Here is a 72089-nt window from a genome sequence, read left to right on the forward strand (position 1 = left end):
CGTCCATTTTCCTTTCACCAAAGTACAAACAGAGAATCAAAAGCATTCCTGTAGTCTCGCGAGAGGTGCAGAAATGGGATTTGACGTCAGAGGAGACGCTCCAGGCTGCGTTTGACTGCACAGACTGGAGCGTGTTCCGCGACACAGACAACATTCATGTCTACACGGAGACAGTGCTGGACTATGTTCGTACTTTGGTGGAAGAAACAATCCCCACTACCACAATGAGTTTACCCAAATCAAAAACCCTGGGTAGACAAATCCGTCCGTGAAGCTCTGAGAGCGCGCACCAAAGCATACAACGACGGCCTAGTGGCAGGCAACATGAATGACCACAAGGTGGCACGATACAACGTAAGGAGGACAGTGACAGAGGCCAAACGGCGCTACAAGGATAAAATTGAACTCCAGTTTGAACAGGCTGACTCTAGAGCTATGTGGCAGGGGCTCAAAACGATGACAGACTACAAAGGCGCCTCCCTCAAACTGAACAGTGACATCTCCTTAGCAAATGACCTCAATACCTTCTATGCGAGGTTTGATGCTGGTAATAACAACACCAGCCCACAAGCCACGGCAATGGGGGGGGGGGGGGGGGTCTACTGCTGATGGAGACTCAGTGTTCAGGGTAACAGAGCATGAGGTGAGGCGGACCTTTAAAAAAGTGAATATCAGGAAGGCAGCAGGTCCGGACGGCATCCCCGGCCGCGTCCTAAAAGTCTGTGCCGACCAACTGGCCACGGTATTCACTGACATATTTAACCTGTCCTTAGAACAGGCTGTCATCCCCACCTGCCTGAAGAAGTCCACTATTATCCCTGTACCCAAAAAATCCAAGCCTGCTTGCCTCAACGACTACCGCCCTGTAGCTCTCACCTCCATAGCCATGAAGTGCTTTGAGAAGCTAGTAAAGGGCTACATCTGCTCCTCCCTCCCCATCAACATGGACCCCCTGCAATTTGCATACCGCCCCAACAGGTCCACGGAGGACGCCATAGCCCATGTGCTGCACACAGCAGCATCACACCTGGACAAGAGGCAGGGGAACTATGTGAGAATGCTATTCATCGACTACAGCTCGGCATTCAATACCATAGTCCCCTCCATACTCATAGCCAAGCTCAGGGACCTGGGCTTGAACTATGACCTCTGCCAGTGGGTCTTGGACTTCCTGACGGGCAGACCCCAGGTGGTGAGAGCAGGCAACTGCACCTCCTCATCCATCACCCTCAACATAGGGGCCCCCCAGGGCTGTGTTCTGAGTCCCCTCCTCTACTCCCTGTACACACACGACTGTGTGGCTCAGCGGAGTAGCAATACAATCATCAAATTTGCTGACGACACAGTGGTGGTGGGCCTGATCTCTGCCAACGACGAGAGGGCCTACCTGGAAGAGGTCAAGGTCCTGGCGGGATGGTGCCAGGAAAACAGCCTCTCCCTGAACGTCAGCAAAACAAAGGAGATGATTGTGGACTTCAGGAGGTCGGGGGTCAAGGACTACAGCCCCCTCAGCATCGACGGGGCACCGGTTGAGAGAGTCAACAGCTTTAAGTACCTCGGAGCCTACATATCCGAGGACTTGACATGGACCACACACATTGACAGTGTTGTGAAGAAGACACGACAACGCCTCTACTTCCTCAGGCGCCTAAGGAAGTTCCAATCAGTCAGAAGATCCTTAAGAACTTCTACTCATGTACAATAGAGAGCATCCTGACTGGCAACATCACCTCCTGGTTTGGGAATAGCACTGCACAAGACCGAAGCAGACTACAAAGAGTGACACGTTCAGCCGAACGCACAATTGGAGGGGGGCTCCCCACCCTCCAGAACATTTACAACAAGCGTTGCAGGGGCAAGGCTAAGAGAATCATTAAAGACTCCAGTCACCCGAACAACTGCCTCTTTGAACTGCTGCGGTCAGGCAAGCGATATCGGAGTCTCAAGGCGAGCACAGAAAGACTCAGAAGAAGCTTCTATCCCCAGGCCATCAGGCTGCTAAACGAACAATGAACACTACACAACAACAACCATCAAACGCACATAGCACACACATCCACACGCACACACTCACTTTAAACAAACACAGTCTGTAGCACCCACTCCACACACTTTATAGCACACACCCACTTTAAACAAACACACTGTAGCACCCACTCCCCACACTTTATATTTATTTATGAAGGATTGCACTACAACTCGTACACCTTACTGTAAATTGTACCTAAATTGTACCTCATCCCATTTCTGCTTTGCACTATATAGTACTGTACATTAGTACACTGCATAGTATTGGATATTATATGGTAACTCAGTTACGTCTATTCTGCATCGAACATTGTACATATGTCTATACTGAACACTGTGACCTCATTTTCTATTTCTAAATTACATGCTATACTATGTTATTTGATACTATCTTGTCTAGCACAGTCTCTGGAGCGTAACAGTAAGAAGCATTTTGTATGAAAGTATTCTGTACTTCTGTATGACAACTATTAAAGAAACTTGCTGCAGTGTCGAGTGTATGTTATTAGGAAGAGTGCATGACAGTAGAGGACGGTAATTAAGGTTAGTGGTTTATTATTTTCTTCTCTTTGATGACCCTCCCGGAGCTCAGATAGGAGTGGGTCTGAGGCGGCCAGAGGATGTAGAGCGGAGGGGTCTTGAGGGTGTATAGTTAGAGACATTGACCGGAGGTATAGGCGGCAGCCACTCCCTTCGCCGCGTGATATGAAAGATTGAGGGCCTTGAAGCGGACGTTGGTAGGTTGGAGATCAGGCGGGCGGCTGAGTTCTGAATGAGTTGAAGAGGTTTGGTGGCAGTGGTCGGTAGACCAGCAAGCAGTGCATTACAGTAGTCAAGTCAAGTCAGTTTTATTTGTATAGCACATTTCCAGGCAGCGGCAGCTGACACCAAAGTGCTTCACAAGCAGGTTGATAAAAACAAATTAGTGTGAGGCAAGGTATAAGATTAAAAGAAAGAAATAAAAAAACATGGCAAAGCAATGAAAGCAACAAAACAAACAATATGGTGCAAGATATAAGATTAAAAACATAATAAAGCAATGAAAGTAATAAAAACTGGTAGGACACAGTAAAACAAAGAGGATAGAAGGGTCAGGGGTCTAGTGGTAGTTAAGTAGGGGGGAAGGCCAAGGAGAACAGGTAGGTTTTCAAGAGTGATTTAAAAGCCTGTACGGTCTGGGCAGTCCGTACGCTCAGGGGGAGGCTGTTCCACAGTCTAGGCGCTGCGGTGGAGAAAGCTCTGTCTCCCCTAGTTTTGAGCCTGGTTCTGGGTACCACCAATAGCATCTGGTCAGCTGATCTGAGGGATCGGTGGGGGGTGTGGCGGTGCAGGAGCTCGGACAGATAGGAGGGAGCCGTGCCATTTAATGATTTAAAAACATTTAGTGCTAATTTAAAATCGATCCTGAAGCTAATAGGCAGCCAGTGGAGCGAGGCCAAAACTGGGCTGATGTGTTCGTATTTTCTTGTTTTGGTGAGGAGGCGCGCGGCTGCGTTCTGCACCAGTTGTAGGCGGCGGAGGAGGGACTTGTCAATGCCAGTGTACAGAGCATTGCAGTAGTCGAGGCGGGTGGTGACAAAGGCATGTATCACCGTCTCTAGGTTACTTTGGGAGAGGTATGCCTTTGTCTTCGCCAGGAGTCTAAGGTGATAAAAGCTATTTTTCACTACCGCGCTGACCTGTCTATCGAATTTAAAATTACTGTCGAAGATGACCCCGAGGTTCCTGACAGAGGTGGAGAGGTTTGGGCCCAGGGGACCAAGTGCGTCAATGAGGGGGGGGGGGCGGGGGGGCACTATTAAAAACAATGACCTCGGTTTTCCCTTCGTTCAATGTCAGGGAGTTTTCGGACATCCAGCACTTGATTTCTGCCAGGCAGTCAAGCAGTGGTTCTATTGATGTCTTCCCTTGGGTCGAGGCGAGAGATGACTGTTGATTGGAAGCAGAGTTGGGTGGCTTCTTTTTTTCCAGGAAGCGGATCCTTCTGATGTTGCTCAGGAGGAATCTGCAGTTTCTGGTTACGATGGTTACTGGGACAACGATAAAGGTCCAAGGCCAACCAGAATGGCCCCATGGCTTGAGATGCCAACCAGTGGCACGCCCACCAACACTGCTCCATAGGCACACTGGTCATCTGACTGGTTATGGCCTGAGAGGAGGTCATAAAACATGGCTCTTCCTGCTCCTCCTGTACCTGAGGAAACCTGTTTGGCCTCTGCCCTGCCCTCAGGCCTGAGGTCTCCTGCTCCATCCTGGTCCACCCCTAGACTGTCCACCTGAGGTCTCCTGCTCCATCCTGGTCCACCCCTAGACTGTCCACCTGAGGTCTCCTGCTCCATCCTGGTCCACCCCTAGGCTGTCCACCCATACGCCTGAGGTCTCTTCAGCTCCCTGGCCATTTGTCCCTCATTCTATTGTTATTCCACACCCAAGCACTATTTTTCATTTCAAAAGGGCATTTAAAGGGATACAATTCACGTTTAAATGCAGTTTTTTGTATAAAAAATTTATAATCCGATCCAATATTTATGGCTTAAAACCAATTTGTTACACTTTACATTACAAAAAAATTATTTCTTGATTCAGAACAATTTTATCATGGATGAACAAAACTTTCAATGCGAATGGTTGATTTGAATTTCAAGGACTTTTTAAGCACATTGTTAAAAATGGGCTGTTTTCAAGGAATTCCAGCTAATCGAGCACAACACTTCAAGGACCTTGTGCGAACCCTGTTCAGATAATATAATTATAATGAATGCCTAATTCTCACCACAATGGTGACTAAACACACAGCCAACATGTTATAAATGCTGTGTGTGTATACTTGAGAAAATATCATTATAGTAACTCTAACACATTTACTCCAGTGGAAATGTTTGTGTGTTCACGCGTGTCACCACAGGTCTACAGCACCATAACATTCAAATAACTTCAATAATGTGAAATTGTTCTTATGTCTATTGTCTACCCCCCCCCCCCCCCCCCCAAAAAAAACATCTCATGAGACTTGACAGTGTTCATCAGCTATACCCAATGCTTCGACAACCTGCCTATGAACTGAACTATTAACTAACCCCTTCATCCAGGGCAGTAACGGAGGAGGGTAAACCCACCTAAACTCAAGTTTACCCTCCTTTTTATTCATGAAGTATACTTAAAGCATTTTGCGAGGCAGTCTGTTCTGTGATTTGAAGAGGTTGTTGCCCAGTAAATGCACTTGACACTATGGATCTCATGGAATGTATTCCCAGTGTTGTGGAATATTTTAAATGAGCCGAGACAGTGAGCTGTAGAAATTCAGATGAGTCAAGTTGTAAAAATTTTACAAAGGTTTATTTTCTGTGATCACGGAAAAAGTCCTCAGTTTACAATCAGAGACAAGTGTACACAAGCGTCTGACCAGAAAAGTGAGAAAGAGCTCTGGTCAGACTTACAACCAGCTGGGAATGACAAATGGAAACAAAGATGATAAAACAAAAAAAGACGGGTTTAGGGGGTTTGTCGTGTCTCACACAAGACTGATATGAAGGACCACAAGAAAAAGAACAAGATGTGGACATGTCATATCTAAGTCAAACTGTCCTGGGCCTTGGCCGTTGTTTTAAGAACACTGTAGACTGTCGCCCTAGTGTCTGAGCTGTATACTAGTTAAAGCTTTGTACAGAGAAATATGTATTTATAACAGAGCTATGAAACATGTCCAATAAGCTAAAGCGATAACTTCTGATGACATTCTAATCATCGTCGTAGAAAATATCATCATGTCATTATAGATCTGTGTTGAGATATCATTTTATCTTTGTACAGCTTGACTGGTTATGGCCAGCTAGTATAATGTGTGTGTGTCTCTTTAAAAGGTCCAAAGTACCCAGCTAGCCAAAGCAAGGTTGTGTTATTAGTCCCCTATTGAGAACCCAGTTTGTTTATACTTTCATCATCATATCCGATGTATAATGTTACGTCTTGCAAGTGTGTATAAACTATGTTCTGCCCAGACCTCTTGGTCACTTTGCTGGTCAGATTCAGTGTGTGAACACATGTTGTCTCCGATTGTAAACTGAACTTTCATTTTGTGGCCACAGATGAAATAAACTGTTTCCTATTTTTAATAACGACTCAGAATGATTTATACAAACGGCTCATCTTTTTGTCCTTTAACATTTCCCATAACATCATTCTGACTAGGTTCCCACAGACATTGCAAAATGAAATTCAAGGACTTTCAAGTACTTTCCCAAGCACTATTTTTCATTTCAAAAGGGCATTTAAAGGGATACAATTCACGTTTAAATGCAGTTTTTTGTATAAAGAATTTATAATCCGATCCAATATTTATGGCTTAAAACCAATTTGTTACACTTTACATTACAAAAAAAAAATTTCTTGATTCAGAACAATTTTATCATGGATGAACAAAACTTTCAATGCGAATGGTTGATTTGAATTTCAAGGACTTTTTAAGCACATTGTTAAAAATGGGCTGTTTTCAAGGAATTCCAGCTAATCGAACAGGCTGACTCTAGAGCAGGGGTGGGCAATTATTTTTCCCGGGGGGCCGAATGAGCAACTGAAAATATGTTGGGGGGCCGGGCCAAAATTCCAAACTCAATTATGCATAATATAAATTTTATTTCTATATAAAAAGCAGTACATGGCATTGGTTTGACCCCTGGTAAGAGTGTATGTTATTATTTGGTAATTAAAAGGTGAGGTTAGCTTTCAAAAATATAATTTATTCAAATAGAATTTATTTCCAAAATGATAAACAAAATGTGAAACATTAATAACAAAGGGCATTTTGAGTTTCATATACTATTGAAACAAGGATTTTCTTAGCTTTCTAAAGACATCACATCATCTTATAGCAAAAATAAACAAGACATGTCACTGAACTGTGTAAAGAAAAGTGTCCCAGTTTTGTAGCCTTTTTTACTTTACATGCCTATATTAAACATTTAATGTTTTCAGAACTGTGCAAAAAAAAGAAAAAAAAATATCAAGTGTCCCATTTCACTTGTTATATTTCCACATTTTAGTGTTCTTCAGTTCTTTTTTTTTCATTCAGTGTGAGAAATCCAGTCTCTGTTGAGCTTTAACAAGTCCATCAAAGTCAGGTTGCATGTCTGAGGTGGAGATGCAAAGCACAGCTGCCAGATGTTCATCAGTGAGAGAGGATCTGTACCTGGACTTGGTAAACGTCATGACTGAGAATGTCTGTTCACATATGTAGGTGGATCAAAAGAGAACCAACATCTTCTGAGCATGTCTCCTAAGCGTATACTGTGCGTGTGAACGTTGACATGAAAAAAAAAGTAAAAAAATAAAAATAAAAAAAATTAAAAATAAAAAAATATATTTTTTTTTATTTTTTTTTTATTTTTTTTTATTATCATGTAATCTTTCGCGGGCCGGTCAGAATCATCCCGCGGGCCGGATCCGGCCCGCGGGCCGTACAATGCCCAGGTCTGCTCTAGAGCTATGTGGCAGGGGCTCAAAATGATGACAGACTACAAAGGCGCCTCCCTCAAACTGAACAGTGACATCTCCTTAGCAAATGACCTCAATACCTTCTATGCGAGGTTTGATGCTGGTAATAACAACACCAGCCCACAAGCCACGGCAATGGGGGGGGGGGGGTCTACTGCTGATGGAGACTCAGTGTTCAGGGTAACAGAGCATGAGGTGAGGCGGACCTTTAAAAAAGTGAATATCAGGAAGGCAGCAGGTCCGGACGGCATCCCCGGCCGCGTCCTAAAAGTCTGTGCCGACCAACTGGCCCCGGTATTCACTGACATATTTAACCTGTCCTTAGAACAGGCTGTCATCCCCACCTGCCTGAAGAAGTCCACTATTATCCATGTACCCAAAAAATCCAAGCCTGCTTGCCTCAACGACTACCGCCCTGTAGCTCTCACCTCCATAGCCATGAAGTGCTTTGAGAAGCTAGTAAAGGGCTACATCTGCTCCTCCCTCCCCATCAACATGGACCCCCTGCAATTTGCATACCGCCCCAACAGGTCCACGGAGGACGCCATAGCCCATGTGCTGCACACAGCAGCATCACACCTGGACAAGAGGCAGGGGAACTATGTGAGAATGCTATTCATCGACTACAGCTCGGCATTCAATACCATAGTCCCCTCCATACTCATAGCCAAGCTCAGGGACCTGGGCTTGAACTATGACCTCTGCCAGTGGGTCTTGGACTTCCTGACGGGCAGACCCCAGGTGGTGAGAGCAGGCAACTGCACCTCCTCATCCATCACCCTCAACATAGGGGCCCCCCAGGGCTGTGTTCTGAGTCCCCTCCTCTACTCCCTGTACACACACGACTGTGTGGCTCAGCGGAGTAGCAATACAATCATCAAATTTGCTGACGACACAGTGGTGGTGGGCCTGATCTCTGCCAACGACGAGAGGGCCTACCTGGAAGAGGTCAAGGTCCTGGCGGGATGGTGCCAGGAAAACAGCCTCTCCCTGAACGTCAGCAAAACAAAGGAGATGATTGTGGACTTCAGGAGGTCGGGGGTCAAGGACTACAGCCCCCTCAGCATCGACGGGGCACCGGTTGAGAGAGTCAACAGCTTTAAGTACCTCGGAGCCTACATATCCGAGGACTTGACATGGACCACACACATTGACAGTGTTGTGAAGAAGACACGACAACGCCTCTACTTCCTCAGGCGCCTAAGGAAGTTCCAAGTCAGTCAGAAGATCCTTAAGAACTTCTACTCATGTACAATAGAGAGCATCCTGACTGGCAACATCACCTCCTGGTTTGGGAATAGCACTGCACAAGACCGAAGCAGACTACAAAGAGTGACACGTTCAGCCGAACGCACAATTGGAGGGGGGCTCCCCACCCTCCAGAACATTTACAACAAGCGTTGCAGGGGCAAGGCTAAGAGAATCATTAAAGACTCCAGTCACCCGAACAACTGCCTCTTTGAACTGCTGCGGTCAGGCAAGCGATATCGGAGTCTCAAGGCGAGCACAGAAAGACTCAGAAGAAGCTTCTATCCCCAGGCCATCAGGCTGCTAAACGAACAATGAACACTACACAACAACAACCATCAAACGCACATAGCACACACATCCACACGCACACACTCACTTTAAACAAACACAGTCTGTAGCACCCACTCCACACACTTTATAGCACACACCCACTTTAAACAAACACACTGTAGCACCCACTCCCCACACTTTATATTTATTGATGAAGGATTGCACTACAACTCGTACACCTTACTGTAAATTGTACCTAAATTGTACCTCATCCCATTTCTGCTTTGCACTATATAGTACTGTACATTAGTACCAGGGGTGTAAAAAGTACCCAGAAATTATACTTAAGTGAAAGTATGGGTACTGTCTCAAAATCTGACTCAAGTAAAAGTCAAAGTATCTGGCTAAAAACACACTTGAGTAAAAGTCAAAAAGTCCTACTTTTAAATGTACTTAAGTACTAAAAAGTAAAAGTACATTTTTTTTTAAAGGGATAGACCAGGGGTCTCAAACTCATTCTATCGTGGGCCAAGTTTTCATTTTAACTATACATTGCACCACGTGAGTTAGTTGAAGAGGTGAGCCAATTAGTGAAATCATCAGCTGGTGTTTAGGCAAGGCTGGAATGAAACCAAGCATACACTCTGCCCACAATGGAATGTGTTCTGCGATAGACAATGCTGAAATTAAAGAACAGAGGACACTTTTTTTGCATTACAATTATTTAATGCACTTCTCCATTGAAGGTAAACTAACATGGACGGCATTCACATCACAGCATGAATAATACCACAATATTAAAGACTTGATATACTGTAGTATCCTGAATAATATGACAATATTAAAAACAGAATGGTGTATCCTGAATAATATCACAATATTAACCACAGCATACTGGATTATCCTGAATAATATCACAATATTAAAAGCAGAATACTGGAGTACCCTGAATAATATCACAATATTAAAGACAGAATACTGGAGTACCCTGAATAATATCACAATATTAATAATGCGGATCTGACTGTCTATTCTTCTGATAGCAGGTATTTAATCAAAGATCCCCGCTTTCTAGTGTTGCACAAGGACCAATCAGCATGGGTATGGGCGGGTTCATTTTCCATTGATGGGGATTTGATTGGCTGTTTACCTGCGGTCGCAGGATTAATAACGTTAACGTTAGTTCGGCCAGATAAACAATTAAAATATACGAATTAAAATGGTTGGACCTGTGAGATTTGTACTTTGTACTTTGTAGGTCTGCATTTTAAATGTAAGGAGTAAAAAGTATGTTTTTCTTCTCTGAAATGTAATGGAGTAAAAGTACAAAGTATACAAACCTAATAATACTTGAGTAAAGTACAAATCCCCCAAAACAGTACTTAAGTATTGTAACGAAGTACAATTACTCAAGTACTTTACACCCCTGATTAGTACACTGCATAGTATTGGATATTATATGGTAACTCAGTTACGTCTATTCTGCATCGAACATTGTACATATGTCTATACTGAACACTGTGACCTCATTTTCTATTTCTAAATTACATGCTATACTATGTTATTTGATACTATCTTGTCTAGCACAGTCTCTGGAGCGTAACAGTAAGAAGCATTTTGTATGAAAGTATTCTGTACTTCTGTATGACAACTATTAAAGAAACTTGCTGCAGTGTCGAGTGTATGTTATTAGGAAGAGTGCATGACAGTAGAGGACGGTAATTAAGGTTAGTGGTTTATTATTTTCTTCTCTTTGATGACCCTCCCGGAGCTCGGATAGGAGTGGGTCTGAGGCGGCCAGAGGATGTAGAGCGGAGGGGTCTTGAGGGTGTATAGTTAGAGACATTGACCGGAGGTATAGGCGGCAGCCACTCCCTTCGCCGCGTGATATGAAAGATTGAGGGCCTTGAAGCGGACGTTGGTAGGTTGGAGATCAGGCGGGCGGCTGAGTTCTGAATGAGTTGAAGAGGTTTGGTGGCAGTGGTCGGTAGACCAGCAAGCAGTGCATTACAGTAGTCAAGTCAAGTCAAGTCAGTTTTATTTGTATAGCACATTTCCAGGCAGCGGCAGCTGACACCAAAGTGCTTCACAAGCAGGTTGATAAAAACAAATTAGTGTGAGGCAAGGTATAAGATTAAAAGAAAGAAATAAAAAAACATGGCAAAGCACTGAAAGCAACTAAACAAACAATATGGTGCAAGATATAAGATTAAAAACATAATAAAGCAATGAAAGTAATAAAAACTGGTAGGACACAGTAAAACAAAGAGGATAGAAGGGTCAGGGGTCTAGTGGTAGTTAAGTAGGGGGGAAGGCCAAGGAGAACAGGTAGGTTTTTAAGAGTGATTTAAAAGCCTGTACGGTTTGGGCAGTCCGTACGCTGAGGGGGAGGCTGTTCCACAGTCTAGGCGCTGCGGTGGAGAAAGCTCTGTCTCCCCTAGTTTTGAGCCTGGTTCTGGGTACCACCAATAGCATCTGGTCAGCTGATCTGAGGGATCGGTGGGGGGTGTGGCGGTGCAGGAGCTCGGACAGATAGGAGGGAGCCGTGCCATTTAATGATTTAAAAACATTTAGTGCTAATTTAAAATCGATCCTGAAGCTAATAGGCAGCCAGTGGAGCGAGGCCAAAACTGGGCTGATGTGTTCGTATTTTCTTGTTTTGGTGAGGAGGCGCGCGGCTGCGTTCTGCACCAGTTGTAGGCGGCGGAGGAGGGACTTGTCAATGCCAGTGTACAGAGCATTGCAGTAGTCGAGGCGGGTGGTGACAAAGGCATGTATCACCGTCTCTAGGTTACTTTGGGAGAGGTATGCCTTTGTCTTCGCCAGGAGTCTAAGGTGATAAAAGCTATTTTTCACTACGGCGCTGACCAGTCTATCGAATTTAAAATTACTGGCGAAGATGACCCCGAGGTTCCTGACAGAGGTGGAGAGGTTTGGGCCCAGGGGACCAAGTGCGTCAATGAGGGGGGGGCGGGGGGGCACTATTAAAAACAATGACCTCGGTTTTCCCTTCGTTCAATGTCAGGGAGTTTTCGGACATCCAGCACTTGATTTCTGCCAGGCAGTCAAGCAGTGGTTCTATTGATGTCTTCCCTTGGGTCGAGGCGAGAGATGACTGTTGATTGGAAGCAGAGTTGGGTGGCTTCTTTTTTTCCAGGAAGCGGATCCTTCTGATGTTGCTCAGGAGGAATCTGCAGTTTCTGGTTACGATGGTTACTGGGACAACGATAAAGGTCCAAGGCCAACCAGAATGGCCCCATGGTTGAGATGCCAACCAGTGGCACGCCCACCAACACTGCTCCATAGGCACACTGGTCATCTGACTGGTTATGGCCTGAGAGGAGGTCATAAAACATGGCTCTTCCTGCTCCTCCTGTACCTGAGGAAACCTGTTTGGCCTCTGCCCTGCCCTCAGGCCTGAGGTCTCCTGCTCCATCCTGGTCCACCCCTAGACTGTCCACCTGAGGTCTCCTGCTCCATCCTGGTCCACCCCTAGACTGTCCACCTGAGGTCTCCTGCTCCATCCTGGTCCACCCCTAGACTGTCCACCCATACGCCTGAGGTCTCTTCAGCTCCCTGGCCATTTGTCCCTCATTCTATTGTTATTCCACACCCAAGCACTATTTTTCATTTCAAAAGGGCATTTAAAGGGATACAATTCACGTTTAAATGCAGTTTTTTGTATAAAAAATGTATAATCCGATCCAATATTTATGGCTTAAAACCAATTTGTTACACTTTACATTACAAAAAAATTATTTCTTGATTCAGAACAATTTTATCATGGATGAACAAAACTTTCAATGCGAATGGTTGATTTGAATTTCAAGGACTTTTTAAGCACATTGTTAAAAATGGGCTGTTTTCAAGGAATTCCAGCTAATCGAGCACAACACTTCAAGGACCTTGTGCGAACCCTGTTCAGATAATATAATTATAATGAATGCCTAATTCTCACCACAATGGTGACTAAACACACAGCCAACATGTTATAAATGCTGTGTGTGTATACTTGAGAAAATATCATTATAGTAACTCTAACACATTTACTCCAGTGGAAATGTTTGTGTGTTCACGCGTGTCACCACAGGTCTACAGCACCATAACATTCAAATAACTTCAATAATGTGAAATTGTTCTTATGTCTATTGTCTACCCCCCCCCCCCCCCCCCAAAAAAACATCTCATGAGACTTGACAGTGTTCATCAGCTATACCCAATGCTTCGACAACCTGCCTATGAACTGAACTATTAACTAACCCCTTCATCCAGGGCAGTAACGGAGGAGGGTAAACCCACCTAAACTCAAGTTTACCCTCCTTTTTATTCATGAAGTATACTTAAAGCATTTTGCGAGGCAGTCTGTTCTGTGATTTGAAGAGGTTGTTGCCCAGTAAATGCACTTGACACTATGGATCTCATGGAATGTATTCCCAGTGTTGTGGAATATTTTAAATGAGTTGAGACAGTGAGCTGTAGAAATTCAGATGAGTCAAGTTGTAAACATTTTACATAGGTTTATTTTCTGTGATCACGGAAAAAGTCCTCAGTTTACAATCAGAGACAAGTGTACACAAGCGTCTGACCAGAAAAGTGAGAAAGAGCTCTGGTCAGACTTACAACTAAGTACCAGCTGGGAATGACAAATGGAAACAAAGATGATAAAACAAAAAAAATACGGGTTTAGGGGGTTTGTCGTGTCTCACACAAGACTGATATGAAGGACCACAAGAAAAAGAACAAGATGTGGACATGTCATATCTAAGTCAAACTGTCCTGGGCCTTGGCCGTTGTTTTAAGAACACTGTAGACTGTCGCCCTAGTGTCTGAGCTGTATACTAGTTAAAGCTTTGTACAGAGAAATATGTATTTATAACAGAGCTATGAAACATGTCCAATAAGCTGTACAAATGATGTAACATAATAAATTACCATTACACCAGTGTCAGAAATATTGTGTCCGTTACTAGGCTTGAGTAAATTGTAATGAACCAAAGGAGAATACCAATTTTATGATGGTGAATACCACCATGCAAGGTGGCAACCTGCTCATCGGGAGCAGTTAGGGGTTAAGTCTCTTGATCAATAAACCTCTTGAATCTTGAAGGACACTTTGACACGCTGCCGGGAGGAGCTGGAATCAAAACCAGGAGCCTTCCGATTACCAGACAACCACTCTACCTGCTGAGCCACTGACACCCCCCCCCCCCCCCCATTGTGTCACAATAATAACTCAAAGTTTAATAAACCCTTTAATTCAACCTCCACTCCATCACTTACTTGTAGATACACTTAGACAGAACTAAGACTGCTGGATTTGGATAAGTTCTACTAAAGTGAAATATCCCTTTAATTCCTGCTATATAGACTTTTTGGGGAATTTTCTTCATGGGACAACAGCATCATTAAAAGACTGTGCAAATCCATAGCTGACAGTCGTCTCAGAACTCAGAATGCAAAGACATCACCAAAGCTGTAAAGGAATGTAAATCACTACCCACCTTCAAAAACACTCTCAAAGAACACCTACGGGAGACTGCAATTCAAAACTGGCCCCTACAAATGTCCTAACCCAGTTGTACAATAAAGACCAAGCATGGCTTTGTCAGTATTCCAATGTACAGCCCCACCCAACCCCACCCCACCTACCCAACCTCCTCCAATGTACAGTTTCCATGTCAAATGTATGTCAGTATTCCAATGTACAGTGTCCCCCCCCCCTACCCAACACCCCCCCCCCCCCCCCCCCCCCCACCTCCAATGTACAGCCCCACCCCACCTACCCAACCTCCCCCAATGCACAGTTTCTATGTCAAATGTATATACTCTTCTTCTGGATTTTTTTAGTATCACAAACAGTACTGTATTTGAAAATCTGGTATGTCATAAATGTATAGATGTAGCAGTACTGTCTATCTGTATGTCATGTGTGTCATATGATGAATTGAAAATGGGGGACCCTGATGGAAACAAGACGAAAGTCTTTCTCAGGTCTGCATCCTCTTAACAATTGTATGTATTGAGCTGTACTGTACTGTACCCATTCTGCAATCTGTTAATAAACTTTTCAATCAATCAATCAATCAATCAATCAAGGCTTGTTGGTGTGTTACTCAACTGTTCTGGGTCTGTTTAGATTGAACAGTGTTGCAGCGCCCTCCTGTGGTCATGATCACGATGTACATCATCTGTGCTTGGTGAGAGATTGAGCCAAAGCTTATTATATTAGTCACAAAGTGATCTGCGCACTCAGTCAACTCCTCAGTACCATATAGTTACATGCCCACGTGGCACTTATCCAGGGCAACATCAGTGGCATTACTTAAAGCAGTAGTAGGCAACTTCTGCCCAGCAGAAAAATAGAGCAAGCTCAGCATCACTTTTCAAACCCATACACGCATAACAAAGGTTTTCCAGAGGCACATCTGAATTGGCCAATCAGCTCCCTGCATCAATAACCAATCAGATGTTTTGGGCCTGCCAAGTGGTATTCCCTGGGTCACGTCGGAAATTCAGCTTAAATCTGCTGGTGCCTCTGGGAGTCTGTGGATAACCATTGCTGCACGTGCATAGGCTTGAAAGGTGATGCATAGTAGGGCTGGGTTAAAAAAAATCGATTTCCCGATTCTGAATTGATCTTCATTTGAATTAGCGATTATCGATTCATAAAATCCCAAGATCGATCTTAAAAGAAAAGATCCCCTAATTTAGTCGTTATGCCAATTCCCTTTCTGGTCATTGCGCACATTGCCCCACTGTCGGTCTGGGGAGGGTGTAGACCAGGGGTCGGCAATTAAGTTTGGCCTCGGGATAGGCATTTTCCATTGGTTCTCCCAGCCCACGTGACCATTTCTAGCATTTCCATTGGCTATAGTGACAAACATAGATAATGATTGTGGAAATACAACAAATCTACGAAACCACTTACTGAGGCATCACCCAGACATGACATATGCAAAAGCCAATGTTCCAATACAAAATGCCATTCATGTAACAGCTTGAGAGTCAATTCTTAATGTAACAATGCAACATGTTAGAGCAGGGATGTCAGAGATACCGCATCCGGCCCGCCAGCAGGTTTCATCCGGCGTTTTTGGAAAGCAGGATTAAACATTTTTAATATTCACGCGAATGCTGCGCTTCGCTGACATAGGGTTATGCAGCAAGCGCCGGAAAATGGACAATGTAATGCGTGTTGTTATCCAGACTGTACATTTTATTAGAGCCAAAGGACGTAACCATTAGCAATTTGACGCATTTTTATCAGAACGCAATATTAGCCACGGCCTGCCCTACCACACTGAGGTCCGTTGGTTGAGCCGAGGAGCACTGTGCTCAAACACTATTACGGAGTGCTCAAATTACGCACGGAGAATGGAGATTGCTCAATTCATGGAGCAGAAAGGAAAGCCACTGACCGAGTTGGATGATCCACACTGGCTTAGGGATCTTGCCTTTTTAGTGGACATTACAGAACATTTAAATGTGTTGAATGTTAGCATGCAGGGCCGCAACAAACTCGTCACAGAGTACTATGATAGCGTTCGTGCTTTTCAAATGAAATTGGCTCTGTGGGAGACGCAGCTATACCAGCACAACGCAGTCAACTCCCCCTGTCTAAAATCTCTACCTGTCAATCACGAGAGTATGGACATATACAAGAACATGCTGCTCAGGCTTATACACGCGAGTTTGACAATTGATTCACTGTCTTCACCCAACTGGAGAAGGACTTTGCACTTTTTCGCTCTCCGTTCACCACCAACGCATCAGACGTGCCAGAGGAACTCCAAAATGGAGCGGATTGAACTGCAGTGTAGCGGCACCGCTGATTCCGCTGAAGGATAAATTTGCATCCGTTGGGTTGGAATCCCTCCATCAATGCCTGACACCAAATTACACATCCTTTGCATCACAGATAATTTGTATGTTTGGGACAATATATCTATGCAAACAGGCTTTCTCTGTGATGAACATTAACAAGTCCAAACTGCACAATCGTCTGACACCCGGACATCTAAACGACATAATAAAAATTGTCGACAGGCTGGTAAAAGCCAAAAAGTGTCAGGTGTCGACCAGCAAGTGACAATGTAACTAGCCTGTTCCTTTTCCACACTCAATTGCACTTACATTGCAGACCACTAAGTCCATTGGTAGAATGACCCACTCACTTTTTCTAGGGATAATATAGCGCACTGGATTAATCTGATCACAGGGCAGCTGGATTAACCATATCTGAACCAGCTATTTTGGACACATGTATAATTACTTAATTACTCAGATATTCAAACACAATATGCAATTATTGTGAAATGATTGAATGAATGAAAAGAATAATTATTAAATGCCTTCTGTGACATTTGTATTTCTTATTGGTTAAATATCTGTTTTATTGATTAATTATACATTTGAAAGAATGCAGGTTATAGCCAACATGCAATATATCCCATTGATTGGTACAATGGGACAGACATTAGGTGTTTTATAGCTATAACCTGCATTCTTTCAAATAATCATTAATCAATAAAACAGATATTGAAATACACTATGTAGCCTAGTTATTGTTATATGTATGAATAAGAAACATGTTTTCTATGGCACTTTGATCTATTTTGTGGCACTTCTCTCTTCTACTTGAAATTTTGGATATTTTCATGGATAGGAACATGCTTTCTGTTCGACTTCTATTGCAGAACTTGTCTGCTTTATGTAATTGTACATTGTGTGTTGTGTTTTGTGCCACATGCAATTTCTCATTGATCTGTAGGCCTGAATGATTTCAAATATAGTCTAAATACAGTATCCATGTGTTGACTCAAATGTGATTTTAATATTCATGAGTTCTCACTGCCTGATACGAGTCTGACATCCCTGTGTTAGAGGGTTCCTTGAACCATTTACATTTTATAGCATTGAATCTAATTTAAATCGGAAATCGAATCGATCTCGGGACCTTGTGAATCGAATAGATTCGGGAAATCAGTGGCGATACTCAGCCCTAATGCATAGGTATTTCTGCTGGGAAGGTAAAATCATTCTTGCTAATTTCTTAGAAGTTTCCTACTGCAGCTTTAAACATTTTACGAAGGAAAAGTGAAACTTAAAGCCTTCCTCCAGTGACCTCATCATCCCCTTCAAAGCTTCTCACAGAGCCTGCACGTCACACAGCCTGCACGTCACACAGCCTGCACGTCACACAGCCTGCACGTCACACAGCCTGCACGTCACACAGCCTGTACTGTACGCAGGGGAGGAAACTAACTTTTTGGCTTACCAGCCAACTGGCGAGTATCTGATTTTTTTTACCAGCCAAACAGATTTTTTACCAGACAAAAAAAATCGCTAATTGTGATAATTACTTCTTTGTACGTCTTCGTCTAAATTGATTTTCAATCATAGTAAATTAATCACACTGTCTCTACTCTTCAAAATATTACATCATTAAATCACATATTAACATGAAAGAGGGAACTATTCTGGACTGGGTTGGGCTGAACTGGGCAGTGAAAGATGCTGGGTTGGGCTGGTCTAGGTTATACTGAATGATGAATTGAAAATGGGGGACCCTGATGTAAACAAGACGAAAGTCTTTCTCTGGTCTGCATCCCCTTAACAATTGCATGTATTGAGCCATACTGTACTGTACCCATTCTGCAATCTGTTAAATAAAGTTTTCATTCATTCATTCATCACAGCTCAACTACTAGGAATGTGTGTCTGACTCTTAAGTGCAGGAAATATTCATCAGAAAGGGGGGACATGATGGAGGGAATGGAAAGAGCAGGTTTGACAGGAGCAGGGTTGAAGGGCATATTGGAGTGTGGAGGAAGTGGACAAGGCATTAAGCAAACAGGACTGAAATGGGGGACCCTGATGTAAACAAGACGAAAGTCCTTCTCTGGTCTGCATCCCCTTAACAATTGTGTGTATTGAGCTGTACTGTATTGTACCCATTCTGCAATCTGTTAATAAAGTTTTCAATCAATCAATACTGGGTTGGGCTGGTTTAGGTTGGACTGAGTTGGGCAGTGAAAGAACCAAGCATTTCACTGTAATGTAATAGCTAAATAAAACAACTTGAACTTGACTTGTTACATTTGCACTCTGGTTGTATGCCAAATGTATTCTGGTTGTACTGTACTTGTGCTGTAAGATGACAATACATTGGAACCGAATCGACAACGCTAGGGGTTCAGCAGGTGTATTCTGAATGCCAAGTATGACAACATCACCGTTGTGAAGGGCATATGGGCGAGTGGTGATATGGGGGGAAACCCGGTAATAATAAAATGTCACTCGGCTGCATTTAAGCAAAGCCGCTCAGTATAGTCGTCCACTATGTTGAATGCGCGTTATGGTAGCTTGTTACATGCTAGGTAGCTAGCCGGCTAATGCTGGTTGACTTGTCATTCTCATCCGACTCGAAGGAGACGCGTCGCATGCTGTTGTTCGCCCCCATGTCAGACCGCACTGATATACGAAAGCGACGACTCTACATGCAATTATTTTCATCCACTGATGTGTTTTTGTTTAAGTTTGTCTACGTTGTCAAGCCGGCTGCCGGTGGCAGGAGTCTGTAGGTCCGCGCGCAGTGATCTGTCCACTTCCCCTAGATGGGCGGCATCTTCTAGAAAATGAGTGTTCATTGGAGGAGCTTAGAGCGCATCTGTACAACGATGATGTTCATTGGTTATGGTCGGATTGGGAGGAATCAAGGGGGGAGTCAGAGTTCGGCTTGTGCCAGTGAGCGAATTAGCAGATTGCAGAATGATTTTTTTGTTTTGTTTTGTAATTACTAGTACTCGCCAGACTGGCGAGTGCTCTTCATGAATTACTCGCCAAACGTAAAAAATACTCGCAATTGGCGAGTAAAGTGGCCTAATTTCCTCCCCTGACTGTACGTCACACAGCCTGTACTGTACGTCACACAGCCTGCACGTCACACAGCCTGCACGTCACACAGCCTGCAGGTCACACAGCCTGTACTGTACGTCACACAGCCTGCACGTCACACAGCCTGTACGTCACACAGCCTGCAGGTCACACAGCCTGTACGTCACACAGCCTGCACGTCACACAGCCTGTACGTCACACAGCCTGTACGTCACACAGCCTGCACGTCACACAGCCTGTACGTCACACAGCCTGCACGTCACACAGCATGTACGTCACACAGCCTGTACGTCACACAGCCTGCACTGTACGTCACACAGCCTGTACGTCACACAGCCTGTACTGTACGTCACACAGCATGTACGTCACACAGCCTGCACGTCACACAGCCTGTACGTCACACAGCCTGCAGGTCACACAGCCTATACGTCACACAGCTGCCTCTACTCCTGCACGTCACACAGCCTGCACGTTACACAGCCTGTACGTCACACAGCCTGCACGCGATCAGTTTGAAAAAAAAAGCTGTAATAACTTTGAATTACATGTATACATAGTATCACAAATCCTTCTGTGTAAGGAAGCCATACCTTTAGCGGTGTGTTGATTGTCGTTTCCATGGACACAGTGAATAAACAAGGCTGCACACAAATTCAATTATTTAACTTTTTGGTTCTTATGGGCAAAGTAGGCAAAAAGATAGAGGGGGAATAAAGTAAAACCGGCAACAACAAAAAAAGCTCTCCAAAATCCATTTCCTCATCCACCGCAGTTTGTTCTGAAGTCTGATTCACTTCTGGTTTTCGCTCGATACCCCCACGTGGGGTATCGTTGGAAACCTACACTGGTTGGCTACAACACTGTCCGGGGTGGTCATCTGACGCGCGGCGTGTAAAAATACGATCACCTGACATATCGTCAAGTAACTAGAGAAACGAGGCATGGATTTGGTCGAGTGAGGTGGCGTTCGAACGGCAATAAATAGATCTTTCGGGGGGGGGAAATGCAGCCCAGAGCCGCTAGAGACGCTCGCAAGTGCCGTGACTTGTGTGCAAGTGCTAGTGAGCACGTATATGTCCCGGTGCACATTATGTGGTTAAGATATTTAGGGCAAATATTATGAGTATAAGTAACAGCGGTTCGTTTACTTCCTCTTTGGGCAGAGACGTTAGACAGTGGAACGCCATTCAACTCTCTGCGTAGGAGTGTGAACGCTTCTATGAAAACGTTGCATCTCAAAAAGTGATGGATTATTATCTCCATCATAGGGCTGGGAGCGATATGGCCAAAAATGATATCGCGATAACGATATCGATAACAATATCATATCACACGATATCGATAATTATAAGTATTATAAGTATATACCGTAATTCCTCTAATAGTAACCGGGTCTCAAATACAAGCCGGGTCTCTATTAATGGCCGGGTGCGCTCTTGAGCTAAGCAATTATAAGCCGGCCTCCTAATACAAGCCGGGTTACTAATATACTGAGCTGCATACTGAGCTAGTTACTTGATTTCACTTTGAAAACGTTGAAATGACCAGTGACCACCTGTAATTGCACTGTTTACTATTTCATACAGTACTTGGTTTCAATAAATGAACCCAGTACCCAGTATGATCCGTTTGAAAATTTGAAATATAGGCCTCCCTCTTATACAGGCCTCCTCCTAATACAAGCCTGGTACCCGCTACAGTTGAAACAAATACAAGCCGGGGTTAATATTAGAGGAATTACGGTAAGTATTAAAAAAATAAGCATAAAAAAAAGAACATTTAAACAACAGATGTATGTTTATTTTGCAGCAATTCTTTGTCGTTGCTGCCATCTTCAGTGTTACAGTACATCCCCTCACACACTCCAGTTCTCAGGCTGCAGCTGGTTTGAAAGCGAAAGTAAACAGGCTTCTCTGCTGGCTGTGGCTCCAGGGGAGTTGAACAGTTCTGGCTCTGCTAGTTTATTTTCTATCTTTTGGCGCTTTTTTGGTGGACAAACCACCGCACATGTGCACCGTGACTCGTGACTGGAGACTAGCTCTGCTAGCACACATAGCCTACTGTGTACAGACGGTTTCAAACTGTATTTTACATTAGAAAGCAAACAAAATAAATGGACAAGAGAAAAATAAATCTCAATTTGGTCAGTATTGTCATTTGGACAAGCAAAGCCATTACTTTAAGTTGCAGGCAAGAAAGACAAGTATGTCCACTGTCTCTGGGTTTAACAAAAAAAATAAAAAATAAATGTTTTATTGATATTTTTTTTGATATTATCGATTATTCAAATATATCGCGTTAATTATCGTTATCGTTATATCGCCCAGCCCTACTCCATCAGACACAATCCCAGTTCAAATTTGGTTCAGTGAGAACTGTAAGAGCAGCACACATACTCTCACACCTGCTGGTGTTGCAGAGTTGGTTATGTGGTTGCACTCGTTGCACTGTGTGTGTGTGTGTGTGTGTGTGTGTGTGTGTGTGTGTGTGTGTGTGTGTGTGTGTGTGTGTGTGTGCGTGCGTGTGTGCGTGTGTGCATGTTCCTTGCCTGTCTCCTCATGCCGTCATTGAGCTCCTTGATGGTATCAAAGCTGGTCCTGAGTCTCCGGTTCTCCTTGCTCCTCTCCCGTAGCAGCTCCTGTAGCTGGCTCACCTCCTTCTGGTGTTTCTGATCTCACACACACAGAGCAATGTATAAGCTTCAATTAAATCTAACATCCTGACATACAACAACCAAAATGTAGAGTTACTCAATCAACAGCCTGACAATACGATGCTGCATAACATGAAAGTAGCCGGTGTCACGTGCATCACCGTTTCCCCAGACGTGCTAATTTCCCCTCTATTCTATCAGGGGACACTTCTTTTAAAACAAGGCCAGGAAGATGTCATAACACTCAAGAGATGCAACGCACAATACAGGTCCCGAGCTGCAATAAGTAACGTCATGCTAGCCATGCAAAGGGCAGCCAGCAGAATGAACGTTGACCGACATGAACTAAAGGAAAACTCCAACATTTTGGGAAATTAGCTTATTTAACATCTTCCCTGGAGTTAGACAAGAAGATACATACCTTTTTTGTCTCTGTGCGTGCATTTAGCTTTGGGAACAGTCGCTCCGTTAGCATAGCTTAGCTTCATCACTGGAAGTGAGGCAGGACAGTAGCGTGACGTTTGTGGTAAATTCCCAAACCATAGATCTCATGATTAACTAATGTGTAGAAATACTTGGCCCTCAAAACAATAATTCATAGATTGTGTGTGTGTTTACATAGACTGATTGCCATTGTAGAAACAGTCAAAGTGGAACAACAATCAAATTGTGTCACCAAGACCTTGTGTTCACCCCAGGAGGGCATTTGCATATAGTGGCAGCTGAGGTAATACTTACTTCCCTTTAGGGGGTGTGTGAGAACAAAGGGCAGGAAATTCTAGAGAAACATGTCTCCTTTTAGGAGACATCAAAGAGCCAACTGGTCTGCCAAAACCAATGATTAGGTCACATATTGATGGCTACATGTGACCATCAAAGGTCTGATGACACACACACATAGACACACACACACACACACATTCAGACACACACACACACACATAGTCACACACACACACACACACTCACACACACACATTTTCACATACACATCCACACACACACACACAGACACACACACACACACACACACACACATAGACTCACACACACACACACACACACACACATAGTCACACACACACACATACACATTCACACACACACAGGTACACACACACACACACACTCACACACACACATTTTCACATACACATCCACACACACACACACAGAGAAGATCACTATTGGAATCCTTAATTTAAGCTCCAAACAAGTAAAATATAATTAGGTTTGGTCATACTTAAATTAGGTAATTAGTTAATGTGCCTGTTCTGTTTTCATTTATGTTCAATATGATTAATTGATTGTTATGGTATTGATTTGTATTCTATTAAGCTAAATGATTAGATTTGTTAGATATTTTCTGAAAGTCAACAGACTTAGTGATAAAGAAATATATCTGTGTTTATGTGGGCAATTGTAATTCAAATATAGATAAATGGAAATGAAAATGATGCAATGTTTAAGGACAGTATATATTGTTGACTGTAAGGACAGCCTCCCATTGCAGTTATGTGAAGGGGGTTGGGCTATTAAGCCAAACCCCTATTTTTCAAATACCAGCTTAGCAGGCTTGTGATTGGGGCAAATAATGTGATGATGTCATCAACTCCGAGACACTGGGCCTTGGCTATAAGATCCCAGGGGGATGGAGGAGAGGGACTCTGAAACAACCAACCGACAGGACAAGACCTCACCTACCATCTCACCCATCTCAACCAAGGCAGCAGGCAACGAGGACAAAGGAACTTTTTGGAGGGAAAACAGACTGCTTTGTTTTGTCAGCCAGACAAACAAAGACCATCAACAACTTATCAACTATCATTCTTTATACTGTAATATTAGTCTGGTTGTATCACTTACGGCATAGTGTTTGTGATCACAACTATAGCATTTTCTTATTGTAATTTGTATACACTCTTAAACTTTGATTAAACAACTGCTATATAACCTTTTTCCTCCTAAATTCCTTCTGCCTGCACCGCTCAGTTTGAACAGAAGTGATTCCCAGAGCTTTAAGGTATTGAATCACAACGCAGAGTACTAACCCAACCCGGTTCTGGCAGAGCAGAACCGAGACAGCTTGGGAATCCACTTCACGTTCCCTACAGGTTTGTTGATATTCTCATTCCTTCAAAGGATCCGAACCGATTGAAGTTTATGGATACCATGACTTAAAATCCTCTTACCTTGACGATTAAAAGCCTCCCCAATTTAGAAAACAGTAATCCAATGGCTGGTATTGATAATATACTACTAACTACTGGACGCTCGGAGATAACCGGAGCTAACGCAGAACAGGTAAAGCATATATAATGACTTCCTTTCTGGGGTTTTCAAAATAAAAGTGCGATGTTTGGACAGTCCGGTTTGACAGCAATATGTAGCAGGCGCGTTTGGTTACAGCTCCGCTCCCGTCAACGTTAATTTAGTTTAAAAACCTTATTTGAACAACACTAATGAAATTAAACCACATCGTATATATTAAATAAGACCTTCTACTAACTATATCAAAATAAACAAAGATACAACATGGAACCTAAGGACAAGAAAAAGAGTGGAAAGAGACTCGGAATAGACAGTACAACGGCGCAAGTCATGACACGCTCTCATGATACAGCAGCCGCCAGTACAACAGTACCGTTGTTGACTAGCCCCGTCGGGGAGACAGTAGCGGATAACATACCTGTACCGACGACGACTAGCCCCGAGAGGGTGACAGCAGACGACGATATAACGGTAACGACGGGGACAATCACTGTGAGAGAGAAAGCAGTAGAATTTGAGAAGAAAATTTCCGTTAAATCCACCGTGTACCCCAATGCTCCTACAACCTCAACTGATACAAGCAGGGAAGTTACACAACACGACTTCAGGTCTCTGACTAGCCTGATAAAGGATCAGATGGACGCTTTCAAATTACACATAGACGAATTCAAAGTACACATCGATGCTAAATTCGAAGAGGTTAAAAAAGCGGCCGCGGAACAGGCCGGGCGAATCACTGCAGTGGAGAACACAGTGCTAGGAATTACATTGAAAGTACAAGAGAACGAGAAGACTGTTAACGATGGATTCACAGAGGTAGCGGAGGAGATAAAACAGGTGGAAAAAGCGCTTCTGAAGAAAATACAAGACATCGAAAAGGAAGCAATGGAGAGGCGGCTAGAGATCGAACACTACTACCGTAGAAATAATATCTGTATTGTGGGATTGGATGAATCAGTCAATTGCACAGACGACTTATTTCCAACTGTTAGCAGGAATTCTAGGTACACATATCCTACCCACAGCGCCGTTAGTGGACCAATGTTACAGAGTCGGTACACGAGACCAAAAAGGCAACGGGCCGAGGGTTATCATTGCTACTCTGCGCAAGACAGAAATAAGAGATGCGATCATCAGAGGGGCACGCAATCAATGGGGGAAACTGAAATATGGTGACAAACCAGTGTTTTTCTACGAGGATCTATGCAAGGAGGCCATCGCTCTACGTGTCCCCTACAAAGATGTGCTGCAGAGATTATACAAGAGAAATCTTAAGCCAAGCCTTCGGTACCCGGCCCTCCTATCAATCTTGGGGAAAAATGGTAATAGGCTCAGATTACACTCGCCTAAAGACGCAGATGAATACATGAAGAAACATGAAGCTGGTTCCCCGGGGCCGGTCGCAACATAGGCTCGAATCAGAAGATAAGCCTAATCAACTCTCTCTTTTTCTCAATTTTCTTACTCTTTGTATTTTATTATTTTTATTAGAATGACTTTATCACAACAAACAAAAAGCAACAGCTGATATGCATGTTGGCAACACTGAGGCACAAAGTGTTTAATACGGATCGATAGGCATTATATTTATAGACTTCTGGTCTCTGAGGAGGCAATAATCCAATATTGACATTGGGAACACTCTGGAATATTCTGGACTCTTCTCTCGACTACTCGGGGCACAATGGAATATGCTGGAAAACACTAGTAGGTCATAACTCCTGGGTAGGAAGATCATTCTGGAACATAACAGCAGTGTTTACGAATTTACAAGGGTATTCCACAACCTTCTAGAATATACTGCACTCATACAAAGAAGGCCTGTAACTTTAACATCCGGTATTTATATGCATATGATCCAGTGACGGAAGCTCAATAAAAAACATCAGCCACATCTAAAGGTATAAGCATGACAAGGTTATTCTAATATTTTAAACAATTACTCCACTGCTTTAGGGATTTGCATAATTTAGCTCTAAAAATCATTTTTTTTTTTTTACTTTTTTTTTCTCTGTTGAGTTTTACTTTAATTCTCACTTTTTTATGGTGTTAGTATTTTTCTCCACTCTTTTCTTTTTTTCTGATGATTCCAACATAAGTTAGTAGAAGGTTCAAATGAATATATCAATGAAGGTATATTTTTCATTTTTCACACTATTGTTATTACATTAATGGGAAGGCGCAAGACCAAAAGTGACATTCTATTGAATTAGAATGAAAGTTGTAGATCCTATGGCAATTAGCATAGGAAGATTAGGGTTAGTAAACTCATTTTGGGCAACCCGGTGGCTTAAGGGAGGGAGTCATACGCGTAGGATGCGTCTATGGAACACAGTCCTGTACGACTCCTGGAGGGAGGGGGAATTAGGGGATTATTATTTGTATATATGTATGTTTTTAAGCTCGGCTCTCAACGGGACCTCAATAGTTGGATGTATATCTATTGTAGCTTCGCACTCCAGAAGCATTACCAACAACTACACAACAACATGTATAGACTATGGCTAGTTTGAATATAATGATCTGGAACACTGGGGGAATAAATAATCAACACAAACGCAAAAGCGTGCTCACACTGATGAAAAAAGAACAGGTTGACGTGGCTCTGCTAAGCGAAACGCACATTTTAGAGAAAGACATAGATACGTTAGCGGACAACACATATCATAACATTAGTCACTCTTCGGGCGGCTACGTGGCGTAGTGGGCAAGGCACTCGCCACGAATGCGGAGACGCTGGGCTCGCCTGTTCGAGCCCAGCGCTCCACATTGCTTTCAGTTTAGCTGGTCGTTCATACTAATACACATTGGCCGTATTAGGGGGTGGGAAACTGATGGGTGGGGATCGGGCGTTGTGGACAACGACTCCTACAGGTCGGTTGGTGCGCCTGCGCAGTAGAATCAGGAAGTGTCGGGGGCAGCGTGAGCCTCCCACCCGTTACTCCTCGCCACCGAGAGATCGAGCTGCGCAGGTGAAAAGATGCGACTGCTGTTACCTCAAGTACCGGAGGGGACTTGTGCTATGTATGACTTAGTCCACATTGCAGCCAGCTTGTGGGAGGCAAGAAACAGCGTTCGTGACAGGGGAGGGTTGAATTGGATGATACGAAATTGGGATGGGAGAAAAATATAGAAAAATGGGAGAAAAAGTGGATAAAAAAAAAAAAAACATTAGTCACTCTTCCTTTGGAACGAGAACTCGTGGAGTTGCCATAGTTGTTAGACCAGGGGTGGGCAATTATTTTTCCCAGGGGGCCGAATGAGCAACTGAAAATATGTTGGAGGGCCGGGCCAAAATTCCAAACTCAATTATGCATAATATACATTTTATTTCTATATAAAAAGCAGTAAATGGCATTGTTTTGACCCCTGGTAAGAGTGTATGTTATTATTTGGCAATTAAAAGGTGAGGTTAGCTTTCAAAAATATAATTTATTCAAATAGAATTTATTTCCAAAATGATAAACAAAATGTGAAACATTAATAACAAAGGGCATTTTGAGTTTCATATACTATTGAAACAAGGATTTTCTTAGCTTTCTAAAGACATCACATCATCTTATAGCAAAAATAAACAAGACATGTCACTGAACTGTGTAAAGAAAAGTGTCCCAGTTTTGTAGCCTTTTTTACTTTACATGCCTATATTAAACATTTTATGTTTTCAGAACTGTGCAAAAAAAAAAAAAAAAAAAAACAAGTGTCCCATTACACTTGTTATATTTCCACATTTTAGTGTTTTTCAGTTCTTTTTTTTCATTCAGTGTGAGAAATCCAGTCTCTGTTGAGCTTTAACAAGTCCATCAAAGTCAGGTTGCATGTCTGAGGTGGAGATGCGAAACACAGCTGCCAGATGTTCATCAGTGAGAGAGGATCTGTACCTGGACTTGGTAAACGTCATGACTGAGAATGTCTGTTCACATATGTAGGTGGATCCAAAGAGAACCAACATCTTCTGAGCATGTCTCCTCTGTTTGGAAAGTTCTCCTCCTTGAGAGCAGAGTAGAACTCTAGCAGTGATGCTGACTTAAAGTGCTCTTTCAGTAGTGAATCAGACTGCAGGTCAATGAGTTCAAGCTGAACAACTATCAACACTGCAGGTAAAGGGAGAGGAAACCAGCTGCATTTCATCCTCAACCTTTTTGAAATCTTGAAAACGCCTTGAAAATTCATCATGCAGTGCTCCCAACATGGATGAGTACCTGTGCCGGTGATCAGCTGATGGTTTGACTTCTTTCAGGGTTTTCATGTGTTTGAGATTGTTGCTGCCTAGTTGCCTTGAAATTAATTGCAACTTTGTCATGAAGGCTTTCACATGGCTATGCATTTCATGAGCAAAAATGCCCTTGCCCTGCAGTTGTGTGTTCAGTAGGGATGGGTACCGTTCACATTTGAACCGATACGGTACCGGTACCTGTGAATCGATACCGGTACCCAACGGTACCTTTTTTCTGTACTTTAGTCTCTATAAATGTAATCTACCTACCTCAGTTGTGAAAAAAAAAATTCAAACTTCAAATAACCACACTTTCGACCGTTTTCGGCTTGCCCCGACTGCTTTGTTGTTGAATCAAGACAAATCCTATGTAAGCGTATATTGTGCGTGTGAACGTTGACATGAAAAGAAAAAAGTAAAAAAAAAAAAAATATTAAATTTTTTTTTTTTTTTATATTTTTTTATTATCATGTAATCTTTCGCGGGCCGGTCAGAATCATCCCGCGGGCCGTACAATGCCCAGGTCTGCGTTAGACGGAAGTTGAATATTGAATTGAAGGGAGTATGGTCTGATGCAGATGGTCGGATATCTATAGCTAAGATTGTACACAAGAACAGGAAAATAGCATTGGTAGCGGTATACGCCCCAAATTTGTACGAAGTTAGTTTCTTCACTACACTTACCAGAGCAATGTTAGACCTTCCCGAATACTCATTTATAATTGGTGCGGATTTTAATGCCATTTGGAATCCAAGGATGGACAAATCTTACCCCTCCTTTTCCAACGAACAAAAAAATTCATCTAATGCTTTAAAGGATTGGTCGAAGATTACAGGTGTAAATGACTTATGGCGATCACTCAACCCCACGACCCGGAAGTACTCGTCGATCTGCGAGACATAACACATTATCCAGAATAGATTATGTTTTTGCATCCCCGAGTAGGGATGGGTACCGAATTCGGTACTTTTGAGGTACCGAACCGAGACACGTCGGTACTACCGAGTATCGAATCAAGTGAGAAACAGAAAAAAAAAAAAAAAAAAAAAAAAAAAAAAAATTTTGTTAATTTATTTTTTTAACTTTTTTTTTCAACGTTCACACGCACAATATATGCTTACCTAGGATTTGACTTGATTCAACAACAAAGCAGTTGGAGCAATGACAAGCCGAAAACTGTCGAAATTGTAGTTATTTGAAGTTTGGATTTTTTTTTACAACTGAGGTAGGTAAATTAAATTTCTTGAGACTAAAGTACCGAAAAAAGGTACCGTTGGGTACCGGTATCGATTCACAGGTACCGGTACCGGTATCGGTTCAAATGTGAAAGGTACCCATCCCTATCCCCGAGACTATTTGATAACTATGATGTGGAAATGATACCCAATGCATTATCAGATCACTGTTATTTACTCCTAAAAGGAACATTTGGTATACTATCATCCCGAGCCCCAAGATGGCGATTTAACTCGATGCTGCTTAATAACAAGGAATTCATTACACAAATCAAAGAAGCTCTTACAGTATTCCTACGGAGGAACGCAAACTCGGTGCAGGACCCTAGAATATTATGGATGTCGGTAAAGGGAATGATCAAGGATTTCACTGATAGCTTTTCCTCCAAAATACGCAAGAATCAATGCTCAAAACTGGCTGAACTGGAAAGGCTTTATTCAACGTTATTTAATTCTTTACAATGCAACAACTCGGTTCGACTGGAAAATCAAGTTAATGTACTAAAAAAAGAGATTAACGCCATATACAGACAACAATCTGAAATACAAATACGCAGCGCAAGACAACAGCAGTACTCTCAAGGTTCCAAACTAAGTCACCTATTAGCTATGCGATTAAGAGTTAATGCAAAATTTGCAGATATAACCACCATTAAAGCACAACAAGGACTTGTTACAGACCCCAAAGAAATAAACGCGACATTCAAAGAATTCTACTCCAACTTGTATAAATCAGAAATGACCTTCGATCAAAACAAAATGGACACATATCTCAATCAAATTAACCTCCCTAAACTTTCAGAGGATGACACTAAACAGTTAGAAACACCGATCACACTAGAGGAACTCAAGAAGGCCATATCCGAAATGCAAAGTGGTAAGGCTCCTGGAAGAGACGGTATCCCACCAGAAATGTACCTCTCTTGTTGGGACATAATTGGACCCTTATTACTAAATATGATTTTATACTCAGTCAAGGAGGGGAACTTCCATAAGAACGACAATATTGCACTCATAACAGTCCTCCTTAAAAAAGACAAAGACCCCACCGAGTGCGGTAGTTATAGACCATTAAGCCTCCTCGGAACCGATATCAAACTGTACTCTAAGGTATTAGCCATCAGACTACAAAAGCATATGACGTCTTTAGTTCATCCGGACCAAACTGGCTTCATAAGAGGCCGCTTGATCACTGATAACATAAGACGATTACTACACGTACTAGATGCTAACAAGGACGACACCACACCTAAGGCGATGCTGTCCCTGGATGCAATGAAAGCTTTTGACAGGTTGGAATGGTCGTATCTATGGGCAGTATTAGAAAGGATGGGGTTAGGAAAAGGTTTCATTGATATGATTAAAGTATTATACAAAGACCCATCGGCCATGATTACAACAGGTATAATCACCTCTGGAATCTTTCCGGTATCACGCTCATCTAGACAGGGTTGCCCTCTTAGTCCCGGACTATTCGATCTATCATTAGAGCCTTTAGCACAATATATAAGACAATCCCAATCCATAGACCCAATCGTAATCAAGGGCACACAACATAAAATGTTTATATGCGGACGACGTAATACTGTTCATGCAAAACCCCAACACCACATTGCCTCATCTGCTCAAGTTGATTGAGGACTTTGGAGATTTATCGGGATTTAAGATAAATTGGCCGAAGTCGGCTTTCCTTCCACTTAACGCCCCTGCAAAAAAAATATATAACCCTCCCAGAAGAGATACCTATGGTAAAACACTTTAGATGTTTGGGAGTTGAAATATTCCCTACCATAAGCCAAACGGTGAAGCACAATTACATAAAAATCCAAAACAAAATCAAAGACGACCTTGACAGGTGGTCAAAACTTAAAAACTCAGTACAGGCACGGGTATCAATAATTAAGATGGACGTCCTACCTAGAATCAACTTCTTCAGCTCAATGCTACCGTTACCCCCTCCAGAGGGTTACTGGAAAAAATTACACTCCTCCACATACAAATTTATTTGGAATAACAAACCACCACGTATAAAAAGATCCACCGCACAGAGAAACAAAGCAGACGGTGGTATGGCATTTCCAGATTTTTTCCACTATTTTAAGGTGTACACTTTAAGACCACTGACAACATGGTTTGATCCCCAAGCATTAGTATCCTGGAGAAATTTAGAAGAAAATATAGGAGCTCCACATAGACGGAAGGACATAGCATACACCAAATGATCAATTAAGCAATGCGAACGGAAATTTGGCCCCATAATTACTCATGCGATCCGGATATGGCGTGAAACACAAAAAAAATATTCTAACCCACATAAATGGCATAATCATACTCCCTTATTCAATAACAATGCACTCTTGATTGGAAAACGACCTATAAGATTCCCTATATGGGAAAAGCAAGGCATACACTCATTAGGAGATGTTTTCAACAAACAGGGTTTTTGTAGCTATGAAGAAATACGCAAAAAATGTAATCTCACCGATTCCACATATTATTTTTACGCACAGTTATTGTTATGTTTGAAGGCTCACAGTGTTCCATTAAAGATACCAATTGTACACCACAGATACCACAAATTCTTCTATGAAAGAGAGACATCGAGAGGTTTTGTTTCAGATTTTTATCATCAATTACTAACGTCCTCATATGAAACCCTCCACCTAGACTCAGTCTGGAGGAGGGATATACCAGACCTGGAAAAAGATTTTGATTGGCAAGAAGCCTGGGCAAATGTTCGATTTACATCAAGGAACCCGGACCATCAACAAATCAATCTTAACTATATTCACAGGACATACTTGACTCCTATAAGACTGAACAGAATAAGTCTTAAACAAGACTCCAAATGCTCAAATGGGGACGAGGGGACATTTATACACATGTACTGGGACTGCCCACCAGTTAAGATATTCTGGAAAGAAGTGACCCAGCAATTATCAAATCTCTTAACTCTGAATATACCTGTACACCCCTCTGTATTACTGCTGAATGATGTTTTTGAGTGTGCAGTACACCCACAGCTAAAAAGATTGGTTTTATCGGGTATCACAGTGGCTAAAAAGCTGATAGCATCACGATGGTTTCAACCGGAAAAAATTTGCCGGAAGATCTGGATTATTACATATCTCGATGTGATTTATCAAGAAATATCTACAGCAAGAATTTTGGGTCTCAATGAATCCAAAATGACAATGTGGTTAGAAGTGGTGGAGAGAATAAAAGCTAGCATATAATGGTAGTGTCTGGTTAGGAGCGAGGGATAATAGATGGATTATCCAATAGGGGGTCCGGGGGGGGGGGGGGGTACGAGCTAGAGCATATGTGTGTAGGGTATTAGGGGTATATCCTGTATAAGACATTTAACTAATTGGTGATTTCATTGGATGTGCACGGTTAATTAATGCTTGTATATCTCGTCATGTTTGTTTATATGTTTGTTTAAAAAATTATAAAAAAATAAAATACAAAAAAAAGTGCGATGTTTATAGCAGCGGAACATTTTTATTTTGTACATTATCTAACGTTAACACGAACCTAAACTAACTTTAGGTTAGTTGTAACGTTAGTTTAGGTTCGTGTTAACGTTAGATAATGTACAAAATAAACATTTTCCGCTGCTATAAACATCGCACTTTTATTTTGAAAACCCCAGAAAGGAAGTCATTATATTTGCGTTACCATCCTGTTCTGCGTTAGCTCCGGTTAGCTCCGAGCGTCCAGTAGTTAGTAGTATATTAACACTTTGATCGCCATGGGTTAAATTCATAATTTACCATCCCTAGCCAGCTCTATTTGTCTATGGAGAAGTTCCCCTTCTTTGCAGGGCTATAACTTTTTAAATTCTATTGCTAAATTGACATTATTATGGCCCATTCAATGTCCTATATCCATTGTTCAGGGTGTAGCAACGATATACTTTTTCATTCACATATTCATACTAAAATATGGTCTAAAGTATAAGTATGTTTTTATCGTTTTCTGCAGCTTTCTTCAGAACTTGATTTATAGCCCCAAATGCATTATATTGATGATCAAATACAGTTTGGTAGCGATCGGTACCAGATGAAAAATTTCAACTGGAGGTACTTCTAGAAGTTAATGTTGTCCACTCCTTTTTATGTAATAAATATTATGGTTAAATTAACCTACACTCTTGTGTCTTTCTTAAAGCTAGGAACTTAGCGGGTGTAACACTGTGATTTATTGCATTACCAAACATTGCAACAGGAAATAAACATGGGCTTTAAACATTTAGAATGCTATTGTTGTCACTTTGAAACTACTCTAGGATGGAAACGCGCCAAGGTTTGACAAAGGGACATGAAATGAAAGTTAGTCTGTCGCTAATTGGTGGCAACTAACGTTAGTGAATTATAATGGAACGGAACTATTACAGACAAGTGGAGCAATCGCCGCGGAGCTCCATCTCTAGTCTACATAAGAACGTTAACCCCCCACCCCCCATGCGAGCAAATCGATCACAAAACGCATTGGCAATTTGGCATCAATCTCATCCAGATTCATGTGAGGGTTGCAAGTAATTTAAATTATTACGTTGAGAGAGTCCTATGGATAAAGGCAAGCCTACATACCTGACAGTGACTTGAGAAGGGTAGCTCCAGGGACCCAGGGTTCAGCCTGCATAGACCCCGGGTGTCACATGATCACTTTAAGACCCGCCTGGTTCCAGATGATTTTTATGGTCTTTTTATGTGTGTTTTTTTTTTTTACGGTAGCGGGTTATGGTTCAACTTATTCAATTGGTCTGACATTTGACGAGCAGAGTTCAAAGTTCAAATGTATACTCTCTTTTCTGGACTCTTTTTGTATCACAAACAGTAAATGTATCAGTACTGTCCATCTGTATGTCATGTATGTCATATGTCCTGGTTAATTGAAAATGGGGGACCCTGATGTAAACAAGACGAAAGTCTTTCTCTGGTCTGCATCCCCTTAAAAATTGTGTGTATTGAGCTGTAGGCTACTGTATTGTACCCATTCTGCAATCTGTTAATAAAGTTTTCAATCAAGTTGGGCATAATTAAATGAGTCTCTCTGTTCTTGCAGCATGTATGCGGAGGCGCTTGCATGACCGCAGCAGCTTGAACAGGCTGTTGTTGGGGGTGGTGAGGGTCTTTCATTATTCTGCAGGCTCTGGATTTGCACCTCCTGTTGTACAAGTCCTGCAGGGGTGGCAGTGCAATACCCGTAGTACGCTCTGCTGAGCGCACCACTCTCTATAGCCCTGTCCTGGGCAGTGCTGTTTCCAAACAAGGCAGTGATGTTCCCAGTCAGAATGCTCTCCACAGCCCCGGAGTAGAAGGAGTGGAGTATCTTCCCCGATACTCTGTACTTCCTCCTCTGTACTTCTTTAACTGTCTCAGGTGATGCTTTGCCTTTTTCACCACAGTGTCTATATGTGTGTTGTTCATGTCAGGTCCTCTGTGATGTGGACTCCCACATATGAGCTCACCCTGTCCACGACAGCCCCATTTATCCACAGTGGCGTGTGTGTCCCCTCCCCTGCTGTATTCTCCTAAAATCCACGATCAGCTCCTTGGTCTACCAATGTTCAGGAGTAGGCTGTTATCTCGGCACCAGCGTGTCAGGACAGCAACCTCCTCCCGGTAGGCCTTCTCGTCGTTGTCAGAGATCAGACCCACCACCACGTTTCATCCACACACTTCACTATGGAGTTGGAGCTGAACCTGGCCACACAGTCATGTGTGTACAGTGAATACAGCAGGAGTACACAGCCCTGGGGGGAACCAATGCTCAGGGTGATTGAGTTGGAGGTATGTCCACCCACCCTGACCGCCTGGGGCCTGTTGGTCAGAAAGTCCAGGATCCAGGCGCTCAGGGTGGGGTTCAGACCCAGATCTATCAACTTGTCAGCCAGTCTGGTAGGGACTATGGTATTGAAAGCTGATCTATAGTCAATGAACAGTGTTGGAGCCAAAATGCCTTTCTGTTTATTTTGTTTTATTTTAACTCACGGTGCAGAGGTGTGGCATTGTCAGTCACCATGGCAACCACCACAGGGGGTGGTTACCCATTTATACTGATTAGTGGGTGACGAGCCCCAGCAACTTGCAATGGGCCTGGTCTAAAAGATACACTACACGACCAAGGTACCCATGTACATGTCAAAATACTTCCCAAAGGTCAGTGAATACCACGATCACAACACCAGAGGGAGCTTTCAAAACCACTCTCAAAGAACACCTACGGGAGACTGCAATTCGAAACTGGCCCCTGTAAATGTCCTAACCCAACCCCCTCCAATGTACAGTAAATTACCTAGCATGGTTGTCAATATTCCAATGTACAGTTTTGCTTGTACATTTGTACAGTGTCCCCCCCCCCAACCCCTCCTACCCAACCCCATGTATGTCATATGTCCTGATGAATTGAAAATGGGGGACCCTGATGTAAACAAGACGAAAGTCTTTCTCTGGTCTGCATCCCCTTAACAATTGTGTATTGAGCTGTACTGTATTGTACCCATTCTGCAATCTGTTAATAAAGTTTTCAATCAATCAATCAATCAATCAATCAATCAATCAATCAATCAATCAATCAATCAATCATTGTGCAAGGGGAATAGCCAAACAGTTTTTGACCGTGTCGTGTTGATGTGCTGTATATAGGTCAGCGTTCAGTGTTATTTGTAAAAAGAGTTTTCGTATATATTTTTGGTTGATAATGGTCAATAAATGGATTGGCATATCCGAAATAATACGAGCACTCTGGACATTGAATTCTTCAAGCACACGTCTAACTCAACTCAACCCACTTGCCCCTTGCAGTAGGCTTATAGGTAAAGGCTCTACATTAAGTACAATCATTCACGGCAACACACGTGAAGTCAAGACTCACTCGCATGATACTTCCTCTACTACTCTGTCAATACCTGGCCAGGTATACTCCTGGGTCCTAGTGCCCCATGTTACACTATATGTTATGCACATGTATTTCATATGTTAATAAAATTGCATTTATATATAGTCCTAATTCTGTCACTGTTTGATGTCACAAAGAAGGATGTATCCGAAAGCTGTCTACAACATTTGTAACAGGTGATGAAAAAGTAAACAAATAATTAACTGTATTAGACATTTGTTAATGATGAATAGGCTTCACTTCAGATTAGAGCACACAATAGCATCTGCAAATGATTTATAGATGTTTTATGAATGTCTTAACAAATCATTAGTTAAACATGAAAAGACATGTCTGGTAATTGCTTCGTGTGTATTCATAAAAGTCCACAAATAAACAAACGATTAGACATTTGTTAATGATGAATAGGTTTCACTTTAGATTAGGGCACACAATAGCATCTACAAATGATTTATAGATGTTTTATGAATGTCTTAACAATTCATTTGTTGAACATGAACAAGTAAATGGAGTATAGTAGTTTTTTCATATCCATTTTTCAAAGCATCTACAAATGTGTTACTACACATTAAACAACATTATTTAATGATGAACAAATCAAGTACAAACAATGTTGATAATGAGTTATAAATAATGTAAAACTAATTTGTAAATGTTATACTAATATAGTTATAAATGATTTAATAGTAATTTACGAATGTATATAAATGATTTGTTCATGATTAGTTCATTATCTACAAATACCTTATACAGGTCTTATAAATGAGTGTTATTATTGTGTTACCGATAGATTGATTGATTGATTGATTGATTGATTGATTGATTGATTGATTGATTGATTGATTGATTGATTGATTGATTGGAAATGGTTTGTAGCCGGTAACCATTTGTAATTAATGAGGCTAAAACTTGCAAAACCACCAGTATGAGAAGCCTTGTCTGGTCTTGTCTGCCCCCTACAGTCACAAGTGGGGGATGACACAATCCTGTGTGCAGTAATTTCATTTCATACACGATTTGCGCGATCCCTATTATATGGCATGCAACGAGTAGCCTAGCAAACTTTCAACAAACTGTCATTCCTCATTTGACAGATTAGCCCAGGGGGCGCAGTTTTACCTTAAAAGCTCAATACAGTGTGTTGCCATTGGCCCGCAGGATACATTTAGCTTGTATTAGAAGGCTGATGCTACACAGAAATCGATCAGAGGTATTTTTTGTATGAGAATTTTGCTCCATAACATATCCTTATGTGGCCATACTGACTAATAATCAACTGTGAATGAGTTTCATTGACCTAGCACTAGCAGCAGTGACACAGTGCAGCGATACGCACAATTGGCTTCCCACTCTCCACCAAGCGTTGCAGGGCCAAGGCTAAGAGAATAGCCAAAGACTCTATGTCACCCAAACAAACAACTGCCTCTTTGCACTGCTGCGGTCAGGCAAGTGCTACCGGAGTCTCATGTCCAGTACAGAGAGACTCAGAAGGAGCTTCTATCCCCAGGCCATCAGGATGCTCAATGACTCTATAATATCAATCCATCCATCTACACTCATTGCACACACATCCACATGCACACACTCACTTTAAACAAACACTCACCTTAACACTCACTTTAGACACTTTAACACTACATCATATTTATCTATTTTACTATTTATTAATTTTCACTACATCCATACCTCATTTTGCATCTTGCCTTTTTTATAAAAACATTTTTTACCTCATTGTCTGCATTTTGTACCTCATGTAATTAGGTTGTACTTACTCGCATTTTAGTAGGGATTTACTTTTCAATTCACTATTACTACTGTTATAAATTGTCTCTAATTCTTTACTTACAATTTTGTTTACAAATGCTGCTGCTGACTCTGGAATTTCCCTCTAGTATAGTATCTCGCTCTAAAGATGTCCATATCTGGTTTTGGCTCTGTGAGTTTAATTTGAGGGTGTTTACATCCATATGGGGTGAACATTTACATTTTACATTTAGTCATTTAGCTGACGCGACTTACAAGTTCTGTACAAGAAGTCAACAGGAAGGGTATTGGCAGTGTTGAACTTCAGTGCTACAATCTTGGTGTTACGACCCTGGCTCAAAGGCATGCAACCTATGTGCAAAACCGACACCAAAACCCGTGTTTAACCCAAAAAGACTGCTCTAACAATGAAATACCGATACAAACTAAAGAACAAAGGATAGAAGAACGTGACAACTCTCCTTCTAGCCACAGACAGAGCTGCATGTGTGACTGAAAGGTTTGATTGATTGATTGATTGAAAAGTTTATTAACAGATTGCAGAATGGGTACAGTACAGTACAGCTCAATACATACAATTGTTAAGAGGATGCAGACCTGAGAAAGACTTTCGTCTTGTTTCCATCAGGGTCCCCCATTTTCAATTCATCATATGACACACATGACATACAGATAGACAGTACTGCTACATCTATACATTTATGACATACCAGATTTTCAAATACAGTACTGTTTGTGATACTAAAAAAATCCAGAAGAAGAGTATATACATTTGACATAGAAACTGTGCATTGGGGGAGGTTGGGTATGTGGGGTGGGGCTGTACATTGGAGGTGGTGGGGGGGGGGGGGGGGGGGGGTGGGTAGGGGGGGGGACACTGTACATTGGAATACTGACATACATTTGACATGGAAACTGTACATTGGAGGTGGTTGGGTAGGTGGGGTGGGGTTGGGTGGGGCTGTACATTGGAATACTGACAAAGCCATGCTTGGTCTTTATTGTACAACTGGGTTAGGACATTTGTAGGGGCCAGTTTTGAATTGCAGTCTCCCGTAGGTGTTCTTTGAGAGTGTTTTTGAAGGTGGGTAGTGATTTACATTCCTTTACAGCTTTGGGTAGGGCGTTCCACATTGTTGTGGGCTGGCATAATTGCGAAACGTGTTTAGTCCCTTGTTTGAGCCGAATCTGGGTTTTACATGATTTGTGGAGCTCCCTCTGGTGTTGTGATCGTGGTATTCACTGACCTTTGGGAAGTATTTTAACATGTACATGGGTACCTTGGTCGTGTAGTGTATCTTGTAGACCAGGCCCATTGCAAGTTGCTGTACTCTGTCGTCTACTCTAAGCCATCCTAGGTTGGCAAAGTGTGCAGGGGTGAGGTGGGTTCTAGGAGTCAGGTCAAGCAGTAGTCTGACTAGTTTGTTTTGAGATGTTTGTAATTTGGTTTTTAGTGCCTTTGAGGTGCTTTGGTACCATGAGGTGCAAGCATAGTCGTAGTACCCTTGAATGAGTGCTCCTGCCAGAGTCTTCAGGGTATTCTTGTTTACCAGGGAGGAGATCCGGTACAAGAATCGAGTTCGTTGATTGACTTTTTTTATTACATTGGATGCCATTTTGTCACAGGAAAGATTAGCCTCTAGGATGTAACCCAGGTAGGTAATTTCATCTTTCCTTGTGACAATATTGTCACCCACTGTAACTGAGAAGCCGTCTGTTTTGCTGAGTTTGTTATTTGAACCGAAGAGAATGGACTCTGTTTTGCCCATGTGTAATGATAGTTTGTTGTCGGCGAGCCATATGCAGATTTTGCCTAGTTCCGAGCTGAGGGTTTTTTCAACCTGTAACTTGTTCTTGTCAGAGACCAGCAGGGCTGAGTCGTCCGCAAACAGGAACAAGTTGCAGTCACAAGCTGACGACATGTCATTTGCATAAATTAGGAACAGTAGTGGTCCTAGTATGCTTCCTTGTGGAACACCACAGTTCACTGTGAGGGGGGGGATAGGGTACCGTTTACCTCCACCATCTGTTCTCTCCCCTCCAGGTAGGATTGTATCCAGCTCACTGATAAACTATCAAAACCAATTGCTTTTAGCTTGTCAATCAGAATGGTGTGATTGACAGTGTCGAAGGCCTTTTGTAGGTCTAGCATGACCATGCCGCAGTATTTGCCCGCGTCCACCTCTTGCTTGATGTGGTCGTTCAAATAGAGAAGGCATGTGTCAGTGGAGTGGGATGTTCTGAAGCCAGATTGGAATTCGTAGATTCGATTTTTATCCGTAAGGTACTTTTCGACCTGTTCGTATACTATTTTTTCCATGACTTTCGAGATGGATGTAAGGATAGAAACAGGGCGGTTAGAGCAGGCAACTGCACCTCCTCATCCATCAGCCTCAACATAGGGGCCCCCCAGGGCTGTGTTCTGAGTCCCCTCCTCTACTCCCTGTACACACACGACTGTGTGGCTCAGCGGAGTAGCAATACAATCATCAAATTTGCTGACGACACAGTGGTGGTGGGCCTGATCTCTGCTAACGACGAGAGGGCCTACCTGGAAGAGGTCAAGGTCCTGGCGGGATGGTGCCAGGAAAACAGCCTCTCCCTGAACGTCAGCAAAACAAAGGAGATGATTGTGGACTTCAGGAGGTCGGGGGTCAAGGACTACAGCCCCCTCAGCATCGACGGGGCACCGGTTGAGAGAGTCAACAGCTTTAAGTACCTCGGAGCCTACATATCCGAGGACTTGACATGGACCACACACATTGACAGTGTTGTGAAGAAGGCACGACAACGCCTCTACTTCCTCAGGCGCCTAAGGAAGTTCCAAGTCAGTCAGAAGATCCTTAAGAACTTCTACTCATGTACAATAGAGAGCATCTTGACCGGCAACATCACCTCCTGGTTTGGGAATAGCACTGCACAAGACCGAAGCAGACTACAAAGAGTGACACGTTCAGCCGAACGCACAATTGGAGGGGGGCTCCCCACCCTCCAGAACATTTACAACAAGCGTTGCAAGGGCAAGGCTAAGAGAATCATTAAAGACTCCAGTCACCCGAACAACTGCCTCTTTGAACTGCTGCGGTCAGGCAAGCGATACCGGAGTCTCAAGGCGAGCACAGAAAGACTCAGAAGAAGCTTCTATCCCCAGGCCATCAGGCTGCTAAACGAACAATGAATGAACACTACACAACAACAACCACCAAACGCACATAGCACACACATCCACACGCACACACTCACTTTAAACAAACACACTGTAGCACCCACTCCACACACTTTATAGCACACACCCACTTTAAACAAACACACTGTAGCACCCACTCCCCACACTTTATATTTATTGATGAAGGATTGCACTACAACTCGTACACCTTACTGTAAATTGTACCTAAAATTGTACCTCATCCCATTTCTGCTTTGCACTAGATACATTAGTACACTGCATAGTATTGTATATTATATGGTAACTCAGAACATTGTACATATGTCTATACCGAACACTGTGACCTCATTTTTCTTCTTCTAAATTACATGCTATATTATGTTATTTGATACTATCTTGTCTAGCACAGTTTCTGGAGCGTAACAGTAAGAAGCATTTTGTATGAAAGTATTCTGTACTTCTGTATGACAACTATTAAAGAACTTGAACTAGTTGCCTGGGTCTAATTTGCTGCCCTTTTTGTGCAGGGGTGTTACTCTCTCTATTTTGAAGTCCTTGGGGACGTGTCCCTGTTTTATGGAGAGGTTTATTATGTGTGTGATGACTGGGGTGATGGCGGCTGCTGAGTCTCTGAGGAATTTGGAGGGGATGTTGTCATGGCCAGTGGCCTTGTTCGGTTGGAGGGCGCTCAGTTTATTGAGTACCTCATCTGTAGTTACCATTTCCAGTTTGAAATCGTCTTTGTGGACGCCTAGGTTCTTGTAGTATGCTACTATGTGTTCTACCCCATACTGCCCTGAGTGGGAGGGTAGTTTGTTTACCAGTGTTGTGGCTATGTTTGTGAAGAAAGTGTTTAAGTAATTGGCTACATCCAGTTTGTCTGTGATGAGCGTGTTGTCCGTCTTTATGTTTATGTTTGAGAACCTGGTTTTAAGTTTTTTTTACTGCAGCCTAGTTGATTATTGAGTAATTTCCAAAGTTCACGTGGTTTATTTTTGTTTTCCTCAGTTTTGTCATTGATGACATTTTTTTTGCAGTTTTTATCATGGAGTTTACGTCATTTCTTAGTCTGTTTCTTTCTAGTTTGAGTTCAGTCACGTGGGCTTGGAGTTCACTGCTCGTGCTTTTGGTAAGCTTTGACTGACTTTTATGAAATTCAGAGAATTTTTTGTCTCTGGCTTTCATAGCGGTCAGTATTTCAGTGTGCATCCACGGCTCAGCGCGATTTTTTACCCTGGTGGTTCTTAGGGGGGCCATGTTGTTTAGTATTGTTGAGAATTTGGTTTTGAAGCCAAGCCAGGTTTCTTCAACCAGTGTACCATTGAGTTCATCTGACCAGTCCAGGCTCTTCAGTTCAAGGTTAAAGGCCTCGCTAGAGTACGTTTTGAGGTCTCTAGATGTGACCATTTTGTGACAGCCAGCCTTTTGCTTTAGCTTTTTGCGGGAACAGAATATCATATAATGATCACTTAACCCGCATGCTATCACCCCTTTATTGGAGATCATGGACTTGTCGGAGGTCAGGATGAGGTCAATGGTAGTCTGGGTTGATTCACACACCCTTGTGGGTTGGGTGATTAGCTGGCTGAAACCGTGCAGATCAGAAAATCTACTGAAGGCCTTGAAGACGGGTGCTGCTTTACGTAGCATATCCGGCTGGTTTTAACCTACCAGCAGGTAACCAATCAGCAGCAATTAGCTAATTAGCAGCCCTCACCTGTATGCCCAGTGACACAGGCAGGGGTGCAGTCGTGCACACACGCGGTTACACGCCGTGTTATTAGATCACTGAGGCAGAACTAAGTACGCGCGATCGCGCACGGATGTGTACTCGCGTGTACGCGCACACAAAAATGCGCTGTATCCATTCGTTGTGAATAAGTACCCGGCCGGCGGCCACGTTTTACATAACAAAAAGCGCAGATAGACTAGGTGTCTGGGTGTTGGCTATCTGAATGCATCTCCCCCTTCATTCTGTGTGACGGCAGTGGAGGTGAATACTAATGGTAATGTGGCTCGAAATTCGTGATTGGGGTATACCTGCTTATGATTGAATCAAGCGTCTGCCGTGCTGCGCGCCAGCTTTCCAATTGCTCTCGCGCGCGCACATTCACACAAATACAGAGCAAGAAGAGCGTGTATGATAGAAAGATTGCACTTGCGTATATGCGCTTGTGTGTGTGTGTGTGCGTGTGTGTGCGTGTATGTGTGCGTGCGTGTGTGTGTGTATAACTGCGCGCGCGAGTGGGTGCGTGTGAGCGCACCACAAGGTTCATCACCAAACCTCCCTTGCTGTGCACTAGGAGTCATGCACACACAAACTTCAAGTAAACACAAGTTGTCTGATTATTTTAAGTTTGCTTTTGTGTTTGTGTGTAAAACAATTTCTTTAATTGAATTAACTTAAACTAAAAGTAAATACAAACTAAATTAACAATGTAACTTACATTGTTAATTTAGTTTGTATTTACTTTTCTAGTTTAAGTTGATTCAATTAAAGAAATTGTAACTACTATTACATTTAAAACATTGTTTGTTTTTCAACCATATCTGTTGACAATATAATTTCTTTATATATTGAAGGCTACATCCTGCTACCTTTTTCAGCTTCTCTATTTCAAAAAAAAAAAAAAAAAATCTGTTCTGTGCGCATGCACGTGCGTGTTCTGGTGTGCACGTGGCGTGGCGTGTTACCAGTTCCCATATTACGACTGCACCACTGGACACAGGAGTGATCAGGCTCATGGTACATAACACCTCCCCCACCAAACTGGTTGCCCAAGAGGCAACCACTACATATCAAACCCATAAACAAAAAAAAAAAAAAAAAACGTGACCCATTTAGTTGTCAGGGCCACTACCACAACAGCGATAACGGGCACCACAAGCACCGGTACTATGACCGTGAGAGGGCGTCTGCCAGCACGTTGTCCCTCCCACGAATCTCACCATGCTGCGAAGAAAAACCAAAGGGTTATGGTCTGTATACACAACAAGGGGCAAACTGGACGATCCAACGTAGACATCAAAATGGTTCAGGGTAAGAACCAAAGCGAGCGCCTCCTTCTCTATAGTAGAGTAGTGCAGTTGATGCTTGTCAAACTTTTTAGAAAAGTAGCACACGGGATGCTCTACCTCCAATGCATCCTCTTGCAGGAGGACGGCTCCAGCACCGAGGTCACTAGCATCTACTGCTAACTTGAAAATCAGGAGCTGACAGAACTGGAGCACTAATCAGAATGCCCTTGATACTCTCAAAAGACTGTTGACAGGTCTCAGTCCACACAAAAGGTACCTTAGGACTGAGCAGATTAGTCAGAGGGGCAGCAACAGAAGCAAAGTTCCTACAGAAACTCCTATAGTACCCTGCCATACCTAGGAAGCGCTTCAACTCCCGCCTGGTGATGGGAGCCGGGAAGCCCACTATAGCCTCCACCTTAGCTGCAATGGGGCACACATGCCCACGTCCAACCACCTTACCCAGGTAGGTAACCGTGGCTTGTCCAAACTCACATTTTGCAAGGTTAACTGTCAAGTTAGCTTCACCCAACCGCTTGAACACTTCCGCCAGATGCTCCACATGTTGTGACCAAGAGGAACTGTGGATAACCAGGTCATCCAGGTATGCTTCACAGAACGCTACCCCTGCCAGGACCTTGTTCACTAGCCACTGAAACGTCGCTGGGGCATTTCGCATGCCAAAGGCCATCACCGTATACTGGCAGAAACTCTCTGGTGTGACAAAAGCGGATATCTCACGTGCTTGCGGAGTAAGCGGAACCTGCCAGTATCCCTTTAGCAAATCCAATTTACTTACAAAGGCTGTTGAACCCACCCGATCGATACAGTCATCCATCCGAGGAAGAGGGTACGAGTCCGGCTTGGTTACTGCATTAACTTTACGGGAGTCAGTACAGAACCGATGTACCGAGTGCAGTCTGGCTTATCAACAAGCAGGCAGGGGGAGCTCCATGCACTAGAACTAGGCTCCGCAATGCCATGTCTCACCATATAGTCTACTTCCTTACTCAAGATCCGTCGTTTTTCCGGATTCACCCTGTAGGCATGTTGCTTAATTGGCCCTGCACTACCAACATCAATGTCATGGTCGAGCACATTAGTACGACTAGGGACATCAGAAAACAAACGTATATGCTGTCTAAGTAGGCGCACCACATCCGTACGCTCAGGAAGTGGCAAGTACGACAGGTGGGAGTCCAAGTCACCTAGTATCTGAGTGTTTGGCAACCTGCCCTGAGAAATCTCCTTCGACACAGAACAGTCGGCTACAATAGGAGATGCAGAAATCGTTAGAACAGCCACAGGCTTGACCTCTGACTGGTCCATCTGAGCCCTATCATTGTACACCTTCAACATATTGACGTGACATAATCTACTCTTGCGCCTGCGGTCGGGAGTCTTAATCAAGTAGTCGACCTCACCAACTTTGCGCTCAATTGAGTATGGCCCACTGTATTTAGCCTGTAATGCAGAACCAAGAATAGGCGAGAGAACCAACACCTTGTCTCCCGGTGAGAACACCCTATGACGGGCCCGCTTATCATACCACACCTTCATTTTTCCTTGGGCTACCTTTAGGTTCTCTTTCGCTAGTTCACATGCTCTACTAAGCTTAAAGTGGAAATGAAGCAGTGAGCAATGTGATCCTAGTTTGTTTGTTGTGTACCTTGTGTAAGACAGGGTTCTATAATCAAATGTGAAATCTATCTTATTTGTCTGAAAAATCAAATATAATATCCCTGTTTTCAACATGGGCGCCGCCATTTTGTTGCTGACGTCATGCCACTGGTTGGGTGTATACACGGCTGGTTAGCTGCCTATAGTGAATGGGTCAGTCAGTAAATAAAATGTTGCCTACAAAACAACGGGGCCGCGGTGGTTCTGTTTGTATTGCTCCTGGCTGTTCAAACTAATTTTACCATGTGAGAGAAAGGAAAGTTGGTTAATTTCCACAAACTACCAGTGAAAAAAACAGTGTTGTTGGCACGTTGGCTCAGGCTGGCTGCACTCAGGCGGCGCGACCAGCCTGTTGGACAGGGAAGGAGGATCTGCAGCGAACACTTCATTGCCTCGGATTATGTTGTTGGGGGTGGAAGGTTTGTCCAGAAGACCACTAATCAGCTGAAGCGGTTCCCTCGGTCTTCGACAGACAGACCGGCGTTAGCTCTCGGGAGCGATCGCTAGCTAGTTGGCACCAGCCGGGGACCGGAGTTAGCTCTCGGGAGCGATCGCTAGCTAGTTGGCACCAGCCAGGGACCGGAGTTAGCTCTCGGGAGCGTCGCGGAGCATTCAGCCTGCTGGCTACCTAGATCCACTTCAACCAGCCGAGCGTCGGGAGCTCCAGCAGCTTGTTGATGTGCTAATAGCCTGGAGCCAGCTACCGTTAGCTTGCCGAGGCTATTAGCACACCGACAAGCTGTGTAGCCAGCTACCGTTAGCTTGCAGAGGCTCCAGCACACCGACAAGCTGTGTAGCCAGCTACCGTTAGCTTGCAGAGGCTCCAGCACACCGACAAGCTGTGTAGCCAGCTACCGTTAGCTTGCCGAGGTTCCAGCACACCGACAAGCTATGTAGCCAGCTACCGTTAGCTTGCCGAGGTTCCAGCACACCGACAAGCTGTGTAGCCAGCAGGCTGAATGCTCCGCGACGCTGGTTGAAGTGGATCTAGGTAGCCAGCAGGCTGAATGCTCCGCGACGCTCCCGAGAGCTAACTCCGGTCCCCGGCTGGTGCCAACTAGCTAGCGATCGCTCCCGAGAGCTAACTCCGGTCCCCGGCTGGTGCCAACTAGCTAGCGATCGCTCCCGAGAGCTAACGCCGGTCTGTCTGTCGAAGACCGAGGGAACCGCTTCAGCTGATTAGTGGTCTTCTGGACAAAACTTCCACCCCCAACAACATAATCCGAGGCAATGAAGTGTTCGCTGCAGATCCTCCTTCCCTGTCCAACAGGCTGGTCGCGCCGCCTGAGTGCAGCCAGCCTGAGCCAACGTGCCAACAACACTGTTTTTTTCACTGGTAGTTTGTGGAAATTAACCAACTTTCCTCTCTCTCACATGGTAAAATTAGTTTGAACAGCCAGGAGCAATACAAACAGAACCACCGCGGTCCCGTTGTTTTGTAGGCAACATTTTATTTACTGACTGACCCATTCACTATAGGCAGCTAACCAGCCGTGTATACACCCAACCAGTGGCATGACGTCAGCAACAAAATGGCCGCGCCCATAATGCTAAATGCTTCAGAAATGCACACAACAAATCGTTTTTTCTTAGAAACTGCTTATTTTTATAACGTGATTTCTTCTGTGGCTTATCTAAATACTAATGTGATGCTATGAATATGTATTTATCGCACTGCTTCATTTCCACTTTAAGCCTGAAGTTACACACATAGTCCAGCAAATTAGAAGAGGAAGGAGTCTGGTCAGCCAACCACTTTTCCTTCAGCAGTTTCAAAGGACCCCTCACTGTGTGGCCGAACACCAGCTCAGCCGGGCTGAATCCAAGAGACTCCTGGGTTACCTCCCTAGCAGCAAATAGAAGCAAAGGGATTCCATCATCCCAGTCTTTTTCAAACTCTGTACAATATGCCCGCAGCATTGTTTTGATAGTCTGGTGGAACCTCTCCAGCGCTCCCTGGGACTCTGGATGGTAGGCAGAGGAAGGGCAATGCTGGATAGACAACTGTTGGAGGACCTGAGCAAAGAGACGGGACATGAAGTTAGACCCTTGATCTGATTGAATAACCTTCGGTAGGCCAAAAGTCGAAAAAAACCTAACCAGAGCCTTGGATATAGCTGGGGCTGTGATCTTGCGTAGAGGAATGGCTTCAGGGAAGCGGGTCGCTGCACACATAATAGTCAAAAGGTACTGGTTCCCTGTCTTAGTTCGAGGGAGGGGACCAACACAGTCAATGAGGATCCGCTCAAAAGGTTCCCCAACAGCAGGGATAGGCTGCAGAGGAGCCTGAGGAATCTTCTGGTTTGGTTTACCAACAACCTGACACACATGGCACGAGCGGCAATATTGTGCCACATCTGACTTTAAACCAGGCCAACAAAAATGTCTTAGCACACGATCATAAGTCTTCCTGACTCCCATGTGACCAGCAAGATCATGATCATGTGCTAGATGCAGCATATCAGGACGATACATGGCTGGAACAACAATCTGAAACACACTGCCCCAGTCATCCAGACTGGACAGGTTAGGTGGTGTCCACTTTCTCGTGAGCACGTCATTGCTAACAAAGTATCCTTGAGACGTATCTATCATTGCACCCTCTAAAACCGCCTCTTCAAAGAGGGACGACAAGGAGACATCCTTGTTTTGCTCTAGTACCAACTGCTCATGAGACGGTATCACCTTACCAAAACCCTCATCAGGGCCACTTTTCAACTCAACAAAGAACGTGTCACTAAGTGTCATATCACAATCTGAGTTAACAACATCATGGGTGTCACATTTGACCTTTGACATTGCGCGTGTTACAGCACACACAGGGAACACTCCTGGATGTTTCTGTGCCAACTCATCAGGAACCTCAGAAACTACAGGGACAGGAATTACAACTGGAGTAGCCAGCACTTTTCCACCGGCCAAATCGTTCCCTAGAATGAAGGACACACCCTTTATGGGAATGTGAGAACACACTCCTACAACAACATTGCCTGATACTAAGGGAGAGTTTAGCGAGACCTCATGCAAAGGGGTATTCACAAAACCTCCTCCAAAGCCCTGAACAATGGCACCGGAATGCAATGAAGAATCTTCCGAAAATGGCAAAATCCCATCCAGAATGAGAGACTGAAAAGCTCCTGTATCTCTCCATATTGTAATAGCCTGCTTTGACCCTAATGCACCAACCAGGGAAACAAATCCATTCATCATAAACGTTGAGGAGCCCTCTAGCTCCCTGTCTGCCCCTTTGATACTTCGCACCCCACCCTCTAATGTCGGCATAGGTGTCCTGCCCATGGTTTCTACCAGAGCCACAGTTTTTACATTTTTCTGCTTAAGCACAGAACATCTACATCTAAACTGCAGTCAACATGGCCCACCACATGTCTAGCCTAAGAAACACTAAATCAGGCCCTACCACACTACCTGTGTTTTCTGGCCCCCTATTCTACCTACCCTTAAGCTAATGCCCTGTAGACCTAACCCTCTTCAACCACACCTGCTACCAGCCAAAGATCATATTTGACCATCCACCCGTCAAGTACATGGTATGGTACAAGACAAGTAGATGGTACTAATCACTTCTCTGACTGCCCCAGGAGTATGTGGTGCACAGGAAGCTAACAAACAACCAGAAAATAATGTCCCTACCTACATGTGGTGTGCACTAAACTATATATTTTAACAGCATTAAGTAGTCACATCAAATTATAAACAAAATAAGGGCATACTCACCTGTTTGATGAAACGGCTCAAGCCCCCACGTTACACAACATGTAACGAACACCCACACTATAGCACCACGACACACCATGCAAAACAAAAACAAAACAAAAAAATAAAATTCTAGGGGTAAATATCCCGGACGAGCGCCCAACTGTTACGACCCTGGCTCAAAGGCATGCAACCTATGTGCAAAACCGACACCAAAACCCATGTTTAACCCAAAAAGACTGCTCTAACAATGAAATATCGATACAAACTAAAGAACAAAGGATAGAAGATCGTGACAACTCTCCTTCTAGCCACAGACAGAGCTGCATGTGTGACTGAAGGGCTGGTTTTAACCTACCAGCAGGTAACCAATCAGCAGCAATTAGCTAATTAGCAGCTCTCACCTGTATGCAGTGATACAGGAGTGATCAGGCTCATGGTACATAACACTTGGTGCATAGTAGTATAGACATAACATATATTAGCATAGTAGGTAGTAATATAGGCAAGGAAGATTCCTGTATAATAGTAAAAGGTTAGTATATATATTAGGGCTGTCAAAATTAATGCTTTAACTTTGGAGATAAATTTAAATGATTTAAAGCATTAAAATAAATTAATCTAGATTAATCTATGGAGTGAAAAATCTTCAATCTTAGCGCCGCGGATATAAGAAAGAGGTCTAGCTGAGTCAATGTTGATGGTTTTGTTGAACATTTGTATTTCACAGGAGAGAAACTGTATTAAAAGAAAGCTATTAAAATAGTCTTTGAATCTAAATATACTTTCTTTGTGTTGATTTTACATTAATTCCATGATTTTACTCAAGTAAATATCTGTTACAAGCTTCGGTCTTAAGTAGAAAAATGCAAATCTAGATTAATTACAGAAAATTGTGAGATTAATTAGTAAAAAAAAAAATCTATTGACAGCACTAATATATATATAATTTTTTTTTATTGTATCCCTTTTTATACAATCAATGACGAATCAGTCAAGTCTTCAGCCCTTAAGTGGTAATTTCTGAAATTATTTTCTCTTTCCTGCTAATGAGACAAATTTAATTAAATTTCAAACCTTTATTTCAACTCATAAGACACTGAGGTTACCCTCATTTACAACAACAACAACAACAAGCTTACAAAATAAGACACAAATTCATACATATAGGCACAACAAATAAGAATAAACTATAAACATCTGTAAAGACAGTTACAAGTTGATGCAGAGTGGTCAGAGATCATACTTTTAAATGTAGCAAAATAAGGAAGAACCTTCAGCTTCAGAGTCAGTTGGAGGTGTTGGAAGCATAGTCAGTATTTAACATCTTTGAGTAGGAATTACATTTTTATACCTGTTTAAAGGAGGTACACAATCAGCCTTTGTATTAAGTACCTGGAAAACAACTGTAGGGGAACCAGACAACTAACCATGATACCCATGTAACCATTTATGTGCACTGTTTTTTTTGTTTTTATTGTGTTGTTAGTTCCATTTTTTTTTGTAAGTGCTGTTTGTCTATAACTGTTAATACAAATTTAAGTTACAAAAAAAAAAAAAAAAAGGATTTTTATTTTTGTATTTGAACATGTAGAATAGGTTCCAAGATTCCATTACAACAGTGTTGTGATGTACAGTAGGGGGGATATTTACCAATTAGGGCTTTAAAAATAAACAAATACCAATGATAGTTACAGCTTCAACAAACTTCTTTCTACTAATCACAGGAAAGCTGGATCTATTTCTGTACAGGAGGCCAATTTTCTATTGCAGCTTGGAAGCAAGAATATCCACATGGAACTTAAATGAACATTCATCATCGAGCCACAAGCCAAGATATTTGTACTCAGTGACTCTCTCAATGTTAGAACAACTTACAGTAGATATATTATACTTCATCATAATCAACATTTCTGGCTCTGGAGAACAGCATGAATTCCGTTTTACTAGCATTGAGGACTAATTTAAATTGATAAAAAAAAGCTTCCTGAAGAACATTAAAAGAAAGCTGCAAGTTCTCAATGGCCAACTGAACAGTGTCAGCGATACAGTACACAATAGTATCATCCGCATACGAATGAGCATGACAGTCATTCAAAGAATTCAGATTGAGCAGGATCCGATTTCACACACTGACGTCTAAAAGATATATAATCCTGAAACCAATCACATACAGCACTATAAATACTAGATAACCTTTTTAAAAGCAGGTGATGATCAACTATATCAAAGGCTTTTGACAGATCTATAAAGAAAGCAGCCTGTAACGGCCAAAATGGATTAATGTGCAGTGGATTTATGTGACCAGAAGGTGGCGCTTCTTTTATTTAAGCGTCAGGTAAACCTGTAGGAGGAGGAGTTTTGACCCGGAAAAGGGCAATGGTTTTTGACCGCACGCACGACGCAGGTCTCAGGTCGAAATGTTTGTATCTAATTAGTTATTGTGTTCATTATTATTTATCAGTTTATGAAGACATCCTGTTTGACGGTGAGGGAAAATAAATATAATTTTCCCAGTAAAGCTGCCTGCACGTATCATTGGGACAAAGGACTGTTTTGGTATGAGACCAGCAGTATAACACCGGCGCGTCAGTCAGTCTAACTACGGGATCAAAATTGCTCAGTAGCTCCGTATAAGACGGGAGCTCCTTTAATACAGCCAATGTTTCCTCTTATCTAAAGCTGAAATGTCATTAGTAATCATGGTACCAACACCATACGACTATGCTTGCACCTCATGGTACCAAAGCACCTCAAAGGCACTAAAAAACAAATTACAAACATCTCAAAACAAGCTAGTCAGACTACTGCTTGACCTGACTCCTAGAACCCACCTCACCCCTGCCCACTTTGACAACCTAGGATGGCTTAGAGTAGACGACAGAGTACAGCAACTTGCAATGGGCCTGGTCTACAAGATACACTACGCGACCAAGGTACCTATGTACATGTCAAAATACTTCCCAAAGGTATCACAACACCAGAGGGAGCTCCACAAATCATGTTAAACCCAGATTCGGCTCAAACAAGGGACTAAACACGTTTCGCAATTATGCCACATCAATGTGGAACGCCCTACCCAAAGCTGTAAAGGAATGTGAATCACTACCCACTTTCAAAAACACTCAAAAAACACCTACGGGAGACTGCAATTCGAAACTGGCCCCTACAAATGTCCTAACCCAGTTGCACAGTAAATGACCAAGTATGGCTTTGTCAGTATTCCAATGTACAGTGTACAGTTTCTCTGGTCTGCATCCCCTTAACAATTGTATGTATTGAGCTGTACTGTACTGTACCCATTCTGCAATCTGTTAATAAACTTTTCAATCAATCAATCAATCAATTATTAAGTTTGCAGACGACACAGCGTCAAAAATAACAATGAGTCGGCCTATAGGGAGGAGGTCCAGCACCTGGCAGCGTGGTGCGCCGACAACAACCTGGCCTTCAACACCAAGAAAACCAAGGAGCTCATCATGGACTTCAGACCAGAGCCAGCGTGCATCATGCCCCCGTCCACATCAATGGGATGGCAGTTGAGCGTGTCTCAAGCTTCACATTCCTGGGAGTCCACATCTCCAAGGACCTCTCTTGGACCTCTCAGCACTGGTTAAGAAGGCTCACCAGCACCTCTTCTAACTGAGGAGACTGAGGAAAGCCCACCTGTCCCCTTAGATTCTGGTGAACTTTTAGCAGTGTGCCATTGAAAGCATACTCACCAACTGCATCACAGTCTGGTACAGCAATTGCACTGCCTCTGACTGAAAAGCACTGCAGAGGGTGGTGAAAACCGCCCAGCGCATCACCGGTTCACCACTCCCTACTATTGAGTCTACCAAGAAGCGATGCACTTGATCCTTCTATTATCCACCCACTGTTCTCGGTGCTACTCTGTACATTGTATGTTGCTGTTGCACTTTACTGCTATATTTGCACTCTGGTTGGATGCCAACCTTATTTTTGTTGTACTGTATACTTGTGCTGTATAATGACAATACATTTGAATCTAATCTAATCTAATCTAACTGGTGTGTTCAGATAAATGTAGATAAATATTTCCTAGACCAGACTTCAAAGACTTGGTGGCTTGGTGGTCTTGATCTAATGAAAAAAACACCACACCATGACAAGTGGTCATACTCCGCCACTGCAATAACCATTTTCTACCACATTTACCATCCCGGGAAATGTGGTAGAAAATGGTTATTGCAGTGGCGGAGTATGACCGCTTGTTTACCATCCCGGGAAATGTGGGCTTTCTACCCTGGTTGGGGAATATGTACATTAAACGTGTTCATGTAAACATGACACATCCACCACGGAGTCTGTGAATGTAAAGACTTCACAGGAAATGTGTGTAATCACTGTTTCCCCACATTTACTGTAACATATTGTATTAGGCTACATGCAATAAGTCCTGACGTCATCTGTTTAGCAACTACATGAAATCTATCAAGTTGTTGTTGTCTCTATTATTTGAATAAGCTCAGTGTCAAGATGCAAGACTTGCTCGAGATTCCCAATACATTTACCCAACCTCTCTGAGAACAGAGTCATACAGTCTTTTATTACACTACATTACAAGAGTGGAGAGCTAACTCAAGATAGAGATGAGAGTACTGATGCAATATTGCCATGACTACACTCAAGAAATCTCTTTATACACCCCTCTTTGTACACCCACTTATGTCAGGACTGCAGGTTGCTCTCTTCATTGTGTTCATTAAAGTGAAAAAGTACATTTTTTACACCAATCTTTTACATTTTAATTACTTTTTTTTGTTTGATATAGGACATGTTAGTCAAGCATTAGCTAGAGGCAGTGAGCCATTGATTGCGCCTGTATGTGTTTCTCCATTAGGAGAATTTTGACCCTGGACAGCTTTGTCATCCAATCAGGAGCCATCAATTTGGTGTGTGTCAGGCTGTGGATGAATCCCATCTTCTGATACAGGGCCACTCTAGCAGCATACGTGGAGCTGGTTTCCAGGACCAATCTGGTGAGACCGTGCTCCTTACAGTAGTCAACCACCATTTGGGCCATTCTGGAACCCAGACCCAACCGTCTGCATGACGACGAGATGCTCATTCTGAACAGCTCCCCGTATCTCTCCCCTCCGTTCTGCTTGGTCACCATGGCCACCATACCCACAATCTGCGACCGCCCACTAACCTCAGCCTCAGCCACCCAGAAGCAGTCGTCTGGCTGGGTCAGATAGTTCCCTGGAATGTCGAAGTTAGAGTAGACCCCATGGCAGGCATAATAGACCAGGCCCACCCAGCCTCCTATTAACAACAAGGCCCCTAAGACAGAGCCCAGGAAGTAGCCAGCAGCACCGAGCCCCAAGGTGATGCCCAGATAGAGAGGGCTGCTCATGGCGTTGTAGAAACACGGGCCGATGTGCTCCAGAATGCCATCGCTGAACAGGGTCAGGACCAAGTCTTTGTCCAAGGTACAATATGGCCGAATCACCAGCTGCATGACTAGAAGAAAAGGTCATAGATCATAGATATTTTAGCAGAATGTTCATTAAAACCAACTTCATATAGTATGCATACTATATGATTTTTCATTCAACCTTTATGCCTAAATGATATTATTTTATTTGACTTCATGAACTATTATTTATTCGGTAAAGAAATAAGCTAATAACCAGCATATGACATTGAAATGATATCATATAGGCCTTGTTCCTAATAGCTAAGCAGATAACTGCAGTATTTGGCAGAATTGTCCTACAAGCAACACATTCTGAATGAACATTTTCTTGTGTCTACTTTGTTAAAAAAGGATGCTAGCTACTTAATATTCCAACATGGCCACCACTTATCAGGATGGTTGCCACAAATAAAATGCCATTTCATGTCATAGAATTTTTCTGTTTCTGTCAATCTGTTTTTGAAGGGTTGGTCATTGGCAATGCATTTCATATTTCCAAGTATAGTAGTGGAGTTAACCTCAGCCAGCAGTGTTAATTCAGATCAACTACTGTAACAGCCCCTCCCTGTCACAAGGGTGTGCCTCAGGGCTCCATATTAGGTCCAACACTATTTTCTATATATATATAAATGACTTAGCCAGCTTTGTTGGGGACTCTTCCATTCATTTGTATGCTGATGTGGTATATTCTGCTATATTTAAGCTCATAATACATGTTGAGAAAATGTCCTTAAGGAAATACAACTGTGAGAAATATGAATGCATTATATTTCTCGTTTTAAAACAATCAATGATCACCTCAATTATATTAAGGAATGCATAGGTAATCAGGAACAGCATAGTGTGTGTGGGAATACAGACTGTGGCTGTGGATCACCCCGAGCTAAATTTACATTTAGGGTGTTGGTCACACAGCTGGAACAGTAGTGGGACTTCAGTTGCCATAGAGTGTGTGTGTGTCAATTTACATATAGTCAAGAACTCTATTTACGACAGGAACTGCGGCCCAGCTGCCACACAAAAGTCAAGCCTTAAGACAATAGGCTCTGTTGATCAAAAGATAGCAGCTTCAGGGCGGTCAGGTGGCGTAACGGAGATTGCGTTCGTCACCAAACCCCGGAGCGGCTAGATTCGCCTGTTAGAATCCAGCTCACAGCTCCGGGGTTGTCACCAGCTTGGCTGTCCGTTCACACTAATACAATTGGCAGTATTAGAGGGTGGGAGAAGCTGGCGGGGTGGGTCCGGGTCGTTGTAAACAGCGACTCCTACAGTTCGGTCGGGGGCGGGGCGCCTGCTAAGCGCGGATAGGACTTGAGTGGGATAGTGTGATCCTTCCACACGCTACGCCCTCTCAATGAGAATCCGCGCTGCCAGGTGAAAAGATGCGGTTGATTGGCTGGACGTGTGTCGGAGGAAGCACGTGATATTGATAGCCTCCACTCTCCCAGACCGACTGTGGGGGGTAAGTGCGCAGCGACCAGGAAGGGGATTGGGAATTGGCATAACGACTAACATTGGGATGGGAGAAAATCGGAGGAAAATGGAGGGGGGACACAAACTGTGTCTTAGATTACTCCTATAGCCTCCCAAAAGTAGCAAACTATGTAAGTAAATTAGAAATCTGGTGTAAACTCTAAAGACATTAGTAACAGAACAGGAAAATAGCCTCAATATTCATACAATATTGTACCGGTGTTCAAGATTTAGTAGGACGTTATTAACCGTTTAAAAAGTTGATTTAAACAATAAACATGGTATCAGATAATAGTTTGTGAAGCTTTGAACTAAAAATAAGCTAACTAATGTATTTTAAATGGTAAAAAGATCTGCTAAAGACTGATATAAAAGTGTTAAGTGATTAGGAAATAATCACTAGTTGTTAAGATATTTCCAGTAAAGCCTAAATAGTAAAGCTTTAGACTATAAAATGATAGGTTGCTATCTTCAACAATAGAAAACCACCCCCAACTCCAGGAACAATCCTTATTTAGGTATAGTCTGAAACCAAAATGGCCGACGTCTAGAATAGCCAATCAGAGAAAGACTATACTTCTGGCTCCTATCATATGACAACAGGACTTAGAGGCGTGGTTTAGTCTTTTTAAGGTAACGCACAGTAGAGAAGAGAAGAACTCACACCCTCAGAGACTCTCACTCAGACTCTCACTCAGACACGGAGGACGGAAAGACAGCAAACGAGAACAAAACGGAGGGAAACCCCTCACCATGGAAACCTGAACCCAAACAACAACAGATCGATCGAGGAGAGCTTCTGGCTCCAGACAAAAAAACTTTTATGACTTAGCTAGAAGACCCAATGCTGCATGGAACATTCTTTAATGATATGGACTCACTACAGTAGAAACTCATGCTTGAGTTTGCTGAAAGCCACACCTTTTGATTAGTTATGTGTTGTTTTTGATGCAATTAAACACATTGATGTTTGATTTGAGCTGCTATCCGTCTGCCAATTCATTCCACCGCTGTCCAAGGCCTGATTCTTCTCCTGTATCTGGTAAATGCAGCAAGTAGAATATTGTACAACAACGGCAGAGTACTCTAGTAGTATGACTATAGATCACAAGACAAACTAGTTCTGTTACGAAACTGACAACACTATTCTGTACACCACTGGCCCCTCCCCAGTTGCACTTTGCTGTTACAATCTAGTTTCAACAGCATCCAACAGGCCTTCTCCTCCTTACGCAAGCAAATCTATAAACTATGTCACCATAGTCTAGTTGGGACAAAAAAAGGGCCATAACCACCTGTTTCCAGGAGGCGGGGGAAAAGCATGATTTAACCCTATAGAAAAAGCAACTGTGAATTTAAGTTTTTTGATTAAAGCATCAATATGATGTTTAAACTCTAGATTCTTGTCCAGCCAGATGCCAAGGTATTTGTACCGTTCAATAACCTCAATAGAACAACCATCAAGGGTGAAAATAGAGAGGGGGAGAGGCAGTTGACCTAGTTGGAGCAAATAGCATTGCCTTTGTTTTGCTACCATTCAATGGCAGTTTTGAGTCAATGAGAGTATGCTGCAAGGAGGAAAATCAGACTCTACATTTTTGACAGCAGCCTCAAGAGAAGGAGCACAATAATACATAACTGTATCATCAGCATATACAGTATATGGTACATATAATAGACAAATTATATAATAGAAAAATAAGCCATCCATCCATGCCTGCCAATCTAGAGACTGGCAGGCCTTTCCATATCTATTTATTTTCCTTTTCATGTATGTAAAACATGAGGATATTTACCTTCTTAAGGTCTAGAAATAAGAATATGCTTACTGTGAGATGACACGACCCGCACTACAGACAAAGACAACTTTGCAAGAGCATAAGGACGCTTCAAACTGTCAAAATATATGACGTACTTAATCCGTTGCATAACTGGTTATATTGCTGTCTGGCTTTGAACTAAGTAAGCGTCTAGCCCTGATGGTACTGTTCTCCCATTCTTACTCTGTAAGTACACAGAACTAACTAGGTATGTGCTGTTACCTCAAAACTGTTCCTTTGGTATACCTCCCAAAAGAATAAGTAGAGAAAGGGGTCTTTACTTCCAGCACTGCAGCAGCTCATAACAGGCAGGCTGGAGTAAAAAGCAAACTTAAAACAGCTATGGAAGGCTTGAATTGTCATCCAAGGATGAAAAACTAACAATACAGTAATGTAACATATACATATGTATAACTTATTACACAATAATAAGGAATATAGGGAGTTATACTTTTTAAATTTATTCTTAATTACATATTACTGCACATAGTCATAAACAAACAGAATCACATAATACTATGTTCCAACTCCAGCTAAGCGCATAATTATCAAATTACAAAAGGTTTACGTTATATAGCAATGTCTGTGCTCATGCCCACTGGGGCGACAGGAGGTAGAGTGGTCGTCTGGTAATCGGAAGGTTCCCGGTTCAATTACTGCTCCTCCCAAGCAGCGTGTTGAAGTGTCCTTGAGCAAGACACTTAACCCATAATTGCTCCCGATGAGCAGGTTGGCACCTTGCATGGTTGTCTCCGCCATCTGTGTGTGAATGTGTGAGTGAATGGATGAATGTAAGGCATGAATTGTAAAGCGCCCTGGATAAAAGAGCTATATAAATGCACCATTTACCATTTACCCCTGACTAACTTTCACTTTCAGACATGATCCTCCTAATTTCACCAGAAGTGCTTACCGCACCAACATGAATGAATGAATAAAAACTTTATTTAACAGATTGCAAAATTGGTACAATACCGTACAGCTCAATACACACAATTGTTAAGGGGATGCAGACCAGAGAAAGACGTTTGTCTTGTTTACATCAGGGTCCCCCATTTTCAATTCATAGTGACATTTATGACATACACAACATACATGACATCATGACATTTATGACACAGGGACATACATGACATACAGGTATATAGTACTGTTACATTTGTGACATATACGATATTATGCAAATATACAGTACTGTTACCCAGAGATCCTAACAGAAAATATATATCAACATTTCTGGCTCTGGAGAACAGCATAAATTCCGTTTTACTAGCATTGAGGACTAATTTAAATTGATAAAAAAAAAAAGCTTCCTGAAGAACATTAAAAGAAAGCTGCAAGTTCTCAATGGCCAACTGAACAGTGTCAGCGATACAGTACACAATAGTATCGTCTGCATACGAATGAGCATGACAGTCATTCAAAGAATTCAGATTGAGCAGGATCCGATTTCACACACTGACGTCTAAAAGATATATAATCCTGAAACCAATCACATACACCACTATCCATGCCAATACTAGATAACCTTTTTAAAAGCAGGTGATCAACTGTATCAAAGGCTTTTGACAGATCTTTTTTTTTCTTCTCTTTTTCTCCCATTTTCTATTTTTCTCCCATCCCAATTTCGTATAGTCCAATTCTACCCTCCCCTGTCTCGAACGCTGTTAGGCCATGCCTCCCACAAGCCGGCTGCAATGTGCACGAAGCCTTACATCACGTGTCCCCTCCGGTACTTGAGGAAGCAGCCGTTGCATCTTTTCACCTGCACAGCACGATCTCTCAGCGGCGGGGGTCTGCGTGGGAGGGACACGCCGCCCCCGTCGCTTCCTGATTCTGCTGCGCAGGCGCACCAACCGACCTGTAGGAGTCGCTGTCCACAACGTCCGATCCCCACCCATCAGCTTTCCCACCCCTAACACTGCCAATTGTGTTAGTATGAACGACCAGCCAAGCTGATAGCAATGCGGAGAGCTGGGCTCGAACCCAGCGTCTCCTGCATTGGTGACGAGCGCCTTGCCCACTACACCACCTAGCCGCCAGGCTTTTGACAGATCTATAAAGAAAGCAGCCAATGTTTCCTCTTATCTAAAGCTGAAATGTCATTAGTAATCATGGTACCAACACCATTATTAAGTTTTTTTGTATTTTATTATTTTATTATTTTTTAAACAAATACATAAACAAACATGACAACACACGATAAGATATACAAGCATTAGTTGACAGTGCACATCCAATGAAATCACATTTTAGTTAATTGTCTTATATCACCATTATTAAGTTTGCAGACGACACAGCGTCAAAAATAACAATGAGTCGGCCTATAGGGAGGAGGTCCAGCACCTGGCAGCGTGGTGCGCCGACAACAACCTGGCCTTCAACACCAAGAAAACCAAGGAGCTCATCATGGACTTCAGACCAGAGCCAGCGTGCATCATGCCCCCGTCCACATCAATGGGATGGCGGTTGAGCGTGTCTCAAGCTTCACATTCCTGGGAGTCCACATCTCCAAGGACCTCTCTTGGACCTCTCAGCACTGGTTAAGAAGGCTCACCAGCACCTCTTCTAACTGAGGAGACTGAGGAAAGCCCACCTGTCCCCTTAGATTCTGGTGAACTTTTAGCAGTGTGCCATTGAAAGCATACTCACCAACTGCATCACAGTCTGGTACAGCAATTGCACTGCCTCTGACTTAAAAGCACTGCAGAGGGTGGTGAAAACCGCCCAGCGCATCACCGGTTCACCACTCCCTACTATTGAGTCTACCCCCCCCCCCCCCCCCCCATATAAACTCTGAACTCTGACTCCATTGCCTACACCCTAGGCTCCGTTACCCATACTGTATGACTCTGAACTCTGTCGCCTATACTCAACCTACTGCTTCACTGTCTACCATAGACAACAGTACTGTACAGTATACAGCATATTGACATTTATATCTTTATATAACCGCATATACCCATATTTGTCTGAATATACCTGCATATAACCCCTCTATATACTTGCTTGTACACCTGCACATAACCCTTAGCTCTGTATGAAAGCATGTACTATAATGCTGTACCATATATATATATATATATATATATATATATATATATATATATATTCCCACTGCATATATACCTATCCTCACCTGGCTGTACTTACCTGCACATAGTCCTTTACTATATCTATATCTGTACATATCCTACTCAGTCATACTGTCTCTATTTATATAATACAACTCTGTACATACATCTGATTAGTACTACACTCAGTAGTACAAATGTTTACTCAGTTTAAGCACTCTCATCACACAATGAAGAAGAAGCGATGCACTTGATCCTTCTATTATCCACCCACTGTATCGTTCTCGGTGCTACTCTGTACATTGTATGTTGCTGTTGCACTTTTACGGCTATATTTGCACTCTGGTTGGATGCCAACCTTATTTTTGTTGTACTGTATACTTGTGCTGTATAATGACAATACATTTGAATCTAATCTAATCTAACTGGTGTGTTCAGATAAATGTAGTGGAGTAAAAGTACAATATTTCCTAGACCAGACTTCAAAGACTTGGTGGCTGATTAGAAGAAAAGTTGAGATCCAAGACAGCTCTACAATTTTAAAATGCTTTTATTAGTGGTGGCTGATGTCTTGATCTAATGAAAAAAAACACCACACCATGACAAGCGGTCATACTCCGCCACTGCAATAACCATTTTCTACCACATTTACCATCCTGGGAAATGTGGTAGAAAGTGGTTATTGCAGTGGCGGCGTATGACCGCTTGAATAAGCTTAGTGTCAAGATGCAAGACTTGCTCGAGATTCCCAATACATTTACCCAACCTCTCTGAGAACAGACTCATACAGTCTTTTATTACACTACATTACGAGAGTGGAGAGCTAACTCAAGATAGAGATGAGAGTACTGATGCAATATTGCCATGACTACACTCAAGACATCTCTTTATACACCCCTCTTTGTACACCCACTTATGTCAGGACTGCAGGTTGCTCTCTTCATTGTGTTCATTAAAGTGAAAAAGTAAATTTTTTACACCAATCTTTTACATTTTAATTACTTTTTTTTGTTTGATACAGGACATGTTAGTCAAGCATTAGCTAGAGGCAGTGAGCCATTGATTGCGCCTGTATGTGTTTCTCCATTAGGAGAATTTTGACCCTGGACAGCTTTGTCATCCAATCAGGAGCCATCAATTTGGTGTGTGTCAGGCTGTGGATGAATCCCATCTTCTGATACAGGGCCACTCCAGCAGCATACGTGGAGCTGGTCCTCGGGACCAATCTGGTGAGACCGTGCTCCTTACAGTAGTCAACCACCATTTGGGCCATTCTGGAACCCAGACCCAACCGTCTGCATGACGACGAGATGCTCATTCTGAACAGCTCCCTGTACCTCTCCCCTCCGTTCTGCTTGGTCACCATGGCCACCATACCCACGATCTGCGACCGCCCACTAACCTCAGCCTCAGCCACCCAGAAGCAGTCGTCTGGCTGGGTCAGATAGTTCCCTGGAATGTCCTGCATGTCTGTCCGAAGCTTCTCCCTGACGAAGTTAGAGTAGACCCCATGGCAGGCATAATAGACCAGGCCCACCCAGCCTCCTATTAACAACAAGGCCCCTAAGACAGAGCCCAGGAAGTAGCCAGCAGCACCGAGCCCCAAGGTGATGCCCAGATAGAGAGGGCTGCTCATGGCGTTGTAGAAACACGGGCCGATGTGCTCCAGAATGCCATCGCTGAACAGGGTCAGGACCAAGTCTTTGTCCAAGGTACAATATGGCCGAATCACCAGCTGCATGACTAGAAGAAAAGGTCATAGATCATAGATATTTTAGCAGAATGTTCATTAAAACCAACTTCATATAGTATGCATACTATATGATTTTTCATTCAACCTTTATGCCTAAATGATATTATTTTATTTGACTTCATGAACTATTATTTATTCGGTAAAGAAATAAGCTAATAACCAGCATATGACATTGAAATGATATCATATAGGCCTTGTTCCTAATAGCTAAGCAGATAACTGCAGTATTTGGCAGAATTGTCCTACAAGCACCAGTGGTCCACATTCTGAATGAACATTTTCTTGTGTCTACTTTGTTAAAAAAGGATGCTAGCTACTTAATATTCCAACATGGCCACCACTTATCAGGATGGTTGCCACAAATAAAATGCCATTTCATGTTGATGTTACAAATCAGCTGTGACTTTGTAAACAACGATGGCAACTGATCAATTCACGGCAAGAAAGTAGACGCTTGGATACAGGTTTGAAAGTCAATGGCTTCAGGTTCTCAGTCGATTTATTCAGCAGGGCATCAGCGGTAGAATACAGCACTCACAGAATCCTTTCTTCCCACATTATTCACTTATTGAATCTAAACACATCTAAACACATCAGTATTATTTTCTGTTAGCGCCTGCATCCTCAACAGGTCACACCTCCCGCAGTCATTCATAAGTGCAAGTTGCCCCATTCTTCCGTTCTCACTTACTTAACATATAAGCTTATTAGTAACCACTCACAAATCCTTCTTCACCCCACCCCTAAACTCTGAGACTGGACCTTAAAAACACTTCTAACCATATAATATAACCCAATAGGCCCTGTTTAGACGGAAACGCTAGCAGGTGAATCCGCAAAAATATTTTTTCGGATGTGCCTTTTGTTTATACGGCAACAGCGTTTTTACAGGGAGAATCCGCAAAAAAGTGAGACCACCTTCCTGGGTGGAATTCCTAGAAACGATAAACCTTTGCGCTATCATCTAAACTGTCAAACCGCATAAAACTATGACGAAAGGGTTGTCAAGGCTCTCGTCGCGTACTGCTTACGTCACAGGCATGCGCCAGTAGCCGAGAAGCGTAAACAAAGCGAACAAGTATGTCTGAAGGCGTGTTCGAGATGGGATAGGCGGACGCAGATCTGCGCAGGTTTTACTACGGCCTCGCCAAGCGTGTTGCATGACGGTTAGAATGTTGTCCGACTTGCTCTGAAAATCTGACGAGACGCGGCGCGGAACTCTCGCGGGAGCGAGCCACGCACAGCCTTCAGAGCGAGGCGCCACAGTACCTCTCAGCCGGCTGCTCCCGGCTGGGAAGCGACTTGCTACGGTCGCGCAAAGCGCCTATTGGCTCAGAAAAGTTGTCAGTCACCAGCCACGTGACAGCCAGGGAGTTATGAGACGTTTGATTGATTGATTGATTGAAAACTTTATTATGTTATGCGTTATCATCATATCATCATGATAAACTTCAAGCTGTCAGACACACACACACACAGGCACGTGCACACATAGAGGCCAAGGGGTGCTTGAGCACCTGCCTTTTTGAGCCTCATCAAAAAAGTGCCCTTTTTGATTAATTTTTTTTAACCGGTACGCATATAGACTCCTTCCAACTGAAAAATGTCACGATAGAATCAAAATATTAGGTAAAGAGAGAGAGATGCCCCATATTCCATTGCAGTTTGCACGGCCTCCTCAGCGTGCCTCTCCGCGGACCTATATATTTTATGCATAGTGTGGGAGGTGATTATGATGATGATAGAAACCGCTGTGGCGCATACAGTTGAATGCTGGTATTACACTCATTGAGGGACACGAAGAAGTCAAGTCCGATGGGATTTGGGAATCTCAAATACAAATCGGGATTGGAATAAAAAATGCATTTATATTAAACAATACAGAATATACAGCACTTCTTGGGGTCTGTTGGGTAAGCACTTATTTTGCCTCAATATACACAGTATACATATATATATATTGATGCAAAACAGAATTATTCAGCAGTGTGTTGTGTGTGCGTGCGGCCAGGAGCGCGCAACAAGATGGTATACATTATGGTGTATATGAATAGTATATTCCACTATAGCAGTATATGGTGTGCTGTACATTTGAATCTGATCTAATTTTGCACACGGCCATCGCATTATAATGAGCTGGACAGGTGTGTAATGTGTGTGTGGTGACGTGAAAGCGTATCTGCCATGCGAGACTAGGCGAGAGGCTCTCGTGAAATCGGAAGTGTCCGCCTTTTTAACTCCTCCCCCGGCTTCACTCGGCTACTCTCGTCTACTTTCGAGGCCAACCGAAATCCATCTCGAACACGCCTGTACTGTGGCGCCTCGCTCTGAAGGCTGTGCGTGGCTCGCTCCCGCGAGAGTTCCGCGCCTCGTCAGATTTTCAGAGCAAGTCGGACAATTCTCCACTTGCACAACCTTAAAGTCGGCACTTCCGGCTGACTTCCGGTTGCCAATGGTACTTCCTGTCCCATCCAAATACATTGGTTTTAGCTACTTTTCTCCCCTTATTTAAACAACTTTGTCGTCACAGAGAGGCAATGAAACGTTTGTATTATTATAGTATAGAATGTATTTAATAAGCAAACGTTTGTCAGCAGGGTTTTTGGGCTGTATTTCATGTAAAAACGTTCACTGTTAGTTTACTTGCTCACGCTAATTAAGGCTAAAGCTGGCCAACAGAAGCTAGCGCAAGAAACGACGCCGAAAAGTATTGTTTATAGTGCATTTCTTGCCACCTTATAGCATTTGTACATTTGTATGACAGTCTATAATGCTCCCGTGAGGTTTTTCCGGACGTTTTGGTAATGATTTTCACTATAAAATCATATTTCTAAATGACAGGAAGTTGATGAAAACTGTCCGGAATAGCTTTGAGCTAACGATCTTTGCCGATGCATTGCAAGAAACGACGCCGCAAAGTATTGTTTATAGTGCATTTCTTGCCACCTTATAGCATTTGTACATTTGTATGACAGTCTATAATGCTCCCGTGAGGTTTTTCCGGACGTTTTGGTAATGATTTTCACTATAAAATCATATTTCTAAATGACAGGAATGAATGAATGAATGAAAACTTTATTTAACAGATTGCAGAATGGGTACAATACAGTACGGCTCAATACATACAATTGTTAAGGGGATGCAGACCTGAGAAAGACGTTTGTCTTGTTTCCATCAGGGTCCCCCATTTTCAATTCATATAGACATATATGACATACATGACATACAGATAGTCAGTACTGCTACATCTATACATTTATGACATACCAGATTTGCAAATACAGTACTGTTTGTGATACAGAAGGAGTCAAGAAAAGGGAGTATATACATTTGACGTAGAAACTGGAAGTTGATAAACTGTCCGGAATAGCTTTGAGCTAACGATCTTTGCCGATGCATTCCATTCTAAACGTAACGTTAGTTGTTCAAAACATTACCCGTCTATATAATTTGTTCCTCAACGTTATATAGACGGGTAATGTTTTGTAAACTAACTGCAGCCTGCTACAGTTAGAAGCTAACGTTAGCCAGCAAGCTGCAGCTTGCTACAGTTAGAAGCTAACGTTAGCCAGCAAGCTGCAGCCTGCTACAGTTAGAAGCTAACGTTAGCCAGCAAGCTGCAGCCTGCTACAGTTCGAAGCTAATGTTGAGGAACAAATTATATAGACGGGTAATGTTTTGAACAACTAACGTTACGTTTAGAATGGAATGCATCGGCAAAGATCGCATATAGACTCCTTCCAGCCTTGTATCCGGCTCTGAACGGGGTGTAACAGTGGTCGAGTGTATTTCCTCCCCTTGTGGAGCAGACAATGTGTTGAAAGAAAGACGGCATGACTTTTCTCAAATTCGCCTGATTTAAATCCCCGGCTACAATCATGGCCGCGTCTGGATGCTTGATCTGATGTGTGTTTAGATGGTCGTGTAGCTCCGCCAGCGCTCTGCCGACGTTCGCTTGGGGAGGGATGTATACTGCAGTCATGATTACTGCAGTGAACTCGCGTGGAAGATGGAAGGGACGACATTGGATCGAGAGGTGTTCCATGTCGGCGGAGCATGAACGGGAGAGTATCTGTACCTCCTTAGGGCTAGTCCAGCCGTTGTTGGTCATAAGACAGACACCCCCACCGATGCTCTTCCCGGAGGCCTCTGTATGGTCCGCTCTGAAGATGGTGAAGGAGTCAGAGGGAGAGATGCTGTGATCTGGAGTCGCTGGTTTCAACCAGGTCTCCGTGAAACACAGGACTTGACTTGACTTGACTCTTGATTAGTGGTCTTCTGGACAAACCTCCCACCCTCAACAACATAATCCGAGGCAATGAAGTGTTCACTGCAGATCTTCATTCCCTGTCCAACAGGCTGATTGCGCCGCTTGAGTGCAGCCAGCCAACGTGCCAACAACACTGTTTTTTTCACTGGTAGTTTGTGGAAATTAACCAACTTTCACACGGTAAAATTTGTTTGAACAGCCAGGAGCAATACAAAAAGAACCACGGCGGTCCCGTTGTTTGGTAGGCAACGTTGCATTTACTGACTGACCTTCAAGACACTCCATGTTTACTAGGCAGCTAACCAGCAGTGTAAACCAGGAGCCAGACCAAACCAACACCGTGACGTCAGCAACAAAATGGCGGCGCACATGTTCATAAATGCTACATAAATGGACATAACAAATCGTTTTTTCTTAGAACCGCCTTATTTTTATAACGTGATTTTTTCTGTGGTTTATCTAAATACTAATTTGATGCTATGACTATGTTTATATCGCTATGCTTCATCTCCCCTTTAATAACTCTGCTATACAGGGGTTGTGTAACTTGCCTTGGGACTTGGCAAGTTTAAAGAACGGGGACATGTAGACACTTGAATGTGTCCGATAAAGACTCTCAGATATTTAATATAGACATTGGAATGTGTTCGATAAGACTTTCACATATGTTCCCTTAGGAGGACAAGCACTAGGGGGAGCTGCGGGACAGTCAGGCTGGTGGTCAGAAGAATGGCGACAGGTGTGCTGCAGAACACACGAAGAAGAGGGGTACACAGCCCCTTCCTGCTAAGACAACGATGGGAGGAGATGTGTGCGAGATGGCTCTGCCTGAACAACGAGCCCCAGGCTAATAACGTGACATAGTAATTAGATATAGCACAACGCGCCATAAGTGTTATAAGAACAAGTATAGTATCGAGACGCCGTGCTAATGAAGAAGACGGTCAACCGACGAAGGTGAGAAGACGACAGAGAATTTGCTTGTTAGCAGTTAGGTCGCCATTAATGGAAAAGGTTTCAACATGTCCCCTGTACTTTGAATTCAAACAGTAAAGGGAGAGACTGATAATTGGATCCATGGTGTTAAGTGTAAGTAATAATATGCTTGAATGTAACTGCACTTTAACTGTTCCACAAGAGGGTGCTATAGGTGTAAGGAGACGCAGCTATTGTAGCTGACGTCATGTATCACATATAAGGGAATGTTCCCTCCCCTTCTATCTCTTACTGTCTCTCTCTCTCTCTAGCTCTCACAGAGAGCAGGTCTCATGGTGGAAATGTACAAATGAAATAAACCACGCCAGTTAAGGCTAAAGAAGACCTCGTCGTCATGACCATTATTTTTCTCCCCAGGTGACTCTGTCAACAGGTTATGGGCCCAGATCACGGAAGAGCAAAATAACGATAGCTAGTTAGCTGAAAAGTTTAGGCTAGTTTAGCAGCGGGAGAACCGCGGGACTCTAAAGCTAAGCTAACAGGCAGCTAAGCTGATGTAACCCAGGTTTCAGATTCTATCTAGATAACTATTTAGTTATAAGAACATAAATAGTTAATGCCATTGAATAAGAACATAAATAGTTAAGGCTATTATGTAAGAACATAAGTAGTTAATATTATTGGGTACCAAGTCCTTTGAATTACAGCATTGCCCTTTAATTTACTTCATGACGCGAGATAGATATCACGACAGCCACGCCTTGCTTTACAGCAGGTGAATCTGCTACCGCGCAGATGCAGACACACATCCACGGAGATCGACACGCAGCTGAACGTTGCTGCTGCCGAGATGAAATAGCATGATAAAAACAGTTATCAAACAGTTATAAAAGATTCCCCCAGTTGCAAAACCAAAGAAGCGTTGCAGTTAAAGTAACCTGCGGTTTTGGTGAGTTCGTCAACATTGTGCTGTTCATTGTCGAATACGCAAAATGGTTAGCTTCATGCTACAAGCTAATAATGCTACAAGCTAAATAAGGTAACATTCATTTAACATTCTTAAATGAAAACTAGGAAGGAACCATTTCAGAAGTACTTTATAATTGTATTGATATGCTGTACGATAAGAACATGGTCTATATACATTTTGACTGTTTTGAGAGTTTAATATAGAACGTGAGGAATGTCCCATATGCTAGCGCACTTTAGCCTAACTTAGCATGGGACAGATGGACATTCCCACGTGCTGTGATAAGATAAGATAAGGATAGCTAAAAGTAGCCTGATTGATTATTCATTCCGAAAGCAATGAAAGGATGATGAAGCGATAAAAGATGGTAAATAGCTTTTATTTTCTGAATGCCTGCTTGCAAGCAGGCCAGGTTTTTAGGTTACCCCAGCACCCCGTTCCACCCTGGAAGCAGTTCCAGACCACCCCCATCACCACGTGTGCCCACGCGGGGACGAGGCGGTGTGCCGGACCGATACAAGATGGCGAGCCAACCCACTGAACCTCTGATATAGCTCAAGGCTAATGCCAGCCTGATTCGAATACCCCTGTTGCTCAACTCCTGTTGCCTCAACAGTCCAGTAGGATTGAACTGATTGAACTTGAATCATAAGAACTTCCACGGATCGAACTGACCTATATCCTTTTCTGATACACAAACTGATTGAATGAGAATACAAGGACATTCCAAGGGCTTCGACCCCATTCACCTTTTGTTATTTTGATATTGTATTTTGTATTTGATTTGATTTAATTTGATATATGGGTACTGATATTTCTCCTATAAGAAGGGAGACCTAAAGGGTAATTACACCCAGTAAGATACTTGAACCACTGATAAGCTACTTGAACCACTGATAAGCTACTTGAACCACTGATAAGATACTTGAACCATTGATATTTCTCCTATAAGAAGGGAGACTTAAAGGGTAAATACGCCCAGTAAGATACCTGAACTAGTACTGTATGTCTAGCTAGCGCGCATTTAATGAATAAACCGGTCATTGCTAGGCTACGATCAAAAGATGGCGACCAGAGGCAGAAGCAAGTGGCCCACGTTTAACGGAAGGGCAGAAGAATATGAGCTCTGGGAAGAGCGGATGTTGTGCTGTATGCACGGAGTGGGGCTGAAAAAGACAATTTTGACGGGCCTCACGGGAGAAATTACGGAGGCCGCGCTAGCCCTGGATACTAAGCTGAATGCCGACGCATACTGCGAGCTAGCACCACTCCTAGACAAAACGAGCTTGGGGCTGATATTCTGGGACACAAAGGACAAAGGCAGAGAGAGTCTAAAAGTGTTAAGAGAATTGATTGATTGATTGATTGAAAACTTTATTAACAGATTGCAGAATGGGTACAATACAGTACAGCTCAATACACACAATTGTTGAAGGGATGCAGACCAGAGAAAGACTTTCGTCTTGTTTACATCAGGGTCCCCCATTTTCAATTCATCAGGACATATATGACAAACATGACATACAGATAGACAGTACTGCTACATCTATACATTTATGACATACCAGATTTGCAAATACAGTACTGTTTGTGATACAAAAAGAGTCCAGAAAAGGGATTATATACATTTGACGTAAAAACTGTACATTGGAGGAGGTTGGGGGGGGGGGTTGTGTGTGGGGGGGGGGGGGGGGGGTTTGGGTAGGGAGGGGTTGGGGGGGGGGAACACTGTACAACTGTACAAGCAAAACTGTACATTGGGATATTGACAACCATACTAGGTAATTTACA

General features: G+C 42.9%; 2 protein-coding genes across 2 annotated transcripts; both read right to left on the reverse strand.

Annotated features, from left to right (window-relative positions):
- Positions 1–16642: 16642 nt before the first annotated feature.
- On the reverse strand, positions 16643–56044 carry LOC311225344 (putative N-acetyltransferase camello; the record flags this gene model as incomplete). The annotated part of the gene is made up of 3 exons (XM_084310589.1): positions 16643–16669; positions 22484–22603; positions 55436–56044. The coding sequence occupies 3 exons, from the start codon at positions 56042–56044 to the stop codon at positions 16643–16645; spliced, it is 756 nt and encodes a 251-aa protein (XP_084166715.1).
- Positions 56045–63411: 7367 nt separating this feature from the next.
- Positions 63412–64110, reverse strand: LOC311225429 (putative N-acetyltransferase camello; the record flags this gene model as incomplete). The annotated part of the gene is made up of 1 exon (XM_084310707.1): positions 63412–64110. The coding sequence occupies one exon, from the start codon at positions 64108–64110 to the stop codon at positions 63412–63414; it is 699 nt and encodes a 232-aa protein (XP_084166833.1).
- Positions 64111–72089: the final 7979 nt, after the last annotated feature.

This window comes from Notolepis coatsorum (genome assembly GCF_963971535.1).
Source record: "Notolepis coatsorum genome assembly, chromosome: 1".
Taxonomy (NCBI): Eukaryota; Metazoa; Chordata; class Actinopteri; order Aulopiformes; family Paralepididae; genus Notolepis; species Notolepis coatsorum.